At 36.5% G+C, this 71,324-nt stretch overlaps 2 protein-coding genes across 2 annotated transcripts; one reads left to right on the plus strand and one right to left on the minus strand.

Annotated features, from left to right (window-relative positions):
* The first annotated feature begins 382 nt into the window (after positions 1-382).
* On the plus strand, positions 383-45,715 carry LOC144439473 (uncharacterized). Its single transcript, XM_078128761.1, has 42 exons — positions 383-505; positions 2,095-2,292; positions 2,558-2,661; positions 3,372-3,540; positions 3,940-4,155; positions 4,344-4,532; positions 5,228-5,425; positions 5,731-5,866; positions 7,251-7,369; positions 7,759-7,944; positions 8,686-8,877; positions 9,733-9,933; positions 10,420-10,662; positions 11,125-11,319; positions 11,689-11,892; positions 13,584-13,832; positions 14,131-14,379; positions 14,813-15,010; positions 15,698-16,303; positions 19,656-19,817; positions 20,280-20,441; positions 20,650-20,811; positions 21,281-21,490; positions 23,427-24,113; positions 25,227-25,457; positions 26,118-26,271; positions 30,395-31,112; positions 31,626-31,770; positions 32,340-32,460; positions 35,722-35,855; positions 36,163-36,385; positions 36,680-36,867; positions 38,210-38,401; positions 38,820-39,053; positions 39,469-39,639; positions 40,437-40,640; positions 40,958-41,133; positions 41,584-41,710; positions 42,464-42,721; positions 42,958-43,131; positions 43,793-43,931; positions 44,759-45,715. Exons 1-42 carry the CDS (start codon positions 400-402, stop codon positions 44,943-44,945), a joined length of 9,117 nt encoding a protein of 3,038 aa, XP_077984887.1. The 5' UTR covers positions 383-399; the 3' UTR covers positions 44,946-45,715.
* Positions 45,716-47,824: 2,109 nt separating this feature from the next.
* Positions 47,825-51,618, minus strand: LOC144438717 (tyrosine-protein kinase-like). Its single transcript, XM_078127863.1, has 6 exons — positions 51,441-51,618; positions 50,400-50,524; positions 49,907-50,115; positions 48,584-48,624; positions 47,953-48,049; positions 47,825-47,837 (listed from the first exon to the last, which is right to left on the minus strand). The coding sequence occupies exons 1-6, from the start codon at positions 51,616-51,618 to the stop codon at positions 47,825-47,827; spliced, it is 663 nt and encodes a 220-aa protein (XP_077983989.1).
* Between the last annotated feature and the right edge of the window lie 19,706 nt (positions 51,619-71,324).

Consider the following 71,324-nt stretch of genomic DNA (forward strand, 5'->3'; position numbering starts at 1 on the left):
TTCTTGAGTATCTTTGTCGAAGGGTGATTGCACAGGGTGTAGAGGTCTATGTACAGGGTAAGGGTTGTAGGATGTGATTGTACAGGGTATAGAGGTCTATGTACATGGTAAATAAGGGTTGTAGGACGTGTGACCTCACCACAATAATCTGTGGGATATCTGTCCTAGATGAGCTGTATTTACCTACTATCACAACCTTTGTTGATGGCCATGAACGTAAATGTGTTACAGTAAAAAAAAACTACGGCGTTTTAAAGTATGTCTAAGTTTGTATTAACTTGTAAATTGTGCATCTTTTTGGCTATTCTAGCTGTTACGTGTGATGCAAATGATCTACCAACACCTGCCAATGGTTATAAAAGCTGTGCGGGCATAGTCACGTATGGATTTGTTTGTTCAATGTCCTGTAACTATGGTTACCTGCCATCAACACCAGTACAGAGAGTGTGTATAGACAATGGTAATGGTATTGGAGTGTGGGATGAAGGAACTATAACCTGTGAAAGTAAGCTGTCTGTATAAATCTTATAGCATATTGTAAAGTTGCATATGAGGAGAGCTCTTCTCATACCTGGAAACCGACAATAATGTCTAAAAAGTGGACCCATTCTCATACCTATAATTGTTGGTGTGATCAGAGTGAGGGGGTGGTGGTGTCAGAGCCATGAGCCTCATGGCTCAGATTGGATTCGCCTATGTATTATTAGAACGCCCTTTCTCACACCGATCCATCATGAATAGTAGAACCAAAGAACCTTTTTTTATATCTTCAGACATTAAAAATCCCCCTTTCACGAGGACCTTCTCTCCCCATAACCATCTATCGAATGGACTGAGGAGAAAATATTCTGGTCAAACTTTTTTCACAGCCCCACCATCCCTTCGCGCTCTCAAAAAACTGAATGGCCCCTAAAATGAACCCAAGAATTATCATAGCCTCCTCTAAGGCTACACAGATTGTTATATGTGTAATATACGGTACCCATCCCTGGAATGGTACAATTCTATGGTATACTATATATTAAAATAACAGTGACTATCGACTTTATCATCCATACATAACAATAAGAGATTTTCTTTACAAATCTATATGACCTTTGCACTGAGAGGTGTCACATTTGGCTGTAACTTATACTTGAAGATACTTAGCCAACAGCATTTGCCCCTTCATTCTGGACTTTGGGCAGAAACAGCATTGCCTATGATCGCTAGTGGGGGGGGGGGGGGGTTGTGGGAGGGGGTGTTCCCCTCCCACGGTGAGCACTTTTTCTGAGAATGATGAGGTTATGTAGGAGGCCATTAAGTGGGATAAACTTTCAAAACACACACATTATTGAAAACCATAGAGTATTTTAAGATTGTCGTCAATACCTAATGTTACTCCCAATACATTATTATACAACTGTATGACTATATTATCTACATATATTTTTAACCCATAAAGAGATAGATATTACAGCAGTCACACATATTGGCTTGGCTATTGACTGCATCATAATAAGTATATGGTACAAACATACAAGGTAACCGATAGTCTAGCCGCTAGACATTGGGCTTTCTTCTGATAGATATGAGGGTGGAACGGCTGTCACCCTCACTAGCGACAGAGAGGAAGAGAGAGAGACAGAGAGGGGGGAGAGACAGAGACAGACAGACAGACAGACACAGACAGACAGACAGACAGAGGGAGAGAAAGACAGAGAGAGTGAGACAGAGGGGGAGACAGAGGGGGAAAGAGATTAATAAGGCATACACAAACACATTATTCTCATGGCAGTCATCCACCTCATCACTGAATATAGGGTTAAGAACTTATTGCGGTGAAGTCGCAAGAAATTTTGCAAATGTACTTCAAGGTAAACGACCGCTCCTTTGGTTTAATTTGGTTCAAATTATGAGCAAAATATTTCGTGGCCTCCCCCTCCCTTCAGACCATCAGAATTTTCATGCCCCCCCCCCCCCCACCCCCACTAGCACCCCTTTTCATGGCACCCATTTTCTTGGTAGATTCTGCTTGTTCCCTAACAAAGAATTCGCTCTTGATAAATCACAGAGACAATTACCGTTAGATATGTTTGTATATTGCTTTGATAGTTGTGACATGTGATCCGCTCCAGGATCCACTGAATGGCCAGGTAACTGACTGTAATGACGGATCAGATGTCGAAGACTTTCAAAACTACGGTAATACATGTACAACTGAGTGTAACCATGGATACACCGGTACGGGGTCATATAGTCGTACTTGTCTTGCTACCGGGCAATGGGATGGAAGTCCATTGCAATGTGAAGGTAAAGACACAATATTGAGTCTATTTCAAATGTTTTCATGTTTACTAAGTTACCACAACGGAATGTACTATAGTCGAGATACTTTTTTCAAGACAAATATGTCATACAGTGTATATTGTTGCGGTATTTTGTTTGTTGTTATCTACGGTTCGAATCTCACACTGATGGTTTATAGTACCGCAATGCTCGCAAAAATATCAATACAATACAAGATGAAGTGTTAGAATTAAATAATTGATAACATTTAATATCATCTGATTGTCAGACATCACTGACCCCGAGGTCGACTGTCCATTTGACAAGACATATTACACTGGAGAGGGAATGATATCCATGGCTGTGCCTTTCAGTGATTGGGAACCCGTTTCGGTAAGACGATTAATTTCATTTAGCTATTTCGATGTGGAAACGTCAACACATGTACATTTATTGACTATTTCCCAAAGAATTTGGCTTTACTGAGTTCAAATTCTATTCCAGACGATACAAGAAAATTCTTGGGTTCATTTCGGGTGGGGGGGGGGGCATGACATTTTTTGAGAGCGCGTAGGTGGAATTTTTTGTACCCCAGCACCCCTCCCCGCCGTAAATTCTAACCCCAGCCTAACAGTGTCCTGGCCAGCGCTGTTACAGAGATATTTTACATAGCTGGTACGACCTCTGTGGCAGAGTTGGTATAGCTATGTGCACAACCTTAAAAGCTTGTCCTAGGTATGTGACTTTGACAGGGATGTGCAAAGTTAAATGACATTTTTTAAAGGTTTGTTTGAAATTGGATAATGCATGTTTGACATGGTGGACATGTACGGATTCGGGGAGGGATACATTCACAGCTGGAAGGATGGACGCAAGGACAGAGAGACAAACGATACCAATTGCAACGTGGGCTGACTAGTCAAAAAAAACCCCACTGAATAAACAATTATTAATTATCGCTTAAAGTTCATCAATTACTTATACTGATTAGCGATTCTTGCTTTAATGCAACTAGTATGTAATTATGGAAACATGGATAGTTGAAAGATGAAGGTGGTGTTCATATTGTGATCAATAGATTTGTCAAAATATCAATTTTACAGGCCACAGATGCAGGAACAGATTTTCCGGCTACACTTTGGGAGTATGACTATAACTTTGCAAATGGTTCCAAGCCGTCTGTATTTGATGAAGGTACACATAATCTCAAGTACCGGGCTGTAGATACTGCAGGAAACATCGAGGAATGTTCGTTTGAGGTTGAAATCAAAGGTAACTTGACAGCGTTTCGAATAACATGTACATTTATATAATGAATTTACCTAATTGTACTCAGCAATGCGTGAAGCGAAAAATAAAAGTAATATATAATTTCCACAGATAAGAGGGAGAATTAAAACACTAATAAATTGTAAATAGACTGAATACAAAACAGAACTTCCTTAATGTAAATCACATTTAACTTCGAAATGTAAACATTTTTATCTCCTAGGATTGGTGTATATATTCTCTTTAGAGTATGAACTCTGGTTTTGTTGTTCATAGGCGCATGAAAGTTATATTTCTACTAGGTTTTATTTGAATAAAAATAATCTAAGGAAACTTAGTTGTCGACGTATGACGTCGACGATTACATATATGTATTAAACAGTTGTTTGTACTTTGTTTTAGTCACACGATGCCGTGGATTCTATGCACCTCAAAACGGATTGGTTTACCTTAAAAGGGGACAAGGTTCTTGTCAGGACAGTGCAGTGTTTGGTTCTGAATGCGAGATTGAGTGTGAGGATGGTTACAGTCTATCAACTGGAGACCTTGTAGTAGTAAGGAAATGTGAAAGAATTGGTGTAGATGGGGTATGGTCAGGTGGACTTCCACAGTGCCTTCGTAAGTAATTTGTACAATACAACATCTTGATACAATCCACCCCATTTTTAAAGTCAATATATCTATACATACTAATAAATGTAAAAAGCACAACATGTATTACAATGGTATTGCGTTTGGTGGATATTGTTTCACCTTATCAATACATTTACACGTCTATGATAATACTGAATGTGTCATCATTACAGCTAAAACATGTGATGTTCCCATGATGAATAATGGTTATGTATCAGGATGTTCAGGCAACGAAGTAGAGTACACAACTGTCTGTCAGTTCTTCTGTGATAATGGTTTCACGACAAACACAGGTCAAACATATACTGAGAGACAATGCCAAGCTGACCAATCATGGAGCGGAGAGGAATTTATATGTGACGGTTAGTGATATGGACTACTGACCCATAGTAACCTCAATTGGCATACTGTGGGCAACATTCATTTTCAGTTTTCCCCAAGATATCATTACAGTTGTACGGCAGTTCTACTGGTTATTTGCTTTGACTCTGGAAAAGAAAGAAATTTGCCAGAGAAATGTGATGTTATAAAATACTGATTACCTGGCCTTATTAGGGCATTAGTAGACGTCATATTACACCCTATGTTGTTCTGTAGCACCTTTTTTCCCGACGTTCATCCTTGGAAAATAGTTACTGAATAACAGGAGTCCACTGCTGTCGTCATAGCCAGCCAATAAGTGCATCATGTACAAAGCTTAATGGTCACACGTTGGGATTGGTTTAAAATCACTCATTAATCAAAACTCAAAGACACATGGACACAAGTGTGGATAAGTTTTCAATTGGAAAGAAATTCTAATAATGTATTTAAAGTAGACTTTAGTGATATATATTGACTTTGTACTTGCTGTTTACGAGTCAAGAGTTGTGTTTTATTACATCTTTGTAAAATATTCGTTTTAATGGACATAATTCCAACGAAAATATCGCTGAAAGTGAATTACACTGCCATAGTCCATTTGCATACAAGAAATGTGACATGGCAAATGTTATATCCAAATATATTACAGAATTTGATATTCATCTTATGTTTTTTTCTCTTTGTTGTTAATTAGTCCAAGTGACTTGTCCTGGCTTTCAGCCGATCGTTGATGGCGCCATTGAACCGGTAGAGTGTATGCTAGAATCCCCATTACCTTACGGTACTGAGTGTTATCTCAGTTGTAACTCGGGATACAGACAGACTGGACCATACAGTAAACAATGCACAGCTGATGGCGACTGGAGTGACAGTAGGGATACAACATGTAAAGGTTTGTATTTGCAATTCTCCATCACTCGTTTTAATTTGTGAAAAGAGTACCAAATTACCATCATTGAACAACCAACCAATAAGGAATACATCAACCCTTTTCAACCTCCATGGTTCCTTACACGTATGCGTTTCTTTTACGGTGATCAGGAAAGAACCAAAACAGATGACTCAAAACTATAAACAGTTTGTCTATGCTCAAAAGTTATCAGTATATGTAACATCTTTCTCATAATGATATTGTTTTGACATATCCATTCCCAATACCAAATTAACCTACCTTTGTCATCTTTCTATTATGTGAAGATGTTGAAGCACCAAGATTTGATCCCCTATGTCCACACTACATTACACAAGTTTCTGATCGTGGTACAACGACTACTCAAGTTGTTTTCGACGAACCAAATGCTACTGACAATTCTGGAAGTGCCTCCATTGTAAGGTAAAAATGAATTTCATGAAAGTTTATGTTTTGAGGTCATCAAAATCACTGAAACAGAGAAGAGTTTACTGGTTTACTGGCTATAAGACATAAATCAAATGCATACAAGATGGGACTTTCATGGAACACATGCTCAGACTTGTTATATCGCTTGTAAATAAACAAAAAATCGACATCTTCACCTCGCTCGAAAACCAAAAACATGGACCTAACTGTTTTGAACAATCAATAGAACTTCAAATACTCACTCATGAAAACCTATTTGCGAACTATTGGTAGATCGTAGTATGTTAAGGCAACGATACAGGTTTCAAGTTTACTATGCATTGCATGTATGATAAGCTTATATATTGTTATTGTCAAATGTCAGCATTATCAAGACATCACGGCAATGTCTTGGATATCAGAATCAGTGTATCACAAGATGGTCCAAAAACGGCACAACTTTGACTTAATATCGGAACGGGTCGTAAAGGTGAAGGGTGGAGTATGGTGATGGCGAATGGTGCACACAAACACAGTGAATTATACTGACTTGGTCAAAGACCTATTGTTTTACTGAAAACTAAAACTACCAAAAGGTTCACACTACAGAGATAAACCTATGCTAAAACTAAAATTACACAACTCAGAAATTCTACAGTAGCGTGGTTGAGCACAGTCCCTTGTCTTGACGTTTAATTCTTTGTCGGCGAGTACCTTCGCAGCGACGCTTGGACTTGCTTGTAGACTTCACAGAAGTGGGAGATGCGTTGAGGAGAAAGAAACAGTGGATCTTTGTGTTGAAGCACTTGCTGAATAAATGGCTTAGTAGATAGCTTGGAGTCCTGGCGATAGCTGTAATGTAGCAGTATATAAAGTAGCATATGACTGACTACAGGGTAAAGCACTGAAAGTTCACGAGGTCTAGCTTTTATGGCCTGTTTTAAACAAGTCCACGTGGTAGAAACTGCCAAAACATGTTGATAGTCCACTTGGTGACATTACCGCGACCTCTAATAAGCTGATTGGTCTGACCGGTGACAACAACAGATGCTTGCTTGGCTGGTTGTCTGCAGATTTCCCTAGTGGCCAAAAAAGTTCACTTAACCCCTAGGTCAGTCAACTTACACCAAGTTGTTAACACCAGGGGCCCAGGCACCAATATGTAAATGACAAGAGCTGAACATAATCACCTGTTATATTGCAAAGTAAAACAAGTTATACACAGTAATTGATCTGGCTGAATCAGGCAGCATTCTAAATTGAGTTATCTACAAGAATTATTGAAAAGAAAAAACATCTCCTGACACAGTGCATGCAAAGAAAGTTCGCCTTTTAAACTAATCTTCATGGACTCTACATGCATAAAAGTTCTGTAACCTGCTCTCGGGGTTAATTTCAGGCAAACTGGCCACAAAGGTCCTGGCGAAGTCTTTCAAAGTGGCACAACAACCACCATCTATACAGCCCAGGACTCTGATGGCAACTTTGCTCAATGCAGTATCTTTGTAACTGTTGAAGGTAATGTTAGCCTGTTTATCAAATGTAATCATTTGATTGTGAAAAATTATTTGAAGTAGTGTTTTGTTAATGTTATTCCATTATTAACATACATACATGTATGCATGCATGCATGCATCCATCCATCATCCATCCATCCATCCATCCATACACACGCACGCACGCATGCATGCATGCATGCATGCAAACATACATACATACATACATACATACATACATACATACATACATATAATTAAGATAGACTGAAACTGTGTTGTTGTCATAATCTTATCAAAACTCTTGTGTGTCACATTGAACACATTTCATTTGTATATAAAGATACCACGATGAAGATAATAGAGAACCCAATGAATCATAATCGTTTCTATATATATCATCATTTATAGTGTACCAATGTTCAACTTTACAAACACCTACTAGTGGACAGATTCAGTGTGATGGTCACGTGGTCGGTAACAGCTGTGTATTCGGATGCAATGATGGTTATACCCTGGAAGGATCTGAAACGCGAACCTGTGAAAAAGATAATGATAACATACCTTATTGGGATGGAGTGGTGGCCAAGTGTAACAGTAGGTGTTAGAACATATGAAACGATAATCGATACTAACCACATTACTATATGAAAGACAGACGAAAGAAAGAATACAAGTAACCGTTATGCATCCAAATATCAATAGCATTTTGTGATATTAACTTACAATATGTGCTGTTGTAGGGGAACCTTTCGTGGTCTTTTTTTGCATTGTCAAATTACACTAAACACGAGACTAATTAGCATATTCATTATCATCGTTATGTTATTGTTTGATGCGCAAGCACCATCGTCATGAAAATTCCCAATGAGTCAACTTTTGTTGTGTACTGTGCAAGAATAATAGGGGATAAAATGTTTGCTGAACACACATGAATAATGTGTGAAATGGTCTTTCCAAAATACTAAACAACACAATAATCGAGTGACAGGTAGTCTGGCTAATATTTTGAAATCAATACCAGGAGTTTGTCAAAGGAAAAATCGTATCACACCAAAATCATATTCACACTTTCATTTCATGCACTGACAAGACAAATACGTTGGCAGAGTTAAACTGGGCAAGATCTTTAACAAAATGCATGGGTTGCTTCGGTAAAACGATAATTTAAAGATATGTTGACCATGAACCTGTCATTGACCTTCGTGCATCACCCTCATAAGTGAACATGCATCTTTGTGTCATGTGAGCATTATTAGTTTTCTGTCAATAATAAAGAAATTGATGATAATTGTTAGACAGATATATCCATAAAGTGTTTCTTTATTTGTAAAACAGTTGTTACCTGTCCAGCAGTCGCCACACCTCCAAATGGTGTAAAGTCTGGGTGTTTCAATAGTCCTCCTGACACTGAAAACTACGGCACATTGTGTACATTCTATTGTTTGTATGGATACGAAGGTCAAGGTGACTCGGGAACACAATGTCAAGCTGATGGTACATGGACAACCAACAACTTCAATTGCGTTGGTAAGTGTATGTCACTGGTGTATGTCACTGGTGTATGTCACTGGTGTATGACAATGGTGTATGACACTGGTGTATGACAATGGTGTATGTCACTGGTGTATGTCACTGGTATATGACAATGGTGTATGTCACTGGTGTATGTCACTGATGTATGACAATGGTGTATGTCACTGGTGTATGACACTGGTGTATGACAATGGTGTATGACAATGGTGTATGACAATGGTGTATAGCACTGGTGTATGTCACTGGTGTATGACAATGGTGTATGACAATGGTGTATGACAATGGTGTATGTCACCGGTATATGACACTCACTGGTGTATGACACTGGTGTATGTCACTGGTGTATGGCACTGGTGTATGACACTGGTGTATGACAATGGTGTATGACAATGGTGTATGTCACTCACTGGTGTATGTCACTGGTGTATGTGCAACGTTTTTTTAAAGATATAAGTGACACTTGTAGCATAGTAAACTGTATGAAGGATAAACGTAAAGAGAATAACGGTCGCCATAAATGGATATCATATTCCTCCATTGAACGTCTTTGCATTGATCAATATTCGCAAAATATAGGGTTTTTTGCTAACTAATAAATGAGATATTCTTACCTCTATGTATTGTGTTTTATATTTCGAACAATATTAACTTACATTAGAAAATATCATGTATTTTGTAGTAGATGTCCAATAGATATGCTTAGTAACATTCTGAAATTGTTGTTGTTATTATTAATATTATTATTATTATCATTGTTGTTCCCTCTGTATTATTAAGTCTCTGGCACAGTTTCAGAGTATTATGGTGGCACTTTTAAACATATTTTGTTTGTTTTAAATTTTTGCACAGAGACAATATGTGCAGCACTGGTTCCACAAACCACGGTGGATATTACACCAACAGCTTGCACCACAGACCCAAGTTATGGAGATATTTGCACATACAATTGTATTCAGTCTGGTTTCGTTGTAACACCAATTGGTAGTAGACAAATGACATGTCTGGCTAATGGACAGTGGTCATCAGATACGAGCAATATACAGTGTCAAGGTACTGCCTACTTTTTTTAGTGTAAGAGCGTATTTAATGTATGGTAATAATAGAATAGCACTTGTACAGTATTGATTTCAGGCATTTCCCCGTGTCAATACTTAACTATAGTGTAAAGTCAGACGTTAGTTTTCCATTACAAATATGTATTTAGGGTGGAGGTATTGAATAATAAAAATCCAAAGGATCGTCTTAGAAAACGTGTACATATGGGACCCACTTGAATCAATCACACACACACACACACACACACACACACACACACACACATACACACACACACACACACACACACACACATTGAGTACTAGAAGTACTTCAATGTTGTGTAACTGTATCATATTTCAATACATATGACGTCTGGTTGATAGTTTTGAGATACTCTAGAAATATTGCTAAAATTGGAATCTTTTGGGTTGATGATATGTACAGAAAATCACACAACTTCCATTTGCCATGTTAATTGTAATGTTATTTGTTATAAAGATGTGGAGGCACCATCGTTCACTGCATGTCCCTATGACGTAATTAGATATGCTGACAGAGGAATGACGTCAACAGCTGTTGAATTTGAAGTAATGGCCGAAGATAATGACGGGACTACACCAACATTGTCCTGTAATTACTACTCTGGAACTGTCCTGACAGCGGGTGAACATGTTGTTACGTGCATCGCTAACGACCAGTCAGGGAATGAGAATACATGCCAATTTAGAGTCTTAGTCATAGGTGAGGACAATTCCTTCCCATATCTCACCAAATACACTTAACAATTTAGGTAATACGTAGTGGTACATTTCAAATTTCAAACCTTATACATGTATTTATTTTTTTTAGCCTATGTGTAATTTAAAACGATAAATGTGTCTCTGCTGTTGTTATACCTTTACTAGAGTTTAAATATGTCTAGCTCTGTGTCAAAAACGTTATGTCCCATGAGAGAAACACCAAGCCTACACCATTTTAGCTGTACAATGAAGGGAGTAAACAACTTGGAAATTGTTCATTTTTTCAGCATAGATGGGCAAAATTGTTACCAGTACTCTATGGACAACAACATTTATCATTCAAACTACTTATACAATGTTAACGTACTAGTTACTGAAGCTTGATTTGAATTCTTGAGCTTTAGTGTATTCCCGTTCTCTTCATTTTCTACACATCTCCTTTACTGCTACACTTACGTTAAAGTTCGACGTTGTTCTTCGGTGCCTGTCGTGGCCTATGGTAGCAGTGTTGGCGTATGTGACGATTCATATGGTAACGTATGCACAGTACAATGTCAGGATGGTTATACTCTATCGGGATCAAATACCTTCACGTGCGAGTATGATGACAGTGCAAATAGGATGTATTGGATGACTGCAGAACCACCAGTGTGTGAAGGTAAACAAAACTAGTGATTTTTCCCTTTAGTTAACCTGGTGAACTTAAGACTGACTCCTATGTTACAATTCAACTAAACAATATTCTGCTACCTTGTTCTTCATCAAAGATCATCACATGAAGCACTGTAGCCTGATTTCTGTAGAACAGAATATATGTCTATTCATTTATCAATCAATCTCTCCAGCTATATATCTTCCTATTCACCCACCCACACACCCAAACCCACCCACCCACTCACTCACTCATCCTTCCCCATCTATCCATTCGTCTGTCCATCCATCCATTCCGTCACAAGTGCAAAGATAATACGGGGGGGGGGCGGTCAAAGACGATAGAAAATGTATCCTACCTATCAATTGTTTTCAGTGAATACTTGCAACCCAGTGGCATTAACCGATCCGGTACAGGTATATCCAGTTCACTGTGCTGGGCCATCCAATCCACAGAGGGGAACAGTATGTATGCTCTACTGTCCTTATAGTTTCCAGTTATCTGGTGACGCCTCACAGATTTCCTGTCAAGATAGTGGAGATTGGGACAGTGACGTGTGGGTTGATGCCACTTGTGTAGGTAAGGTATATTAGTTAATATCATTATCATACCACTAGGTAACCCACTAACACTGACTGAATGGAAGACAAGTGGCAACTCTAAACTTTTATATCAAGGTAAGTTTTGTCTATTTCACATTTATTGATTTATTTCCAATTCAGAAATAAACGTTTTACATCACACTTCTCTATGACGTCACACAGAAATGGTGGCACTGGAAATTTCAAATCAGAATAATGTTCACTGAAAGGTACAGGAACACAGCAACAACAACAGCAGCAGCAGCAACAACAATAACAACAACAACAACAACAACAACAACAATGATGATAACAATCACCACTTCCACTACTACTACCGGAGTTTTCCGAAAACAAGCCCATCCGAAAAGTTGCCCATGGGCGATCATTTGGCGGGTGGGCGTCTAATGGGTTTTTCAGATTCACTACGGCAAGAATTTTGCCTTGTTATATTGGTAACGTTAGTTTTTATTTAGTTCGAATGTTCCATTGAAAAAAACATAAACTTAGAGTGCCAATAAAAATGGATGTTTTTTTTACACGAGGAGAATGTGATCGTGAAGGTAGGTACATACACCTTTGTGCTGAGATCGATCAACAAGTCGGCAGATGACTCATGGAGACCCGCAGACGTCACTGTCAATGCGACACACTGGGTCTAAAAATAGGTCAGGGTAATTTGCATGGTGAGTGTGCACACAAAGTGAATTACATCGAGTGAGAGTTGAAGTAATGTGTAATGTTATGTATAAATGAGTTCATGGAGATTTAACGATCGGTACAAGGCTAATGTCAAGTTTATCCAGGGTGAACAAATCATTTTGTGAACTGGTGGTCCCCGGACCAGTGATGAAAAAAATGCAGTGGTCCTGCTAAAAAAATTAGTGGTCCCAAGTCCCGCTAATGTGAAACATTGAATCTTGCCTATGAATCTGTATATTCAGACGTACACTATTTTTAGTTGAACAATATCTACTTTATAATAATAAATATAAAGTTGACATGCTTGGTTTCAGTCAATTGACAATTCTATTCTATTTATAATGGTTATTTTTGAGGCATCGACGCAACAATACAATCAATGCTGATAGAATGATAGCAAATAAAATGTTTCATTTGATATATTTGAGTTATTATAACATGAAATTATTATTCTTGTCTTCCTAATTGTTGTGTCCCTAAACTGGTATGTCCCCATTAGTAATGACATAGCCACATGGCTGTTGAGTGTTGACTGCCAAATAATCGCCCTGAGCTTCTATTTAGTTCCTCTGTTGTGGTTCTGAATTTGCTGATTTTCCGAATAGTGGCCCAGGGCTTATAGTTTTCGGAAAACTCCGGTACTACTACTACTACTACTACTACTACTACTACTACTACTACAATAACAATAACAAAAACAAAAACAACAACAGCAAACCATGTCCATCAACATGAAAAAGGACTGTCGTCTTCGAATCAGTCGAAGTGAATTTAGTTTTGGAGTATATATGTATTGATAAAGAGTAATTTCCATGGGCAAGTAGCAATACATGTACATAATAAATTATGCTGTGTGACAGTGCATATAATGGTCATCAGTCGTGATGCTCGTTTCTTTCTTAGAATGTACACATGGGACGTACAAGCCATTGGTCACTATCCCCATATCACTGTATCTAATACATCAGTTCAAATTTAAACTTTCAGATCAACAGCCACCATCTGTTCTATCGTGTCCAAATACAATCTTTGCCACACTGACGAATGCAAGTGGAGTTGAAGTTACATTTACCGAACCTACAGCCGATGATAATTCAGGAACCATATTGTCTGTGACGAAATCACCAAGCGATGTGACGTCACCGTATGTTGTAACCACCACAACAAATGTAGAGTACAGTTTCTGTGACGAAAGCGGCAACTGTGCAGTGTGTACATTTGAAATATATGTGACAGGTAGAGGAAATTCTTTGGATCAGTAACCTTACAAAAGGCCGTGTCATTTGGAATCCGAATTTTAATATGTTACACTTCAAGTCAACTAATATACAAATATTGGTACTGTTGTACAGGAATGATGAATAAATCTTTCGAGTGATAACATAATCAAGGTTTACCTTTATTTCTCAACTTTTCAAGTTTCATTCTGACTGAGTGTTCTATCTGAAGTCAAGAAGTATCATGACAATTACTTCAGACCTCATAATTCTTTCCATATACTTATGACGAATGTGTCTCTTCACTTTTTGCACAGACGACGTACAGCCCGTTGTTACATACTGTCCTCCAGACAAGACGGAACAAATTTCAGGACAGTCAGCAAATATTTCATTTGGGGAACCGATTTTTGAAGAACCAACAGGAGATACTCTCGACATAACCAACAACTTTGACGGAGCATCGACGACAGAGCTAGCTCTCGGGGTTCATACTATAATTTACCAAGCTACAAATCCTGAAAATGGAAATACTGTCTTTTGTCAGTTTAATATTGAAGTTACTGGTAACTACTGAAGTCTATTATATTATGGTTTGTTTGGCTTTGCCACACGGCAACGTCAAGACATTATTGTACGCCTTCGAATATGAACATAGCCTAAATTGTATCAATTGACATAAAAAACTAACTAAAATGGAAAAATGAATAATTGTTGACAATTCAGATTGTGTGAATATACTGTGTTGGTAATAGCAACAGTGTCAAGTCTGTCATGACATGCGAACATTTGAAAGCCAACTGGTGTTATCACTATAGAAAACAGTTGTCCGAGATTGAACTTAGAAACAATTTTGCCTATTATGTTTGAAGTTTCAAGGATTAACAAGCTAGATTATTTTTTTTTCATGATAAATTGACACACTTTCTGACATACAAAATGGACATTCATAGTCCAATAACAAACCCTAACGCTAAATTGATGGTTGTATCTTTGTAGGAACATCATGTGAAGTGCTTCATTTACCGGAAAACGGAGGCACAGCATGCTATGAGTTTGGATTTAGCGAGGCATGCACCATGTTTTGTAATGAAAATTTTAATATCCCGAGAACAGACAACGGTAAAATACCAGAACGGTTCGTATGCCAATCTGACGGCACATGGAGTCCAAATGATTATGTTCCAGATTGTTCAGGTACGTAAACTCTGTATTTTGTTCAGAAATATTTAACGATTGTAACCTGCTTAGGATTATATTGGGTTACTGCCATCAAAACATTGTCATTCTTAAGCTTTCATCATACTATTGTCATTCTTTTTTTGAAGAGAGAAATATTGATATTGGACTTGATACTGTTTGATGGGTGGTTTTCAACTTGCTATACGTACTGCGATATTTAACCAGACTGTGATGATGAAAGTTAAGATCAGTTATCCAAGGCAAGACAGTGAAGAAAGTTACAAAGGCTTATATACACCCTGTAATGTTTGATTGATGTTACTAATGTAGCTCTATGTGGCTGTCTACCCGCACCCTCTATTAGACTATCGCACCAAATTATGATCAAGAATTGATGACTATAGAAAAGACGCAGAGTTGTTTGACCCAAATATTTTGCATGTGCAAATATAAATATACATGCAGACCACTTAGCGAATGTGTCTTGTAATTGTCTTGCAACATAAATCTGTTGGATTCCACCATAATTATGATTTGAGGAATTTATTAAAAGGAAAGTGCTTATTTTTTTATTATGTTTAGATTGCTTTGACCAGTTGGGTGCCCCGGAAACTATTGCGAAGAATTTGAGTCATTATTTTTATCAGTATTTATAATATCTCTATATTAATATAATTCTATATTCTATATTGTCAATTTCAGAAACAAGAAGTAGTAACAGAGTTTACCTTTCAAGTGATGTTCAATATTACACAAATAATTGCCCAACCGACGAAGCAATCTCATATATATCCCAGACGTTTATCGATCTTCTTATGGCATCTCCACTACAGGAATCAGCATGTACGTTGTCGGATAATTGTTTGGTTAGTGACGTGGTTGTCACTTGTGGGCCTGTCACCGCTCGAAAGAAGCGCTCTGAGAGTAGGAAACTGGATGAGATGAACCAGAAACGATTGGGTTTAGAAAAACGATCAATTAATAAGGATGTTGACAAGATTGCAGCTAATTCAAAGCATCGGAATATAAGAAGTGACTTCGAGTTTCTTCTCACGATAACCTTTAACCAAGAGACAAATATAAATCATAACCCAGACCAGGATGATTTCTCCAACGTTCTGGATGCTGAAGAAAAACTATTGCATATTTTAGATGCCATCCAGGGGGAAATTGATGAAGGACGCTTTCAGATTCAACCTTATCAAGGTTTCGAATATGAAGTAAAACATGATAGTTTGAATTACGACAATTTTGCCGAACTTTTTTGTGACGCGCCATACGGAACAAATAATATCGACTATGTCTGTGGTATGTATAAATGATATCGACTATGTCTGTGGTATGTATAAATGATATCGACTATGTCTGTGGTATGTATAAATGATATCGACTATGTCTGTGGTATGTATAAATGATATCGACTATGTCTGTGGTATGTATAAATGGTATCGACTATGTCTGTGGTATGTATAAATGGTATCGACTATGTCTGTGGTATGTATAAATGATATCGACTATGTCTGTGGTATGTATAAATGATATCGACTATGTCTGTGGTATGTATAAATGATATCGACTATGTCTGTGGTATGTATAAATGGTATCGACTATGTCTGTGGTATGTATAAATGATATCGACTATGTCTGTGGTATGTATAAATGATATCGACTATGTCTGTGGTATGTATAAATGATATCGACTATATCTGTGGTATGTATAAATGATATCGACTATGTCTGTGGTATGTATAAATGATATCGACTATGTCTGTGGTATGTATAAATGGTATCGACTATGTCTGTGGTATGTATAAATGATATCGACTATGTCTGTGGTATGTATAAATGATATCGACTATGTCTGTGGTATGTATAAATGGTATCGACTATGTCTGTGGTATGTATAAATGATATCGACTATGTCTGTGGTATGTATAAATGATATTGACTATGTCTGTGGTATGTATAAATGATATCGACTATGTCTGTGGTATGTATAAATGGTATCGACTATGTCTGTGGTATGTATAAATGATATCGACTATGTCTGTGGTATGTATAAATGGTATCGACTATGTCTGTGGTATGTATAAATGGTATCGACTATGTCTGTGGTATGTATAAATGATATCAACTATGTCTGTGGTATGTATAAATGGTATCGACTATGTCTGTGGTATGTATAAATGATATCGACTATGTCTGTGGTATGTATAAATGATATCAACTATGTCTGTGGTATGTATAAATGGTATCGACTATGTCTGTGGTATGTATAAATGGTATCGACTATGTCTGTGGTATGTATAAATGATATCGACTATGTCTGTGGTATGTATAAATGATATCAACTATGTCTGTGGTATGTATAAATGGTATCGACTATGTCTGTGGTATGTATAAATGATATCGACTATGTCTGTGGTATGTATAAATGATATCGACTATGTCTGTGGTATGTATAAATGATATCGACTATGTCTGTGGTATGTATAAATGGTATCGACTATGTCTGTGGTATGTATAAATGGTATCGACTATGTCTGTGGTATGTATAAATGATATCGACTATGTCTGTGGTATGTATAAATGATATCGACTATGTCTGTGGTATGTATAAATGATATCGACTATGTCTGTGGTATGTATAAATGGTATCGACTATGTCTGTGGTATGTATAAATGATATCGACTATGTCTGTGGTATGTATAAATGATATCGACTATGTCTGTGGTATGTATAAATGATATCGACTATGTCTGTGGTATGTATAAATGATATCGACTATGTCTGTGGTATGTATAAATGATATCGACTATGTCTGTGGTATGTATAAATGGTATCGACTATGTCTGTGGTATGTATAAATGATATCGACTATGTCTGTGGTATGTATAAATGATATCGACTATGTCTGTGGTATGTATAAATGGTATCGACTATGTCTGTGGTATGTATAAATGATATCGACTATGTCTGTGGTATGTATAAATGATATCGACTATGTCTGTGGTATGTATAAATGATATCGACTATGTCTGTGGTATGTATAAATGGTATCGACTATGTCTGTGGTATGTATAAATGATATCGACTATGTCTGTGGTATGTATAAATGATATCGACTATGTCTGTGGTATGTATAAATGATATCGACTATGTCTGTGGTATGTATAAATGGTATCGACTATGTCTGTGGTATGTATAAATGGTATCGACTATGTCTGTGGTATGTATAAATGATATCGACTATGTCTGTGGTATGTATAAATGATATCGACTATGTCTGTGGTATGTATAAATGATATCGACTATGTCTGTGGTATGTATAAATTGTATCGACTATGTCTGTGGTATGTATAAATGATATCGACTATGTCTGTGGTATGTATAAATGATATCGACTATGTCTGTGGTATGTATAAATGATATCGACTATGTCTGTGGTATGTATAAATGATATCGACTATGTCTGTGGTATGTATAAATGATATCGACTATGTCTGTGGTATGTATAAATGATATCGACTATGTCTGTGGTATGTATAAATGATATCAACTATGTCTGTGGTATGTATAATTGGTTTTACATTCAATCATCCTTATCTGTAGACTAGGAATGATATTGTTTACAATATCAAAGCTTTACAAATTGTTTAGACCAAGACAAGTATTACGTCATATATATACATTATATATTTATTTCAATTTGGTATCGTTGTTCTATTTTTATTATACACACAACTACATGAATTGGAAATTAATCCTGGTTCATTTCCATGCGATCATACCACAGGGTTAAGTGAGCATGTAATTGATCGATCGATCGATCGATTGACCGATCGGTTTATTGATTGGTTTACTATTTGGTTGAATGATTGACTGATTGAATGCTCATTTTTTGTGGTGCAATATAACTTATTTTGTGTGTGATATAGATCAATTGACCCAGGCTACTTTTCTCTCTTTCAGCTGTGTGTCATTCTCTGTTATTGACTAAATAAAGACGCCTTGTCCATTCTTCTCTGATCTAAATTAAAACACACTTAATCTTATAATTGGCAAGAGATCACTTACATTAACTGTTTGCTTTATCTCTTATCTTCTGGGAGATTATCACACTTATTTATGCATTAACTAGTATAGCAGAGAGTAGTGTGTGTATGATTGACTGTTTGTCCAGTCTGATAATCTCCCAGAAGATTTGACATAATTTCATAAAGCCAATTTTCGCATGATGAGCTAGTATTTTTCTGTGTATTTTTCGGTACACTTGCCTTCAGTTTCTGATCTATGTCCTCAGCTGTCATAACAGCAAACCGTCGCTTTCTCCCTGCCATTATACTGTCTACCTTGCAAGTACAAGATGTAGTATGTGTATTTTATTCACCTTCTAAATACACTCTGAGGTAATGTTTATTATTACGAAAATAGTGTTCAACTTGTGAACGGAAGTCTTATCTGTAATGTGTATGTATGTATGTAAGTATGTATATATGTATGTATGTATGTATGTATGTGTGTCTGTCTGTCTGTCTGTCTGTCTGTCTGTCTGTATGTATGTATGTATGTATGTATGTATGTATGTATGTATGTATGTATGTGTTCGTGTATAATACAACACGTATATCTTACATATTTTCTTCGGATTTTCCACAGTCAAGTGTATTAAAGGCACATACTACAACAACCAAACACAGGAATGTAGCTTATGTCCAAAAGGTTCGTACCAGGATTCCACAGGTCAAATTTCATGCAATAGCTGTCCCGATGGCTTTACAACGTCTAAAGAAGGAAGTAGAAGTGACCTGGATTGCGTTGGTATGTTGATATAATATATGTACTGCATATCAGAAGCGTCAAATCTTATGCTTTCAAAGAGACTGTAAGGTCAAATCAATGACAGTAGAGAAAGTATTTATCTTCACTAACATTTAATCCTTTAATTTAGTTTAATCAGTATATAGAATTAGTGGTATACACAGAGGTGTTCATGGTGTCTTTGTTAAAAATCCGTGCATGTTCAATCACGCCACACTTTGTTAGATAGAAAAAAAACATCGTAAATTGGGGTTTCATAATGTGCTACTTATACCCTAAGAGCCAGGCACTTGGACGTCAAACTTTTCTCATAATGCCAATCAAACACACTGTCACCAACATCGTCAGTACTCATGCCAAAATCAATAACAATAACGCTGGTAACGCATCTTGTAACGTTTGCAATTTGTGAATGTGTTTGTGTTAATAATCTAACCAATTGCACGATTTCAATCATTTTAGAGGCATGTATCCCGGGTTCATATTCGGAGACTGGTGCTGTGACTTGTTCCCTATGTCCAATTGGAAATTATCAATCAGACTACGCACAGACCTCTTGTATTCAGTGTCCTACTGGCACAACTACCAATACAATAGGATCATCATCTATAGAGATGTGTAGAGGTAAGGTATACAACAGCTATGATGGTAATATCAATATGCAAATTATTAACTTTCTTTTCTGTTGTAAAATAACCATTTTAAATCTGAATAACTCCAATCAAAATGGATTAAGCCTTATACGTTATACCCAATTGGATACATGGGTATTTCTACTGAACTGAATGTTTGATACTATGTACTTACTGATGTCAATTTTCAACTTTTCTAGCGCCATGTCCTGCTGGTGCCTACTCGCCTGACGGCTTTGAACCGTGTTCACCATGTCCAAGACGTTATTATCAACCGAACACTGGTAAACATCAATGTCTTATATGCCCACGTATAGATACCACTCTTGGAGAAGGTACCATCTCCGTAGACGACTGCCAAGGTACTTTGTAAAATAATATTTTACATGGGCGTTATGGTCATGGAAAAATGTTGCAAATTATGAAGCACTTCTTTACGACAGTGTTACCCTTTTTTCGAATTCAATTTAAATATATAATGCAAATAACACAAAATGTTCTTATTTGTTAAAGTCGTAAATCACATAAACTGACATGTCATATAGAAAAAAAGTTATTTCATCAACACTATGAACTGACTCTCTAGTGTGTTAACATTCACCATCAAATTTGAAGTCACTAGTGTACGCATCAGTCTTGATAATTCTTAGAAATGAAAAATTGTAGACACCAAGGTCTCGCTGCAGAATTTTGTATGTCGAAAATAAAAACTTAATACATATCAGTATAGTCTGGATAACTGTATATATCGTAATGCTGTTCTTTTATATAATTATAATGCGAAATGCATGACAAAGTTATCGACTTACATCTACTGATATTCCCAAACAGATGTAAATGAATGTCTAAGTAACCCTTGTCAAAATGGAGCAACGTGTAACGACAACATTGATAGTTATACGTGTACCTGCATCAAGGGCTACACAGATGTCAATTGTCAAACGAACATAGATGACTGTCGATCTGCTCCTTGTTTTAATGGTGCTACATGCATGGATGACGTCAATGCCTATATATGTGAATGTACCTTAGGATTTGTAGGTAAGTAACTCATCTTGATGAAAAAAAGCGTTTGTCAAGATTACCGCCTTTAAATATACCGGTATCATTCCTGCGCGTCATTGTGAATTTTACCTCATGCTCCCATTCTTCATCTATCGATTTAAAGCTACATTAGGTGCAACTGGAACGTTTTAAACAAAACTGTTTTGTTAGGTAAAATAACTTACTCGTAATATCATACACTGATTGCATCACCTGTGTTAGGTAAAATAACGTAGCTGTATACACAATAAATCAAATCGAATTGTTTTTGGGGTCTGCACCAAAAATCAGAGCTTTCTATGGTGATAACGATTTTAAGCTGTTTGTGTACTAAGTCTGGATTAACGTGTACAATGTCTAATTATTGGTATTTTAACAATTTTCAGTCAAAATATTGTGGTTGTCTTATCGAAAAATGATACTCCAGTTACAATTAGTACAGGCCTAGGTTTAATATATGTTACAGATTCGAAACCGAGATTTTCCTCAATATTTAAACTTGTAACTACACTGCCTACATATTATACTGACCACTAATTGACTGATATAATGTTGTTTTAGTGAAATATATTAATATTTGATGAATGTAATACCCCAGTTGCACAGTGCAGGTAGTGCAGGTCTAAAGTAATCATTGTCATGATGTCCACAATGACCCAATGACTACATAAAGAATACTATAAACAAGTCTTCATAGAACATATATTTCTCACTACTCCAATGTGACTGGATGAAGATATGATTTAAAAGAAATTGTTGATAACAAATAAACACTACAGTGTCTGATAATACAAGGAATCACTGAATTTCAGTAACTGAACATGACGATCCGGGGCTAGGTCAAAGGTCATTATCTAAAAAAGAAAATTTAAATCTGGCAATATAGGTTAAACTTTAATGTAGTCTCCATATATTAAGGTTTTTGAGTTAATTGGTGAATCACGATTGTTCACTACAAATACGGCTGCCATAAATAAAATTGTGACGTGAGCACCAAAAGTATTTGCATGTGTATGTTTATCTGGTTCTACATTATCTATAGACATGATCTAAAACACAGTATTCTTACATAATTGCTAAAAATGTCTGCAATATGTAAGTAATAACTTAATTTTGATGGTCCTGAATAGAATCTATGATTGAAGTTGTATAGTTATGCAGTATTAAATAAAGTGATTGTTTACTACAAATATGGCTGCCATTCAGTACAAATTACATGAGCACCAAAATAATGCTTGTGTATAGTTCTTTTCTTCAATAGTACTTGTAGACATGATTTAAAAGAAATTTGCAATATGTAAACAATACAATGTGTCTGTGGTAGGCAGGAATTGGCTTGATTTTGATAATTAGCCATGAAGGTTAAGGTCAAAGGTCAAGGTCTCCAAAGATAGCTCGCATCTGACAACATTGGGTAGACACTTGATGGATTGTCTACGCATTAAAGGTTTTGAGTTATATAAATAATGTTTTAACTACAAATATGGCCGCCATTCGATCAAATTTGCATATATCAAAAAACAAATTGACGTGCATATGTCCCATATGACATGTCACCTTTGTGTCAGGTTTGAATGAAATCGGATATTATATGTCTGAGAAATGATGTATTACTGACGGACGCACTGATCGAACACTTGTGTCGTTTTCTCTGTATGTCTTACCAAACTGAATTTCAATGAACTCTTCGTATGTAAAGGTTACGAAAACTATAAATCCTACAATACTAACTTGAGTAGAGAAATAGCTAGCATCGAATGCTCGAGACATCACCATACGTTAAATCGCCAAAACCAACAAAGAGGTCTTTCCCAAGGGTCATGTATCTATAGAATCTGACAATAAAAAGAGATGAAGAGGGGAGTATTGCATGAATTCTTGTCTAAGATAACGTGGTGTGTTGTAAATACATGAGGAATATTTTTATTTGTAGGTGCAGACTGCAGCACAGATTTGAATGAGTGTTCAAGTAGTCCATGTGCCCATGGTGGGACATGTGAAGATCGTGTCAATGAATACATCTGTCATTGCCCTTCCGAGTATAATGGTGACAATTGTCAATATGAAACAGATTTCTGTCAGCCAAACGTCTGTGAAAATAGTGCCACGTGTACGTCTGGCACAAGTGGATACCAATGCGCGTGTGCAGTGGGATATACTGGGTTGAATTGTGAAACTAATATTGATGACTGTAAAACCCAACCATGTCGACACCGTGGGGCATGTACTGACGGAATAGGATCATACACATGTGATTGCACAATGGGCTACACAGGAACCAACTGTGAAATTGATGTTGATCTTTGTGCTAATACTCCCTGTCAAAACGGTGGTACATGTCTAGACCAGGGTGACGTCTTTACCTGTAAGTGCGTAGTTGGAAAGTTTGGAACATACTGCGAAAGAAATTTTGATTCTTCTGCCGACGAAAGTCCTTGTCGGAACGGAGGACAGTTTTCAGTTGACGGCAATGAAGTTCATTGTTCATGCGCACCTGGTTACGTTGGACGGTTTTGCGATGTGCAAATAGATGACTGTTCATCTAGTCCATGCTCAAATAACGGAATCTGTATTGATGGTTTGGCATCTTATGAATGCGATTGTAGCCCAGGATTTGAAGGTTTGTTAAAGTTCTTCTATCATACTAGCTATATATGTATGTATGTATGTATGTATGTATGTATGTATGTATGTATGTATGTATGTATGTGTGTGTGTGTGTGTGTGTGTGTGTGTGTGTGTGTGCGTGCGTGCGTGCGTGTGTGTGTGTGTGTGTGTGTGTGTGTGTGTGTACAAACTATTCTGTAAAGTTGCACTTTTAGGAGAGAATAGAATAATTGTCAATAACATGGCCTCAGAAAATAGGGTAGGTAGGTCGGGGATTTATTTTATTTTATTTTTATCTTTACCTTTTTTATTCTTTTCATTTTGAAAAAAAAACTAAGAAGGACAAAAGAAATGATATGTCGGTCAGAATACCCCCTCTGTGATAGTTTGATGAAATATGAACATACATCACTAGGGAAAGAAAACATACATACTTGAAGGTCAAGAATACATAAAGTTTAATCTTTTCTTTTTGTTTTAAATGTTTCGGGTCAGCAGCTTAAACTAGGGTCGGTTATCGTAATCACACACAATTTTATTTTATTTTGACGTTAGCACAAGATTTCTTTCCCAGGTCATACGTGAATGACAGTCACTATTCTACACACACTTGACTATTACAGGAACCCGTGTGTGAAATTAACTAGTTATATGTTGACGACAATACTACTACTGTAAACACAAAATACCGAGCAATTGAAATGAAAACTTCCGAATTCTCAGATAAATTCCCTAGATGATATCGTCTAGAAGAAGTGATTACAATGTAAACTTGTATAAAATTCGAATAGTTGCTGTCAACAAATCACATGACTATGTCTTGATCTGTGTAAATATTGCACCTTCTGTCTCCTGATCGAATGTTGTTGCACTATTATCGACCCACCGACCGACCCACCCACCCACCCACCCACCCACCCACCCATCGATCAACCCATTTACTGAACTGATGATGTTCTTTTAACAGGCTAGGGCGAAAGCTAGTCAGAACTTTTGGAAACCCTTTGAATTTACCTTTATTGAGACTATCCAGTTCAGATTTTTTTGTGTTTTTATGTTATCCATTTTCATAAACAGGTTAAATGGTATTTTAAACAAATTGTCTTCTTTTACCATTGACATGTAGGACATGACTGTGAGGAAGACATTAATGAATGTGAATCCAATCCCTGTGCTGGAGACTCAACCTGTAATGACAACCAGAATGGTTACACATGTCACTGTCCTGAAGGTTTCCAAGGACAACACTGTGACCAAACTATCAGTAAATGTGACGAAGTCACGTGTGCGAATGATGGAACGTGTATTCCAAAAGGAAACGGAACATTTGAGTGTGAATGCAAACCAGGCTATGCAGGTAAAAATATGAGTCAATACATTTCCAGAGCTGGTGGTCGCATTTTCTATATTTGCATTGCTGACAAAATGCAACAGACTCGTTTAATTCTGACATATTAAGTTATAGCTGACCCAACAACGTCGTTAGCCCAATCTTTGTATTTGCACGCCAACTATAAACCCACTCTACGGACGATTTTGTTGGGTCGACAAGTAAAGGCAGTACTTTCAGCAAATAGTAATTTAGATGTTGCATGAGCTTTTAATTTGTATAATGATGTTCAGAAAATCCTTAATTAGTGCTTGTCTAACGAAAAAGTCTGCAAACGAACAATTGACAAAGTCTGTCTACCTGAAAAGTAAGTAATTAGAATCTTGATCGTCATTCACGTACAAATCATAACGCTGTTCAAAAAGATAACCATATCGGAAACTAGGTAGGTTAGGCCTATACAAATGCTATGTTTCACTTATTGTTATGATATACGGTAGCATTCTTCAGTATTATTATTAAAATAGCCTTTCGTTTAAAATCTCATTCCTGTATTTTGAAAGTTACTATCAATATAACTAGAAACTGTGATGAATTTATAGACATTAAGTCATGACGTGATAACTTAGAGTATTCATTTATGTAAAACATTATACATGCTAATATACATATCCAACTTTCTTTTAGGGTTTGATTGTGCGGTTGACATCAATGAATGTCTGTCTGGACCGTGTGAGCATGGAGGAACCTGCAACGATATTGTAAACGGTTTTACCTGTGATTGTGTAGAAGGTTTCGAGGGTTCTACGTGTGAAACAAACATTGATGAATGTAGTGAACAGTGAGTATTAATTTATTAAGATATTGTATACCTTGAAGTTCTAACACTGAATGGTTTAGTCTTGTTAGAATGTATTTGGTGTTTTCCGTAGTCATCACCATATTATGTGTATGTATATTACTACTGATCTTCGCACACAGCTGATAGACCAAGTAATAACGCCCGAATCACTCTCATATCTCATATCCGACTCAACTTCTGTATGTACGTACCAGGATCACACTTGAACTTTAAAAGGGAATTAGCTCAGACTACACAGTTTGTGTGTAAATCTACACTCGAGACGAAGGCAAACACCCAGCATAGTGCCTCGTTCATTGACTTCCCGCGAAGCCAAGTCCTCTTGCCAAATCTGAGCTGAAGTGCCTGTCTCAGTGTGCTTTATTGTGACGTCCTTAAAGTCTAAATATACATAACGCATGGCCAATGGCCAAATAATTATTTCTGGGCGTGACCATGCCCTAAAAGTAATTTTAAAACATTGATGAATGATCACTATGAATCCTAGATATTTATGAAATGCAGACTGTCGTCTCATGTATTCGAGTATGCTTGGAATCCTGTGTGGTCTAAATCCAATATCCTTGAGACAGTCTATTGACCTTTCAGTCAAACTAGGCCATGCGATGTTGTTAAAATATTCAGTTTACTGAAAATATAAATATGTCATCTGTGACACTTTCCCCTCTTTCCAAAATTTGTAACGCCCTCGTTACAGACTAAAATATCTAAAAAATAATTTACCCTTCATAAATGAAAATTGAAAATATTGAAAAGTCTTAGAAGTAATTAATGCTGTTTCGTATGAAGTGTTAGAAATGTAAAATTTATACGACCCTTGAAAACTAAGATTGCTAAAATCTCAAATTCCGAACCAGATATACTTGTTTCGTCAACATGTACTTTAATGAATAAATGACATCAAAGAGAGACATCACAGATAATTAGAAAATTGAATCGTAGAATAATTATATCCTGAGTTGGCTATTGAATTGTGTACTTCTCAATCACATCACAAACATACGTTCGACTGGCCAGTCTTTTTCAATCATTCACACAATCATACTGATAGATATGACCATCCATAACGTACTGTTCGGGCCCCCTCTATTTTCATTAACACTACCAGACAAGTACAGTCATCAATAGAATTCTCAGGTCTAAAGAACTTTGCTAGGAATATTATATCTGCAGCATTTAAAAGTTGAACATAAAGAAATATAAATAGGAGAATGTTTTAATGTTGACCAAGTTATACCCGATTCATCGTGTACATAACTAAATTATAACATAAGTATTCCTATCTGAAAGGAATGTAGGTATCTGTCTCGTAAAATCAAATGATGACATTAAATATCTATGCTATGTATAAATATTAACTCTTAAATATTTCATCACGCCAATATTGAAAATTGTCACTGACAAATGGTCAGCATGCCATATTCGTGATCATATTCCAAATTGAATCTTTAACTGCAGACGAAATCAATATTATGAAAAATGGTGTAGCATAAAAGTGTGTGTCAGTGACGTCGTCTTTGTTTAGTGAAGTCAAAATTAACCAGTCAATGTTATTCAAGTAATCTAAGTCTAGTAACTTGTGATTTCACCCTGGTATCAGCTATCAAGAACACTGACCTAAATGTATTGTCTTACAGCTATCCTTAAGTTACACTAACTAATCAGCTGTTACAGTCATCAAGAGAAGTCAGTTGCGCCAACACCATCATTGTCGTGTAAGAAACCCTACGTCATTATTTAAACATTACAGGCATCTTAGCTGTTCATCCATGTTTAAAATTTGACATCTTCAGTATGTTAACGACTTATACAGAACTATTAAGACCATTAATATTAATCCAATAAGTCAATTTAGTTTTCATTACAAGTAACCTGATTGACCATAAGTAGGTTGGCAATTTTCTCATTTCAATTCAATATACCCTTTGAATCAATACCACTAGAAATTATACACACAGCTCAAGTGATAATGGTCCTTTCTGAGGAATTTCATAAATTCTTGCGGAATTTGAAAGGAAATTTGTATAGACAATAACACAGCTCATTTCGGTCGGATCTCTGTTTTACACTCAAATTTTGAAAATCAAATATTTATCTTGTACTGCAGATTCAATAAAATACTATATCAATTTGGTTCCTTCCTTTACCATAGGAACCTTACATCACAAAATCAGACTCAACGCGTGAGCAACGCATTTATCTGTAGCGTTTTCGGCTCACTACAACTCAGAGTCAACAAAACTTCGAGGAGTTTCCAATACTCCATACTTCAAGAAATATCCTTATTAAAACTAAAATGTTCTCCATAGATAAATCAATAATATTCTTTCTGCTTGTACGCGACCATTGAGATGTAAAACAGCATCACTGAAATGGTTGTGGTAAGAAAATAGATTCCCAGAATTGTTCGTCGTCAAACTAAATCGAGCATACAATTATTATTTCTTACACATGTCTCTCATGATTAGCTTTGTACACACAGTAACAAACTCGCTGATCGTGAATAAAAATGAATTGAGCAATAATAATAATGTCAATCTTTTTAAAAAATTTTTACTACCGTATGATTAATGAGTTCTTTGTCCATCAAAAGTCTTAAATATGTATTTCACATGCAAACTGCTGCGTTCTGTATAAGCGTCCGATATTGTTTTGTTGAAAATTAGAGTGTTCTTCAGACTCGTGCTTGTAGGAATCGAATGTCAGTTGGTCGCGTTGATGGCTTCACTTAAAGTTTGTCATAGTCGTTATCGTTGTCTCGTTATTCAAAATTCCACGCTTTCTGACACATTCTCTCCTTCTGCAATTTTATATTCCGTTACTGCAATATTATCAGTTCTAGTTCGTGTAGGATTCCCACCATTTGGAACATAATCGTTAAAGTTTCCTTTCGAAAAGTCCTTGAATCTTCTCCGCATCCCTTTTTTTGTACAAACTTTTTCTTCTCGTGCAAGGCCAGATTTCCATCATTGTTTCTTCGTTACAGTGTTAATTTGTTTTACTCACCCAGTGGGGTTGTGTTTTTCTTCTTATAGGTTGTCGGTAAGTCTTCGTAAGGTTCAAACTTGGTTCATTATACACACAAATGGTTGTTCAAGCCCCGGATCTCCATCAATATTACTTTCTGTTGTTCAAGCCCCGGATCTCCATCAATATTACTTTCTGTTGTTCAAGCCCCGGATCGCCACCAATATTACTACTGTTGTTCAAGCCCCGGATCTCCATCAATATTACTTTCTGTTGTTCAAGCCCCGGATCGCCACCAATATTACTACTGTTGTTCACACACAGCTGATAGACCAAGTAATAACGCCCGAATCACTCTCATATCTCATATCCGACTCAACTTCTGTATGTACGTACCAGGATCACACTTGAACTTTAAAAGGGAATTAGCTCAGACTACACAGTTTGTGTGTAAATCTACACTCGAGACGAAGGCAAACACCCAGCATAGTGCCTCGTTCATTGACTTCCCGCGAAGCCAAGTCCTCTTGCCAAATCTGAGCTGAAGTGCCTGTCTCAGTGTGCTTTATTGTGACGTCCTTAAAGTCTAAATATACATAACGCATGGCCAATGGCCAAATAATTATTTCTGGGCGTGACCATGCCCTAAAAGTAATTTTAAAACATTGATGAATGATCACTATGAATCCTAGATATTTATGAAATGCAGACTGTCGTCTCATGTATTCGAGTATGCTTGGAATCCTGTGTGGTCTAAATCCAATATCCTTGAGACAGTCTATTGACCTTTCAGTCAAACTAGGCCATGCGATGTTGTTAAAATATTCAGTTTACTGAAAATATAAATATGTCATCTGTGACATGTATAACATTTCATTGTGGTTGATTACTGCATTTATACATTGCTTCTAACTAAGTTATTATACATAAATGAATGTGTGAAAGTTGCACCCAGTCTGTTATGTAACTCGTACGTCAACTCATACGAAGATAAAACCATCTGTCACTCAGGTATTCGGAGCCTAGAGACTTGCTGTCTGTTTCAACATACTATTCTGGCAAACGACATTGTCAAACCAGAGAGCAAAGTCTCTGGGCTAGATATTCATGATCGATACAAATTATCTACTCACAGGCCATGCAGTAACAAAGGAACGTGTCAAGATGGAATAAATGATTTTACTTGCCTATGTACTGTTGACTACACTGGTAATCGTTGTGAAATTGAAGTAGACCATTGTATCGGTTCTCCATGTGGAAGTGGAACATGCTTTAGTGTAGTTGGAGGCGGCCATACTTGCTCATGTCCACCAGGTTTAACAGGAAGTCGATGTATGACTGACATAGACGATTGTGCAAGCTTTCCATGTATAAACCACTTGTCGTGTACCGACCAACTCAATGACTATATCTGTGAGTGTAAAGTAGGCTGGACTGGTACAAAGTGTGGGAGGAATATTGACGAGTGTATGTCATCACCCTGTCACAATGGCGGCCAGTGTGATGACAAAGAAAATGGCTATATTTGTAACTGTGTGGATGGGTTTAATGGAGTTAACTGTGAGGTCGACATCAATGAATGCGAGTCAAACAACTGTCAGAATGGTGCAACATGTATTGATGGTGTAAATAAGTACACTTGTTATTGTGCTGACGGGTTTATTGGAAAGCATTGCCGCATTCGAGTTGGTAACTGTCATCCAAACCCATGTGTTAATGGTGGTCAGTGCAATCCTACAATTGATAGCTACACCTGCACCTGTCTAGAGGGATTCACGGGTGATACATGTAACATAGACATAGATGATTGTGTTGTCAATGGTTGTACCAACGGTGCTACGTGTATAGATCAGGTATGTATATGTTACACTTTAAATATTTCTACGTCAAGTGGACTGGTCGTAAATTATACCAATAGTTTATAATTATAACTTTTTCACGTATAATACCAATGTGTGGAGCTCTACATATTTCGATTTTTAACATCTTTTTTTTTTCTTTTGAAATTAAAAAAATGAAAGTTAGAGACAATTTGCATACAGACAGTCTGTAATAAGTCAGTTGATTATTTTATGTGATCATGGTTTATCCTTGGACAAGAAAAAATATTTACGGGTTTTAAGGGAAGCAATGATGGGATGGGGGTGAGAGTGGATGGGGGTGTTATATTTATTGGTCAACATTATCAGAGAGATACATGGCAGTGTCCAAAAGTAAAGCCCCTCACTATTAAGGCATGTATCTTCAGGTGGTATATTAGACCTTATGGCCAAAAATTTACATGTGTAAAATGTACATACAAATTGATTTGGCTTATCTTTCTTTACACGCAACCCTCAGCATATCAACGCTCTGTCTCCTTCCAGGTAAACCAATACAGTTGTCGGTGCATGCCTGGGTTTACTGGGCAATTTTGTAATCTTGAAGTCGACGAATGTGCATCTGCACCGTGTCAAAATGGCGGAGTGTGTATTGATGGTATAAATGGCTATAACTGTAACTGTCTAACAGGTACATGCATAGTTTCTACTACATGTTATTGTCCCAAAGAGATCGGGTGGTCATCCGGTGGTCATCGATAATGGACAACTTCTTTTTATTCGAAAGTGATATTTATTTGTATTAGATGCCATACAAGCCTTTATATGACGAAGATTGCATATTAAGTTTCATAATTACATTTTTGTTTTAGATTTTGATACCAAAGTATACAGTATTTCGCAAAAATATCTATTTTTGCCACTGATTTTTCACGTATATTGCAATACAAATTTCACTGGCCCGGCAGGTATCCCAGATATTCCCTTATAAAGTTTTGGTAAGAGATGTACTAAACGTTTGTTGTAAACATAGCCAAAATATAATATGTAGAAGTATGTATCATCATGATTACATGCTATTCGAAGCAACAGATATAGTAACGAACTATACATAGTTCTACATACAATACTTTGCCTATTCTTGTCACAAACGTTTACAATTGGAAACAATAAAAACATGAGATAAAACTATGATGTTACACCGTCTATATAAAACCAATGTTGTATATTAACATTACATTATCATATTGTTAATATTAGGGTATACTGATATTCACTGTGAAGGAGACATTGATGACTGTGTACCTAATCTTTGTGCCAATGGAGCTGAGTGTGTCGATGCAGTCAATAGCTTTGAATGTGTTTGTCCTGGCGGGTACAGGTAGGACAGTCAGTATATGTACATTTTTCACCACTGTGGGTTTGTCCTGACGGGTACAGGTAGGACAGTCTGTATATGTATATTTTTCACCACTATGGGTTTGTCCTGACGGGTACAGGTAGGACAGTCTGTATATGTATATTTTTCACCACTGTGGGGGTTGTCCTGACGGGTACAGGTAGGACAGTCTGTATATGTATATTTTTCACCACTATGGGTTTGTCCTGACGGGTACAGGTAGGACAGTCTGTATATGTATATTTTTCACCACTGTGGGGGTTGTCCTGACGGGTACAGGTAGGACAGTCTGTATATGTATATTTTTCACCACTGTGGGTTTGTCCTGACGGGTACAGGTAGGACAGTCTGTATATGTATATTTTTCACCACTATGGGTTTGTCCTGACGGGTACAGGTAGGACAGTCTGTATATGTATATTTTTCACCACTGTGGGTTTGTCCTGACGGGTACAGGTAGGACAGTCTGTATATGTATATTTTTCACCACTGTGGGTTTGTCCTGACGGGTACAGGTAGGACAGTCTGTATATGTATATTTTTCACCACTGTGGGTTTGTCCTGACGGGTACAGGTAGGACAGTCTGTATATGTACATTTTTCACCACTGTGGGTTTGTCCTGACGGGTACAGGTAGGACAGTCTGTATATGTATATTTTTCACCACTGTGGGTTTGTCCTGGCGGGTACAGGTAGGACAGTCTGTATATGTATATTTTTCACCACTGTGGGTTTGTCCTGACGGGTACAGGTAGGACAGTCTGTATATGTATATTTTTCACCACTGTGGGTTTGTCCTGGCGGGTACAGGTAGGACAGTCTGTATATGTACATTTTTCACCACTGTGGGTTGTCCTGACGGGTACAGGTAGGACAGTCTGTATATGTATATTTTTCACCACTGTGGGTTTGTCCTGGCGGGTACAGGTAGGACAGTCTGTATATGTATATTTTTCACCACTGTGGGGGTTGTCCTGACGGGTACAGGTAGGACAGTCTGTATATGTACATTTTTCACCACTGTGGGTTTGTCCTGGCGGGTACAGGTAGGACAGTCTGTATATGTATATTTTTCACCACTGTGGGGGTTGTCCTGACGGGTACAGGTAGGACAGTCTGTATATGTATATTTTTCACCACTGTGGGTTTGTCCTGGCGGGTACAGGTAGGACAGTCTGTATATGTATATTTTTCACCACTGTGGGTTTGTCCTGGCGGGTACAGGTAGGACAGTCTGTATATGTATATTTTTCACCACTGTGGGGGTTGTCCTGACGGGTACAGGTAGGGCAGTCTGTATATGTATATTTTTCACCACTGTGGGTTTGTCCTGGCGGGTACAGGTAGGACAGTCTGTATATGTACATTTTTCACCATTGTGGGTTTGTCCTGACGGGTACAGGTAGGACAGTCTGTATATGTACATTTTTCACCACTGTGGGTTTGTCCTGACGGGTACAGGTAGGACAGTCTGTATATGTATATTTTTCACCACTGTGGGTTTGTCCTGACGGGTACAGGTAGGACAGTCTGTATATGTACATTTTTCACCACTGTGGGTTTGTCCTGACGGGTACAGGTAGGACAGTCTGTATATGTATATTTTTCACCACTGTGGGTTTGTCCTGACGGGTACAGGTAGGACAGTCTGTATATGTACATTTTTCACCACTGTGGGTTTGTCCTGACGGGTACAGGTAGGACAGTCTGTATATGTACATTTTTCACCACTGTGGGTTTGTCCTGACGGGTACAGGTAGGACAGTCTGTATATGTATATTTTTCACCACTGTGGGTTTGTCCTGACGGGTACAGGTAGGACAGTCTGTATATGTATATTTTTCACCACTGTGGGTTTGTCCTGACGGGTACAGGTAGGACAGTCTGTATATGTACATTTTTCACCACTGTGGGTTTGTCCTGACGGGTACAGGTAGGACAGTCTGTATATGTATATTTTTCACCACTGTGGGTTTGTCCTGACGGGTACAGGTAGGACAGTCTGTATATGTACATTTTTCACCACTGTGGGTTTGTCCTGACGGGTACAGGTAGGACAGTCTGTATAGGTATATTTTTCACCACTGTGGGTTTGTCCTGACGGGTACAGGTAGGACAGTCTGTATATGTACATTTTTCACCACTGTGGGTTTGTCCTGACGGGTACAGGTAGGACAGTCTGTATATGTATATTTTTCACCACTGTGGGTTTGTCCTGACGGGTACAGGTAGGACAGTCTGTATATGTACATTTTTCACCACTGTGGGTTTGTCCTGACGGGTACAGGTAGGACAGTCTGTATATGTACATTTTTCACCACTGTGGGTTTGTCCTGACGGGTACAGGTAGGACAGTCTGTATAGGTATATTTTTCACCACTGTGGGTTTGTCCTGACGGGTACAGGTAGGACAGTCTGTATATGTATATTTTTCACCACTGTGGGTTTGTCCTGACGGGTACAGGTAGGACAGTCTGTATATGTACATTTTTCACCACTGTGGGTTTGTCCTGACGGGTACAGGTAGGACAGTCTGTATATGTATATTTTTCACCACTGTGGGTTTGTCCTGACGGGTACAGGTAGGACAGTCTGTATATGTACATTTTTCACCACTGTGGGTTTGTCCTGACGGGTACAGGTAGGACAGTCTGTATATGTACATTTTTCATCACTGGGTTTGTAAATGTCTTCCCTACTATTCAGCTATATCCCTACCTAATCTATGAAAACTTCATTTACCAAATCCTTGATACAAAGCATCCTATCCAGGAACATGTATTGTGACTTGCTGAAAGTGACAGGGCGTTTACGTTTGTGAAAAATTTATAATGGACTTTGTATTATAGCTTTATGGCAGAGCGTTATCAAGGAAGGAATTCCTTGTTCTTCGAGCTAATCCTTGTCTACACAATTCTAAATATTTTGATATTATTTGGTCTTTATAGTTAAAGGTAGATGAACAACATTATAAAGAAAAGCAAGTTGTCGATTAAAGTATACTCTAGTTATATATATATATATATATATATATATATATATATATATATATATATATATATATATATACACACACATACAGACATACACACACATACACACACACACACACACACACACATATGTGAAGTTAATGTATTTAAGTAGATATGGAACATACATGTAGATTATCATATACTATAGTATGTCATATTGCATAGGCTAATCATGATTGACATAGTGACATTTTGATGTTATCCACAGTGGTACATTATGTGGTGAGGATACCAATGAATGTTTGGCTGTTACATGTCAGAATGGAGGGAGCTGCATTGATGAGCACAATGGATACACTTGTGCCTGTGTTCAAGGATTCATTGGTAGTCTATGCGATCAAGGTAAAATATAGTAGAATGTCTATAAAGTATTCTGACATAGACTGTCAACAGGCATCTTGACTTTTTTTTGCAGTTTATCTTTAATACTATTTTTGCTGCTGACATTAATAGAATTAAAACATGGTGTGCGTTGGACAATCAATGAAGTCAAGATTATTTATGTGTTCTAATCCTCATTGAGTATATATATATATACACACACCTACTGCTCCATATAGGAAACAGAAGAAAAATACATTTAACGTTGATTTTATAGTAAATGAAATGGCATATTTTTTAAATGTCTTGTCCTTTTCTCTTTTGACAGTACTACCATCTGATTATGATATGAGGTTTACATCCGATTCGTCAGATAACATGGAATTTGACATCAATCGTTCAACGTCTATTTCGGCGTTTACCGTCGCATTTTGGACAAGAGTAACGTCAACATCAGAGTTATTTACTTTATATGTTGAGTACTTCAATAATGGTATCAGCATATTTTCTATCGACGTAACACAAAGCGGGATCCATGTTGAAATTAATGGGTAAGACAGAGTATTTCAGATATTTAAGATAACTCGCAATATTAACATATTCTATCTCAGTCTTGTCTCTCGCTGTCATGAAATCTCAATTAACACCGACATTGACAAATGTCTCCACTCGATAGCCTGTACACTACCAAATAGTGTACATAATACTGAAGACAACTTCCATAAATGGTGTTTTGTGACTTAATGCACTAAAGTTCTGAATAGATAACGTAGAAAAAGAAAGACAGAATCGCTAAATGAATATCAAATCAATTATACCAATGCATATTTTACAATCACTCCTAGGGATATTGTGGAAATAACTGCGACGGTCCATGACGGAAAATGGCATCACGTGTGTGTCACGTGGGACAGCTCTAGTGGTGGTTTACAAGTGTACAAAGATGGCAAATCAGAACACAGTGAAGACAACTTCAGATTAAATGATTTATTGCCAGAGGAAGGCGCCATTATAATGCTACTGGATAGTGATGGTAAGTTTTCTGATTAACATTCCTATCTGTACCTAATGTGAATGGCTATGACATTGAACTAGAAATAAAAGGTAAGATGACTATATAGTGTTCTGTTTTCAAGACAGGCCCCCGCCAGATAATAGTGTGATTCTGATCTCATCAATCTAGATGACAGATCATGTAGCTATATTAGAATGGTCCACTGTTATATCTCCCCATTGTACAAAGGATAGCTTGAACTTTACAGAATCAGTTCAGTAGACTCCGATCCACATAGGTTTATTTTCTAAGCTGGGGAAAAAGAGAAGAAATGGAAAACGTGGTTAGCATGGCATACGTTGCATTACTTTTGTCTCGCGTAAAACCAAGACTGTCTCCTCATTGTGCTTAGCCGAACCTTTTATTCACTTCCTCCTCTCCATTATTCCAAAAGCTCCAAAATTACTCGATAAATGTGATTTTCTAAATATTTTAATGTAAACCAAAGCGTCAAGAGAGGGAGTTGATATGGCTTTGGAACATCCCAGGCACAAAAACTAAAAGTATTGTAAAATGTATAGTCCACTAGTGAGATGTATTGAAGCACCTTGTAGACCGAATATTGAGTATAGCAATGTGACTTTGTTTCTGTACATAGGTAGCGCTGAGATCGGGCATGGCAGAGTCTTTTGTTGTAATTACATTAAACAATATACATATTTACATTGTAATTAGCGTCACTACTGCGATATGTGGGCAGTCGACTACATCACAACAATACATAGCGTGTCTAGCCATGATAACAGTAGACGTTACTCACTACACTCGAAATATATAAACATTGTCGGAAATACTTTTACCCGCTAAAGAGGAAATTATAGATTTATGACACAACATTGATAAATGATCAATATGAATTCTAGTTATTTGAGAAATGTTTACCTTTTCTTAACTAGCCTAGCTAGGTTATAAGTAATAAGGACACATAGTGACCTTATCATGACCATGGCTAAAGTTAGATAATTTTAAATACAAAATATAGAATTTACTAAAATTACCAATATGCTATTGGTAACAATAGTATGTTTATAGTACTCGTTATAGTATTAATTGATTTGAACTCTTTAGAAAGTAATCGTAACTAGAAATGGCATGAATTAATAGTATTTTAACATGACACTTAGTAAATTAAATTGATATTTCTCGCCTTCTTCATTTGTACTGTTCATTTTTTCCTTGCGTGTTTGGGTTATGATCTTATTGATTTCTACTTACTGTTTTTTACGTAAGGTTTATGATTGCCTTGAGAAATAAACATTGTTATCGTCATTTTTTCTACAGTGTCTATTTCTTGGTGTCATTATTCTTGTTCTTTCTATAGGACCAATGATGACAGCTGAGGCAGACGTCAGTGGTTTGGACATTTGGGATGAAGCTTTGGACGAGGACAAAGTTAAAGAGATTGCCAATTCGTGTCATAGCAACATACGAGGGACTCTTGTACCATGGTCAGCTCTTTTGAATGGAATTCAAGACAATGGAATTGACATTCATGTTCCATCTCAATGTGATGGTATGTTTCTCTAGAGCGTTGATTGTGTGAAATATAATGTCAATTTCTAAGCATTTAGTGAATGGGTTCTTGATCCAATCAAGTCTTATACATTTCCTCGATTTTTGAAATTGATTCAGCATTGTTTGGGCAATGGTTTATGAGGTGTGACGATTATAGCTGTGTTTACTTCCAATCATACCAGTTTCCGAGGCAGATGTGCTAATTTTCAGCGCGCACTTTTCGAGAAGTGCAGGTTTGGTAGAATTTTTCTATGTTTACTACTAATGCATAAGAAATGAAGCGAAAGTAAAACCAGACTTTAATACATTTAAATTCGTTGTTATTTAACCTCAAACATCAGCGAATATCCTGGCTTGTTCTAAGTTCAGTTATACCTAAATTATTTTGGCATGTATTGTATTGTGCTTACTTTCAGATCATGATGAATGTTCCAGTACTCCATGTTTTAATGGTGGGACTTGTACTGATGGTCTATATACCTTTGACTGTCAATGCCCTATTGAGTACACAGGTCTAACCTGTCAATCCGACGTTGATTTCTGCGACGGTAATCTTTGTCAGAATGGAGCAACATGTGACATCAAAGGGACCAACTATACGTGTATTTGTAAAAATGGGTTTACAGGTTATCTCTGTGATGTGCAAATTGGCAAGTATTTGATATATCTTTAATGATGTCTTAAAATAATTGATGATCCACGTCTTTGGTGAAAAATGGCGAGGGTAATTTGAGATGAAATGAACTAAATAAAATACAACCCAGAAGAGCATACATATTAACAAATTCATCACCAAGTTATTTCCTAATTTTCGTTAACTGTTTCTCTACACGGTGTACATGCATTTAGAGGGTCACCGAGGTCAGTGATACCAGAAGTGACAAGACTAGACGATATTTTCACATATGTTCCCCTATGTACACATCTTTCGAGGAGTACCCAAGTAAACCTGGCCTAGATACTTTGCTATTTAACTCGACATAACGAATAGCATTGGAACCATTAAAGCCAGTCTCTGGCCTTAGGTAAATATTGGCTCCCAATAACAACGTTTTCTACCTACAGTCGACGGTCAGTGGTCCAAATATAATCTTTGGTCTGAGTGTACAGCAACGTGTGGTGGTGGAACACAGTACCATACTAGAACATGTGATGAACCAGCACCGTTGAATGGTGGTTTAGATTGTTATGGAGTGGCGAGTGAAACACGGTCATGTAACGATAAGGAGTGCCCTTGTAAGTGATCAATGAGAACATCTTCATCACAAATGTGCATATTTTTTCCCAAAAAAATAAATAAAAACAAACAAATTGTAGATGCTTTAGAACCAAAACTACACGTTTTAAGAAAAGTTTTTATCCGAGAGCAATTACTTCACACAGCTCCTCCTGAGTCATTTTACTATCCTATCGGAATGGTTCAATTCCTTTTATCATAAGAGTTGTGATTATTGTATTTTACCGTATTGTATTATAGGTTTTATGAACTGTATGTATGTGTATCATGCTGTATTTCTCATGTGCTGTAGATCGTTTTAGCAAGCAACACCAAGTCATATTTCTTTTCGATTTTTATAGTCGCATTGGTCAATAAAGTAATCTAATCTAGTCTAGTCTAGTCTACTCTAATCTAATCTAATCTAATCTAATCCAATCCAAGCTAATCTAATCAAACAGAGTTCAAAGTTTAAGTTTCAATAAAGTTAACATGTTATTAAGTTAGGTGGGTCAGTCCAGAGGGGCTATAGAAATAACCCGTCTTTTCACTCATTTCATTGTGAGTTCATCCGTTGGGTTGCCATAACAACCCTATCTCCGACACCAAAACTCAATTTCAACCAAACCGGGCATATATTTGAGGTACATAAATATTGTATACATCACATAGATGTCTTCTAATAATTAACGACATAATTATCAGTTATGAACGAATGTGTTTACATTATCACAGTCGACGATCAAAATGGAAATATTAGATTGACTAAAATCGTATTATTGTAATCATAGTACCTTGTACCTTCTATTTTCTACAGCATGTCGTGAATTAGAAGCACCTGAAAATGGTGATCTCGATTGTAATGTAGATGGCAATGAAATAGAGTGTAATGTTTCATGCATCGCTGGCTATGCATTTGGACACGCACCAAGACCAGTATATTTATGTGGTCCCAGCACTAGTTGGGTATGGAATCATGAACGTGTCTATAATCCTTCGGCCCGTATACCAGCATGTACAAGTAAGCTAATTTCATATCATGCATTGTTATTTTCATATTTTTCCAAAGAAAAGTGTTTTCAGTCGTCACATTTCCCATTGTTAATAATATGACTGATCATGGGTCAGGTTTTGTTTGTACAGTAGTTTTTATTATATATATTTTCACTTTGCCATTGTTTTTATTTATGAGGGGTGGAAATGGTGGTGGGTTAAGACTGATATCATTGGAACAGACCAGCAGTTTTGGTACCATAATTATAGTTGGTACATTTTGCAACGCATACTTTCATAGTTAAACGCTAAAACACATTTATATATCCATGTATACTTCAACAGAAAAAGAAATCGCACCCGCCATTCACGCAGAAGTCATCGTTTCAATTCCAAACATGCCATGTACTTCGGATGACAAGTTAAAGTCTCTTGTAGACGAGATCAGGAACATTCTTGAAAAGTACACCACAGAAGAATTGTGCTCGCTTTCTGATGCTTGTTCCATTGTTGATGTAAAGGTATGAAACTTTTGAAACATGTATTTCTAGAAGTCCGTACCTATATGTATGTATGTATGTATGTATGTATGTATGTATGTATGTATGTATGTATGTGTGTGTGTGTCTGGCTGGCTGGCTGTGTTTCTGTCCGTCTGTCTGTCTGTCTGTCTGTCTGTCTGTCTGTCTGTCTGTCTGTCAGTCTGTCTGTCTGTCTGTCTTGTTCTATAAATCTCTGTGAGTAGATGTTGGTCGATGAGAGCATGGTAAATGTTGTGCTTTTATACAACTTGATAGTTTGGGAGAGATGAATAATAACATATCACCTTGACTTTGACATGTACTATTGAAACAATTAAATTGACATTCGACTATATGATATCTATGTACTCCATTCTGTCAATCAAATGTTTTTTTTATATAACGTTTAAGGTGTTAGTTAATGTCATCATCACTTCCTTTACTTGACAGGTGATCTCATGTGATGACGATGTCGATGCTAAGAAGAAATCATTCCGAATGGAAGATGTTGATGATATAGTTCATCCGAGTGTTAGTTTCAGTCTTGAACAACAACAGCAACAACAACAACAATCAGGTAAAGATAACGATCCCAGTAGTCCTGTAAACGAGGGCGGTATATGTCAATGTTATAGAGGCTGGTTCTTTCAGTTTTAACCACTGTTTTCCAAAGAAGTCCAGTGAGGACCGACCCCTGGCGAATTTAAGTGTTAATGCAGGAGGAAACCATGGTACCATGGGAAAACTCCATTGTTCTACAGAATCAAAATAACAAAAGACTCCTTTCTTTACAGCATGGTAAACATAATATAGAATTATACCAAGTTCTCAAAATTTGAAGAAAAAAAGTGTTGAGCTGTATTTAGTGACACAAATAGAATAAGAGGGCGCCATCACATGACGACACTTCACGTCGTGCTCTCCTCTTTTTCGCCATTCTTTAATATCCTTGTACTCGTATCTGACGTTCCTACCCTCTTCGTAAATGATCGTAAAAACAACTTTTATCTTTTTAACCATCATGTGTGTTTTGAATCGTTTCATGTGTTACATCAATTTTTTCTGTTGCTTTTACTTTTCACTTGCATTTTCTTTGCGACGTTATATCTAATTGTTGTTTTCTTTGCAATCTTTAGTTTTCAATTTTATTCACCTCTTTTTATGAGTGCACGTGGAAAGCCAATTTTTAATGCATTTTTATGAAAATGGCAATAAAGTTATATTATATTATGTTTGGCAAGTGGCACTCCCACCCTTCCAGGAAACGAAAGTACAATATTATTTGAAACGCAACATAGTCGTGAAATATTTATCAAAATCATATTTTCAGGAAAACCGACATCACGGAAAAGGAAAAGGAGCATACACTTATTAAAAAGGGACATACAGACTCCGTTCGATAATACTTTCAACGACCTACAACAAAATGTTAATGATTTAATCGAATTACTGGAAAGATTGACAGAAGAGGGTCACATGACATTTGACGTGGATGGTGTCTCTGTAACTCTAAACATGGAAGCTGTCAACATAACAGGATGGGACGTTTGTGCACCTGGAGCGGTGGAAGTGGAAAATGGATATTGTGGTATGTATGATGCTGCTAGTTATAAACACATGGTCCAACAGGTATACATCATTGTGTCAGATATGGAAAGCGATATTTGCCATCTATACAATTCTGCATGTTAGTGTTTAAATTAAAAAACGTAGTTTATTTTGACGGTTATTTAACCTGTGATGTGAACCAGTGCTATATATCATATTCTTTTTAGATTCGGCTTTTTAAAAATAATAATACTATTGATATCTTCTGTTTGACAGTCCCCTGTGGTATTGGTACTTTTTTCACTTGGTTAGCAGAATGGTCAGACCCACGTTGTTACGCCTGTCTAGAAGGCTACTACCAAGACGAGCAAGGCCAGGAACAATGTAAACCATGTCCGGATGGTATGACATCACATGGTCGTGGTGCAACTAGTATTTCTGACTGTGTTGGTAAGTTGACTAACATTACCCATAATATTGTACAGATCCACCAATTGGAAGATTTGAAATACACATGCAACCCTATGGAAATTATTTTTCAGTGCTATTGTGAATGCATTTCCCGATTTATTAGACATTATTCGTCGAATTTAGCTGCTTAACCATTTGGACAAAATTTTACTAACAGTTTTAACACTGTGATTCTCAAAACAATGACGAAAAAAGGAATACACAATTATATTTGTGATGTGCTTGACGACCGAAGGTTAGTGATCTAAAGAACAAATTCCATCCGATAATTTTGTTATACTTTATTTTGCAAGGAATATCCATTCCGTCTTTTGTTTTTATGACAAAATTATAACACTATTTGAAAATTGTGTATAAAGTTATTTTTTCTACTTAAGTATATATATATAACTATATATTACCAGTGTCAATCTCTAGTGCATATTATACATTTACTCATTTTATGTTTCAATATTTCTTTACGGATATTTACTGCAAAAACTTTACACGCTAAACATACTTTCATCTATGATCTGCACTATTCAACCACGATATTATTCAGCAAAGTGATATTGAACATATAAGGTAAAGTTTATAATATGTACATTAACTCAATCAAACATGTGTAATAGTTTTTGACGAGTTTGACATTTAATTTCAGAACTTCCTTCCACGGAGGCAGGCACTACGATTTTCGTAGATGGAGAAAGTGGTGACAGCATAGCACTTCCACTTGCAATTACTGCAACAATTGTGTCTGTTGTAGCAGTCATACTACTTATTGTGTTCATCGCAAAGAAGTAAGTTTGTACGGTGTGTGTATGTATGTATGTATGTATGTATGTATGTATGTATGTATGTATGTATGTATGTATGTATGTATGTATGTGTGTGTGTGTGTGTGTGTGTATTTAAATAGTTAAATTTAAATAGTTAACCAGTGACACGTGTCAGCTAGGGTAATATCACAACTTATAGCACTCTTTACCAAACGAAGGCGACGACATCAACAAACTTTGGTAAGAAGTGCTAGCCCAGGGATAGGCAATAAATTGTGATTTTTACCTAATCAAATATGTTATTATTGCTACTACAACGACTCTTTTTCACACCCGTAATGTCAGAAATATTTTCTTCTCTACTGTATAAAATGTTCTGTGCGATGGGCTGAGGCCTTAGCATTTGAAATAAATAACAATAAATATACGCCAAGCGTCATGGGTGTAAACAGTTTTTATTTCATGGTGAATTTCTAAAATTTGCATGCAGATAATATTATTTTATTTATTGCAAGTTTGGTGTTACTATTATTAGTGTCTTCTCTCACTGTAGTGCAATATGGCTTTGGCTTCAAACATGTGTACGTTGACTGAAATGATTCCAGCGGGCAACAGTCTTGGCCAATAGTCTCTACACGGGTTGGCGAATATCACCTTGCAGATAATAGGCAATTTTAAGAATTAGAAGGTCATGTGATTCTATTCTGATCAATTAGAACTTGTATAAGAACGTTGAGGTTTTATATGCATCAAACTTACAGTTTTGGCATGTGCATTAAATATTTTCCGCTTTGTGTATTATACTTAATTGTTAATAAGTTACGTCCATTGTTACGATTTAACTATAGGGTCTCCAGTGGAAAAAGATACAAGCAAGTCACAACGATGCGAGAAGACCTGAAGGAAAGACCCCAGTCTGTATTAAGTACATCAGCATTTGGTGTAGACTTGCCTCTTGATGGCAAAGTCCAAGACGAACGCTTGATTCCTACGCCCAGTTCACCTCCCCCGCCTTACAGTGAAACAGAGGCTTAAGTTTGGATAGTTAACATTTGACAAGCGTCAAGTTGTGTGTACAATTTCTTGCGCTTTGTAAATTTGTACAGTCCTACTAGTCAGAATTGGAGTGATACTGTAATTTATAGTAAAGTTTTGTACCTTATAATGTATCCACAACTACTTTTTAATATATCTTCATCATTAAATGTAGACTTGCAAATAACAGAACCGACACATTTTGTTGAAGTTTTGAAAGAGATGTTGCATAAGTACATCTGATTTCAGCATTTATTGTACACTTGCCTCTACTGACGGTAAAGTCAAAGACATACGCTTGATTCCTACACCCAGTTCACCTCCCCCGCCTTACAGTGAAACAGAGGCTTAAGTTTGGATAGTTAACATTTGACATGGTGTGTGTACGCCTTCATTAGGTTTTCTAAATTTGTACAATGATACTAGTCGGAATTGAAGTCATAATGTAATGTATAGTTTTAGTGTATATTTGGTTCTCATTTTATCCGAGATTTTTGTCGAGTCAGGCGAGGTTTTGTTTCAGGGTTTATGATTTTCGTTGTAATGTACGATATCTCCTTTGTGGTTATGTTTAATTGTCACTGATCGATTTCTGTATGTTTTGTGATAAAGCTATTCAAGAATCAGGACCAACAGAGCACTTGAATGATTTCCGTCAATTCCAATCTTCATGATGCGGTAATAACTGATATTACATAGAAAACATTTTCTGTAGTTATCTCTTCACAGATGCACTGGAAATAAATATTTTATTGTGGAATTAAACATCGTTGTATATCCAAGACTATGATTAATCTTTACCTGTATGGATTGATGGATTGATGGATGGATAACACCAACCACCTGCTAAACGTATGCAATAGCTCATAGAATAATTCATGACCGCTGAAATGAATGGAGGATAACGTTAACGAGTGAAATGAAATGCTAGCATCATGTAATCTGTTAGGAAACACTTTACCCTGACTTCTGTCTCTTTCATATTACCACCACCACCACCACCACCACCACCACCACCACCACCATCTTCTATTGGTAATTCAATCGATCAATCATTAAACCAAATAATAAATCAATCAATCAATTAATCGATCGATCGATCAATCAGTTACATGCTTGCTGCCCCCTGTGCATTAATCATCAATTTAATACTTACTATCTGAAGGTGAATGAAATGCTGCACATATATTTAAACGCTTAAACACATAATCAACATAAAGGTGAATATAGTAGAACGTTGAACTGTTATGTAATGTTTGAAAGGTTGTCAATTACGTAGCAATGCTCGCAAGTTCATTATTGCGTCGGCAGTTGCTGTACTTTTTGAACCACAGAGAACTGTACCTGCTTCATCGACGATTCGTACATAGTGTGGTTGTTTCACAGAAGTTTGGCCCTTTAACAACTGTGACAAGAAAGATGTATTTCAAACTGCTTCAAGTAATTTCATTTTAGTAAAACTCACACTTGTTTCAACGGTCACTACATATACAGTGTACATAAACCTCGACTATAAGTGATCACTGTGGTGAGTAATATGTAATCAATAAGGTGTTTGCTAACGTCCGTACAGAGAGGTTGTCATAATAATCATTCTGCCAGTCTTCTATGACGTCACGTGGACTACACGGTTTATGATTGATCTCAGAGTTCCACAGCAAGCTAGGTTTAATTTTGTATGTTCTGCAATTCATCACTCAGTGACTACTCCCTATTAGGGAACTTGCAAACCTGCCATCTTGAATGTTGCATCATGGGAAATATGATAATAAACATCAGCCGATCATTATTGTAAACTATATGGTTACATAGTTTGTAACCACAGCTAATCAATTCATGGTTAACCTGACCTTTATGGAAGGTTTATTTTATTGATAGCTCCAGATTAGGTACTACGATAACCACAGATAATCCCATTGTTCTTTGCCTCTGGCCGTGCTCTGTCCGGATTGCAAGTTCAGTATTGACGATCATCTGTAGATACATCGTGTTCGTAGACAGGATTCACCATCGGCGAGGTCGAATCATTTGCATATAGACAACTATCCACATCGACCTTTGTTTCACTACATCCGGTACCATAAATTATAGGGTCACAGAAAAATCCCTGAGAGAGAGAGAGAGAGAGAGAGAGAGAGAGAGAGAGAGAGAGAGAGAGAGAGAGAGAGAGAGAGAGAGAGAGAGAGAGAGAGAGAGAGAGAGAGAGAGAGAGAGAGAGAGAGAGAGAGAGAGAGAGAGAGAGAGAGAGAGAGAGAGAGAGAGAGAGAGAGAGAGAGAGAGAGAGAGAGAGAGAGAGAGAGAGAGAGAGAGAGAGAGAGCAAACACATCGTCAGACTCCATATTAAATATGGCCATTAATGGTAGGAACAAAAGGAAGTACCATGCCTGTTATCAAATCAAACACAAATTCTCACCTTTTTCTGGTGTTTCAGATTTGTTAGTTTTCTGATAATACATGTAGGATTTGGTCTTTTGTCTTTATTGATATCCCAACATTCGTGCATCACTTTGTACCTGAAATGAGATGTTTTAAGCGATACTTTCAATTTGTACCAACTTTACCTTAAAATAGTAACCCTCTTTTCAAAGACAACTTCAAACACCACATTACTCAACTTATTTAAAATGAAAAAAAACACCGTTAATTGTGTACGCGCAGTTACGTTTTTCACGATCAAAAGAGATCCATTTTACAATTTACCATTTCGTCCGCATTAATTTCAGTTCATATAAACAACTTTCACAGCAGGAAAGTTGTAGCTACATTTGTGCTTTTGTTTCTCTTTTGGAGTCATTACATCTATATATCATTATTTTTTGCAAGAAGTCTCCATTTCTCGAGAGTTTCTCAGTGTTTTCTAAAAGCACATGCAATTATGTTAGGTTTCGTACCTGGATGGAAAAACATTAAATTTAAATTCAATAGTCAAATCGGTACCTTGCCATAGTTTAATTGGCCTAGAACATGGCAGAAGGTTAGAGATTGATGGAATATCATGAAACTTACAGATCTTGAGGACATCCGGGCATTCGTGGAAGACGTTTACCAAGTTTTAACATTTGCAAAATGTGTTCGTCCCTGATATCTTCATAGGGTCGACGACCTGAAGATGAGATGTCATTGATACAGTAACAGTAATGGATGCACTAAACTAAAGATCTTAGCATGGCAAAGATGATTATACCATAATTTACAAAGATACAGCGACACTCCCTAAAAGATGTCATTTGTATGTGTACTCTAAGATTTGTCAGTAAACTGTTTCGCAAATTGCAAATTCTAAATGCTGCATACTGATATGAAAAATCTTTGAAATCTATTTAAAATAATTTAATTTGAGTTTTGTAATGACCATTACATCCTATAAGTCAAAGTGGGTGGGTCTCTCTTAGTAGAACACACTATGAGTACTGATATATATATAAATATGCCTGTCCAGTTTTCCTTTGTGCACACTATGCATGAACTAAATAGATTTAACAATTTTGGATGATCCAATTATTATTCCATTTAAACTATCAAGCAATCATTCTGATTAGATTTACTATGCCACAGACTATAATAAAACACAAGCGTGCATGCCTCTTACCTAAAGGGATGGCGCCACGTGTAGATAGTACAAATATAGGTTACTTACCAAGGGATGATATCTCCCACATCAACACTCCTAAACACCATCTGTTGGATGAGAAATACAGTTATACGGAAGGAGCTTCCCTCATTGTGAACGTCGGTAAAGGTTTAACGTATATGTACTTTGAAATGTACCGACGACACCTGGATTTAACTGAATCACTGTAGGTGACATGGACACTGTACTAATATTATAACTGTCTATAATAATTGGACACTGTACTAATATTATAACTGTCTATAATAATTGGACACTGTACTAATATTATAACTGTCTATAATAATTGGACACTGTACTAATATTATAACTGTCTATAATAATTGGACACTGTACTAATATTATAACTGTCTATAATAATTGGACACTGTACTAATATTATAACTGTCTATAATAATTGGACACTGTACTAATATTATAACTGTCTATAATAATTGGACACTGTACTAATATTATAACTGTCTATAATAATTGGACACTGTACTAATATTATAACTGTCTATAATAATTGGACACTGTACTAATATTATAACTGTCTATAATAATTGGACACTGTACTAATATTATAACTGTCTATAATAATTGGACACTGTACTAATATTATAACTGTCTATAATAATTGGACACTGTACTAATATTATAACTGTCTATAATAATAAGTGAGTTCCAACATTTAAAGAACTTTCTTCATTTAATTAGCCAACTTTACACAAATATCCTGAACAAAACGTGACAGAGAGAAATTATCAGGTGACAATAGTGGCCGGAGGACAAACACCAGATAACAAACATTGCCAGATAACAAACATTGCCAGATGACAAAACATGCCGGATGACAAACATTGCCGGATGATAAACATTGGCGAATGACAAACGATTTGCCAGATGACAATGGTTTGACGGGTGGTAAAAAATGGAACGTGACAAATATTGCCAGGTGATAAACTTGCCGGGTTATAAAACTTGCCGGATGACAAAAATGACGCCAGGATGACAACAAGAAGTTGACGAACTGAAAATTTAAAATACACGACGTTAATTTATTAAAAAGTTGAAAGAAGAAACAAAGATATGGACATTTCAGGTTTAAAGATATGATAAGGAAGTACCACTCCCTGTCACCAATTCAACCCGTTATTCGAAACAATGCAGTAAACGTAAAACTTCAAGTCTCAACTTTTATTTGCAATCTATAAATAGGACAAACTTGAAATTAAAGCAATTTCATCACTCTCCGTTTTACTAGATAGAAACCTTTATATTGTGAATATCATCTTGAAATTTGTCAATTTTAGACCTTGCTGATCAATTGTTTAACACAATACTTACATATCACTTTTGTCCGAATACAAAAAGTCACCATCAAGTGTCTCCGGCGCCATCCATCGCAATGGGAGTTTCACATAACTGTCCTTCTTCAGTTTCTTTTTGTAAACGTACGTATACACATCCCTTGATAAACCGAAGTCACATAGTTTACCAATTCTGTGCTCACCGTATATCAAGACATTACGGGCTGCAATATCCCTGTGTATTACCTAGTGGGATGGAGATTTAAGAGAGAATACGGACGGAGATTAGAGGTGAAAAGATAGAGGCAATGACAAATACAGTATGAGGCTCACAGACAAAGACGTGTAAAATCGAAACGACGAGATAATGAGAAAGATAAAATGACCATTTACCGTAAATACAATCAGTATCTTGTGAAATATTGTACATGTAATTTGACTTTCAACTCTGACAGACAGTTCGATAATGTTTTTAATTTGATCCAGGGCGTTCACTGAGATCAGAGCGTTGTGCCTTATAAAAAACTCACATGTTTGTCATGGAGATACTGCATTCCCTTGCAGACGTCGACTGCTACATCAGTGAGAAATACACTATGTGTCGAGAGGGCGGAATTAACTCGTAATCTCTTCGATTTCTGTCGATTCTGTAATACTAAAAGGTAACTGTTAGAAGTAGATCCCCTCCTTCAGCATATTCTATCACCATCTTCAATGGACCTATTTGTATCGAAAATGAAGAAAATTTCGTAAAATAATTCAATTATGTTTTTACGAGTCAACAAGTATTCATGGGTGGGTAGTTGGATGGATGGTGGGTGGGTGGGTGGGTGAGAGAGTGGGCGAAAAACACTCACTGACTAAGAGATTCGTTTCATACATTATTTTTGGACTTTTTGTGCAAGGCAACAACAGAGAATCGGTTTCTCAAATGTAATGTTGACTGTAAATGACTGGATACAAACTGCAGGATATAGAGTTGGTGTCTTTCAGAATGTCATTGAATAGAAGATCGACCAACCCATTAAACCTGGCACAAAAATTACTGTCATTGTAATATGAATTATATGTGATAAAAACTCGAAACACCTGCATGGTCAATGGCGACCATCTTTCTTCCCCTGTGGTCAGTCCCAAAATATGTCTAAAATTTGTGCCATGAATGCCTTACGAGAGTATTTGTTCAGTAGACTGTGTGGATAATGTTGAAATGCCTTTCCAATCAAAAATAACTTGTTATAGTTGATAAAGAAACGAACCATCGTCCACGACAACACCATGTATATTGACAATGTTTTCATGAATTCCAAGTCGTATGTGGTGGTAGGCTTCAGACAAGAGCGCCCTCTCATCGATAGGTGAGGAAGAACCTGCATAGGAAATAATGCCGAGGTAACATACATGTACGCGATCTGACATTTCTTGAATACCGATTTCTGAACATCTTGGTAGATAAAGAATCCAGTGTTTGTCTTACTCTTTCCCTTGCGATTTCTCATTGTTCTCTCTCTTTCCTATTTCCTCCGACCGCACACATCCCAAATTAAAGACGACCGAAAGAATAAACTTACCTGATAATTTCTTAACAGCTACTATAATTTCAGGAGCTTCTGGTTTTAAGTATTTAGCCTTATAGACTGAACCAAAACCCCCAATTCCAACAAGATCTCCAATTTTTAATTCACATCCTTTTATGATCCATTTCTGAACATCGTTGACCACTACACCAGCCTCGTCATCATTAGTCATTCCTGTTGAACTCACATTTGCTATACTCTAAATAACAATGAGAGACAGAGAGTGCGATAATTTGAATTATAATAAATATTCCAGGGTTATTTTGATAACATTTTTGTCTTTAGCGAACGTACTGTACGTTATAGTCACAGCACATTGCGGATTACTGTTCAATGTACATGTGACTCTATCGCACAAAACAATAATAAACTGCACATGGAACACTTTAAGATAACAAGATTAACTGAATACAGTTTCTTGCTACATTTTGTATAAATTATATAAAGCAATATGCACACATCAAAACACTGCCCCCCCCCCCCCCGCATGTCTGCATTTGGTTGCAATAGATTTAAATGGTCTATTTCATGTAGATAAATTAGTGATCTGTAAGCTACAACGTACGTACTGTACTATTCATTTGGTCATGGTTTCATGGAATAGCATTTGTAGTAGGTATTATCTGCCGCAATCATTAGCTGATTATTTTTTGTTTTCGAATTCAAGTATGTTACTGACTGTTATGATCGCTGCAAGAACTGGTTTCAATACCATTTTTTGTATACCGACAGATACACTGACAGTTAGTAACACCAACTGAGATATTAGCTAACTGACCTACAAACTAGTCTTAACAAACAAACAAAACAGACAGACAGACAGACAGACAGACAGACAGACAGATTGATTGACAAACATTCGATGATAGATATACTAATTCATTAGATAGCACTAAGCTATAAACTCATAGAGATATAAAAAGTTTAAAAGTTAGACTAGTTCACTCTCCTTGAGATAGCTACCCTACGATTGTACAGGCTTTGTCATACCTCAAGTTGTCTAACTCGATCAGAGGCAGATGTGAAAGTCAGGATGTTTTTATCTGTTCTGGTAACTCGGTAACATATTATTACCAATGACACCACAACAAATAGGACGAGTGCAGCTGCACCAAGTATCACCCATTCAACCTGCAAATCGTCTGATATTCGTTCTGAAGGATAGAAACCGATATAATTTTGACTTGTTTCTCGTTGTATATACGTCACACGAATGTAGTCATACAGATGTTAAACATACTCGACTATTTGAAGATAAGAGAAACAAAATAATTTCTTATTACTTCACTCTATTCTTATTTACGTCATCATTGCATGACTGTTCATATTTTGTGTTAACCGAATAGTACCACCAAAAGCTTGACGTTGATCTATTCCACGTCGCCGTGTGTCTTCTCACAACGCATTCCTGTAGGGAATATGTGGAGGGGTTGGATTTAAATAGTCCTTTGCTGAATTGAAATGATGGCAAGGACATTATAAATTTGTAAAGTGCGCCTCCTACGTTACGATTTAGTATGGAAATTACTGATAAATTGTTGAAATGTTGAACCGATAGGATACCTTTACACGAGTCTCCCGTCCATCCTTCTGCGCATGTACAGTAACCATTAATCACGTTACAATTTCCATTCTGTTGATCACATTTGCATTGTCGTTTACAGTTACGTCCAAAATATCCAGGAGAACAAACTGTTGAGAAATTCCACCCAAACAAGATAGTAAGTGGTAGGCATAGTAAGGTTGGCATAAATTCCTAATGTTTTCTTTCCAATTCAAGTTATTGCAGTGTTCTATCAATTATTAACAGAATAATGTACGATATACACTTTGCTGACCACGTTACTTTATTAGGGTGACCCTATTTTTTCCTGTTTCTCATTACCCAACCCAAAATGTTCAGCTCCGACGTCAGAATAAACAAAACAAAAAATATTTTCGCCCTCTCTTACTATTTTGAGGAACAGCGCCCTCTCTGACAAGAATAAGGAAGTGTCTGGACTGGCGACGTCATCTACAGTACTAGTCATGGCGGCGACGACGAAACTTGTTCACGGACAGAGCATTTCTCTCATGAATTAGGGGCGGGGAACACAATGTGTAGAGAAGAGGGGAATCCAACGGGCTTGTTTACTGGGAATTCAATAGAAGATAGAGAGGAGAGGAAAATAAGGAGAGGCAGAGAAACATGAAGAAGACGACTTTCATTTATTTATTTTTACTTTAAATCGACCGACCGAGCGACCGACCGACCCATAGTTGTAATGAGAAAGTAATGAGAAACATAAATAGGGCCATCCTTATCAAAGTCCCTATTAGTACATGAAATAAAACAACTGCTGTATCCCAAAACAATATAATTTCAAACAGACTATAAAAAATATAATGTGGACAATCTGTGAAAGTTTTTAAACCAAATATAAAAAGTAAAACATAAATTAACGTGTTTTTTTTTTCAATTTATACTAGTATATGTGATCTTTCAATAACTTGGTTATTATAAGTATAATTGCAAATATCAATTAAATGAAATCCGTTCACAACAAACCTTCTGTGCAGTTTCCACCAGTTAAACCAGCATCACATAGACATCCTTCAATCCGCTCACACGTCGAGTTTTCTGGACAGCTACAGGATAGATCACATAATTCACCGTGTTTGTCAGGAGGACAATCTGGGAAGGAAAGAATCGCAGTTGATGTCAACTTACTATTATTGAAATGCTGTACATTAGTCGAATAATGACGTGAATCTTCGACTAGTTTCTAACCTCAGGTGGCTTTTTACTTTCCACAAGGGAAGGTTATGTTATGTTATGTTATGTTATAATTGTGTGTGTGTGTATGTATGTATGTATGTATGTATGTATGTATGTATGTATGTATGTATGTATGTATGTATGTCTGTCTGTCTGTCTGTCTGTGTCTGTCTGTCTGTCTGTCTGTCCGTCCGTCCGTCCGTCCGTCCGTCCGTCCGTCCGTCCGTCTGTCTGTCTGTCTGTCTGTCTGTCTGTCTGTCTGTCTGTCTGTCCGCCTTCCTACCTCTTTGTCTATGGACACGATACCTCAGAACTACTGCATCAATATTAATTCTAATGAAACTGGCTACACATCTTCTACACGTCCTATGAATGGTATTGAGTTACCTGTATAAAGCATTAGACAGAAAGATAGATGTCGTATGCTAGATAGATGATAGAAAGATAGAAAGATAGATGTCGTAATCACAATGCCTTTATTATTACAGATGATGTGGACTGTGCCTTTTAACACTATCCATGTGCAAGAGTTGACCCACTAGTACTGTAATGCGATGTCTAGTACTATGTCTAGTACTGCAATGCGATGTCTAGTACTATGTCTAGTACTGCAATGCGATGTCTAGTACTATGCCTGGTACTGCAATGCGATGTCTAGTACTATGCCTAGTACTGCAATGCGATGTCTAGTACTATGCCTGGTACTGCAATGCGATGTCTAGTACTATGCCTAGTACTGCAATGCGATGTCTAGTACTATGCCTAGTACTGCAATGCGATGTCTAGTACTATGCCTAGTACGTATACTGTAATGCGATGTCTAGTACTATGTCTAGTACTGCAATGCGATGTCTACTACTAATTGATGAAGTTGATGAAACCTGTTTTGTTGTGTCATCTTAGAAAAAAATCTTAACTGGTCCAATTGCAAACATGCACACAAAGTGACCTATATTGTCAGGAAAAAAGTTGGCATTATCTTTCGACTGAGTCAGTTTATACCACAAAGTATTCTCTTATTAATTTACAAAACTTTCATACAACCACATATAACTTATGGCCTTGAGGTCTGGGGCTCTACATACCGATCACATCTGACCTGTATCCTCCAATCACAAAAATGGCAGCCAGAGCTATAACTTCCAGTGATCGTACAGTAGGCTCCAATCAACTATTCAATCAGTTACACATTCTAAATATATTTAACCAACATAAACTTCAAATTTGCACTTTTATGTACGACCTGCTCAACGGTAACTTGACACATCATTTCACACAATATTGTTCATTTCCCACTCACTATCATAATACACGTCACAAAATTATGGGCAATATTTCAATCCCAAGGATAAACACTGAAATAGGTAAATTTGCAATGTCATACACAGGAGCTATACACTGGAACAACTTACCTCTTGATGTTAGGTCCAAATCATCAAGGAATGTTTTTCGTAACTCACTAAAAGATTTTCTTCACCTGATATGAATGTACTGCAACCCATGTTGATGTATAATGTACATATTTTCATAGATATTTAGTTTTGTTTTCACTGCCCTCTTTATATTTTGTCATGTATTTATTATAAATGTTATTTACAGTGTCTAAGGAGACAGACTTGATTAGCAAGTAGCTATTTTCTGGTCTCCTTTTACCTACCTCAAAAATGTATTATTTATTTTATCTACAAATGTAAATTTAATAAGTAGGTAATAAAGAAGATATATATGTCTAGTACTGCAATGCGATGTCTAGTACTATGTCTAGTACTGCAATGCGATGTCTACTACTATGTCTAGTACTGCAATGCAGTGTCTAGTACTATGTCTAGTACTGCAATGCGATGTCTAGTACTATGTCTAGTATTGCAATGCGATGTATAGTACTATGTCTAGTACTGCAATGCGATGTCTAGTACTATGTCTAGTATTGCAATGCAATGTCTAGTACTATGCCTAGTACTGCAATGCGATGTATAGTACTATGTCTAGTACTGCAATGCGATGTATAGTACTATGTCTAGTACTGCAATGCGATGTATAGTACTATGCCTAGTATTGCAATGCGATGTATAGTACTATGTCTAGTACTGCAATGCGATGTCTAGTACTATGTCTAGTACTGCAATGCGATGTCTAGTACTATGTCTAGTACTGCAATGCGATGTATAGTACTATGTCTAGTACTGCAATGCGATGTCTAGTACTATGTCTAGTACTGCAATGCGATGTCTAGTACTATGTCTAGTACTGCAATGCGATGTATAGTACTATGTCTAGTACTGCAATGCAATGTCTAGTACTATGTCTAGTACTGCAATGCGATGTATAGTACTATGTCTAGTACTGCAATGCGATGTCTAGTACTATGTCTAGTACTGCAATGCGATGTCTAGTACTATGTCTAGTACTGCAATGCAATGTCTACTACTATGTCTAGTACTGCAATGCAATGTCTAGTACTATGTCTAGTACTGCAATGCGATGTATAGTACTATGTCTAGTATTGCAATGCGATGTATAGTACTATGTCTAGTACTGCAATGCAATGTCTACTACTATGTCTAGTACTGCAATGCAATGTCTAGTACTATGTCTAGTACTGCAATGCGATGTATAGTACTATGTCTAGTACTGCAATGCGATGTATAGTACTATGTCTAGTACTGCAATGCGAGTACTGCAATGCGATGTCTAGTACTATGTCTAGTACTGCAATGCGAGTACTGCAATGCGATGTCTAGTACTATGTCTAGTACTGCAATGCGATGTCTAGTACTATGTCTAGTACTGCAATGCGATGTCTAGTACTATGTCTAGTACTGCAATGCGATGTCTAGTACTATGTCTAGTACTGCAATGCGATGTCTAGTACTATGTCTAGTACTACAATGCGATGTCTAGTACTATGTCTAGTACTGCAATGCGATGTCTAGTACTATGTCTAGTACTGCAATGCGATGTCTAGTACTATGCCTAGTACTGCAATACGATGTCTAGTACTATGTCTAGTACTGCAATGCTAAGTTTCACCCTGTCTGACTCTTCATCAAATTCCGTTTATTGAGTTATAACAAGGGTATATTTCAAAAATGGAAAGTTAATTGTCACAGAAAGATCGGTTTTATCAGAAACTAAATCTGCTACGAATATAGAAGTGGACATTTTTCCCCGTTCGCAAGTAAATCAAAGACCGAGAACTCGCCTTCAGCGCCGTAACAATCCAGGTCTTATTAACGACTTGTCTGATTCTGAATAGGAAACAGGCCATGGCCCAGTGTCATTTCTAACGTGGAATGTTCAGGGTTTGAAACATAAATTATGCTGTTTTGATTTTGTGAATTTTATTTTAAAATATGATATTATTTCATTGGTCGAAACGTGGGCAGACGATGTAAACTCCTTTAAGTATAATTTTCCAGGCTTTACAGTTTTCAGTTCAGTCAGATCAAGAAAAGCAAGTAAAGGTAGATATCCAGGTGGAGTTTGTGTAATAGTAAGAAATAAATTTATAGAAAAAACTCGTCATATTAAATGTAATTTACTGGATACTATTTGCCTTCTTTTTAATGGAAGTATTTTTGGGTTGGATAAAGATGTACTCTTGTGTTCAACATATATTTCACCACAATATTCGTCAACGTACAACACTTTACCTTCTCGAAATGGAATAGAATTACTTGAGAATTCGATTTCTAATATTTTATCTGACCTACCCAATGTTTATGTAATTCTTTCTGGAGATTTAAATGCTCGCACAGGCGAAGAATTTGATTATATTATCGACGATAGTACAACACATGTTATTGGAGATTCTGTATTGTATGATAGGGATTCCTTTAAGTTACGACGGGTGTCAAAAGACAAAGAGATAAATAATTTTGGGCGTTCGCTGTTATCGCTTTGTTGTACACTTAATTTACATATTTTGAATGGAAGGTCAGGTGTTGATGCCGAGCATGGCGAATTCACTTGTACAGCCAATGCCGGTACCAGTGTTGTTGACTATACGGTGGTATCGACTACCCTCTTTCCAAAAATAACGTCCTTTTCGATTGTTTTAAGACCAGAATCAGATCACTTTCCTATGTCCTTTAGTATTTCTACTGGGGTGTTTAAGAGAGTTGTTAACAAGAACGAGCGCCATGACCTTGTTAAATTTATTTGGTCAAGGGAAAATGCTGTTTTATTTTCTAGATCTTTAGAGTCTGAAATTGACAAAAATGATTTAAATAATATAACTGATGACCCAAATGCAGATCCGGAAAATTTTGTAGCGAGTTTAAAAAATTCTTTTATTTATGCTGCCAAGCAGTCCAGCATGGCAAAGCGAATCCCACGAAATATGGATCAATTTAAGCAACCTCCCTGGTATGATATGGAATGTCAGAAGTTGAAGGAGAAGAAATATAGATTGCTAAGAACTTTTCGCAAAACAAACAACTTAGAGATGCTTCGTGAATTTAAGTCTGTAAAACAGAACTTCAAAAACACTTATCGTAATAAGAAACGTTTATATTACAGCAAAATGAGAGATACTCTTGTTTCTGACATTTCTGATACAAAGCATTTTTGGTCTACTCTGAAACGACTGATGCGTACTAGTTCTGTAGCGAATACTATTACTTCGGAAGATTGGTTTTCTTACTTTAGTAATCTTTTTTCTCCGAATTCTTCAAATGATTGTGACTTTGCCTTGTCAGATGAATTGCACGATCTTTTAGATTCAGTTGACCATTGTTCCAATGATATTTCGTGGGACATATTAAATAGTCCCATTACAAGTGAAGAAATTTCAAAAACTATTCAGAGACTTAAGGCAGGAAAGTCTGCCGGTCCTGATGGCATATTGGGTGAATTTTTCAAATCATCAGAGCAGCTACTAGTCCCTTACCTTACAGTATTATTTAATAAATTATTTGACTCGGGTATATTTCCAAAGGATTGGGCAAAGGCTATAATAGTACCCCTCCATAAAAAGGGCGAGATAAATTCACCGGAAAATTATCGTGGCATTTCACTTCTAAGTATATTTAGCAAACTTTTCACTTCCATTTTAAATAATCGTCTCACTTTTTGGTCAGACGCACTTGGTAAGATTGATGAGGGTCAAGCCGGTTTCCGGCGTGGTTACTCCACCGTTGACAACATTTTCGTGTTGCAGTCCCTAGTTCAAAAATACATTACTAGGAAGCGTGGAAAATTCTATTGTGCATTTGTAGACTTTTCCAAGGCGTTTGACTCAATTGAAAGGAAAAGGTTGTGGTACATTCTTTTAAGAGGAGGTGTAAAAGGTAAAATGTTTAAGTTGTTACATGCCATGTATCAAGACGTTAAATCATGTGTTCGCACTCATAAAAATTTAACTGATTATTTTGACTGTCCTTTAGGTGTGAGGCAAGGGTGTATGCTGAGTCCTTTTTTATTTTCATTTTTCATTAATGAATTGTCAAGGAAACTTAGTACATGTGGGAAACGTGGTATTCAACTTTTCCCTGATCTTGTTGAATTGTTTTGTCTTTTGTTTGCAGATGACGTGGCAATTTTCTCAGACACAGTGATTGGTTTACAAAATCTTCTAAATACTCTTAGTGACTATTGTAAGACTTGGAAACTGTCAATTAATTTGAGTAAAACGAAAGTAGTTGTGTTTAAAGCAGGTGGTCGACTCTCTAGGTCTGAGAAGTGGATCTTTAATGGGGAACCTCTAGAGGCTGTTTCTTATTATAAATATCTTGGTGTTATGTTTTCTTGTAGATTGAGTTGGTCAACTGCAACAAAAACCTTGGCCCAACAGGCCAGAAAAGTATTTTTTTCCATACTTAGAGCTACTCGTATAACTGGAATGCTATCGTTTGAAGCATTCTTTAAAATCTTCGATGCTATGATTTTACCTATACTTACTTATGGGTCAGAAATTTGGGGGTTTGAAACGTATAAAAGTCTTGAAAGGATTCAATACTTGGCATGTAGATCATTTTTAGGCGTCTCCGAAAACGCACCAAACGTGTCAGTTCTTGGAGAGTGTGGCCGCTACCCAATATTTCTTTATACTGCAAAACGGTGTGTAAAGTACTGGGCAAAAATTATTAATATGCCAACATATAGATACCCCAGGAAATGTTATAATATGTTATATCAAATAGAAGAATCTGGAGTTAGATCTAGGAAAACATGGGTTCGTGATGTAAAAAATCTTTTATTTGTGTGTAATTTACAGGATATTTGGAATTACCAAGCAGTAAATAATGTAAATGATTTTGTCGACACCTTTACCGAAAGATTCAAGAGATTTTTATTTTCTGAATGGTATAGTGATGTTTGTACTCTTGAAAAGTTAAATTGGTATCGCAGATTTAAGTTTACTCTGGATCCTGCAAGATATGTATTTTCAGTTAGAACCACCGTTCATATGCAAATGCTTGCAAGACTTCGTTGCTCTTCGCACTATTTGCGAGTAGAAACAGCTAGAAAACATGGTATTGAAAGATATATGAGGTTATGCCAGCTATGTGATTCAAATGAGGTAGAGGATGAATATCATTTTCTGTTAGTTTGTTCCTTTTTTAATGTTGTGAGAACTAAGTATTTACCAAGTTTTTACTTTGAACCTCCAACTACTGATAAATTCATCAATTTACTTTCATCAGATAATGTACATATTCTTCAACACCTTGCTGTATTTACATTTCATGCTATGAAATTACGTAGAGAGATTTATGTAAATTTATCATAATTTCATTAATTTTGTAACATTTCCACTAAATTTTTTTGTAGTTAATACTGTCTTCAAAAATCAAGCAACTACATTTGTATTTTGGGCCGATGGCCTTGGATGTACAGAATAAAAGACCATACCACATAAAAAAACAAAAAAAAAACAAGGGTATATGATGACTCTTCCAATGACAAAAGTACACTCACCTTCTGGCTGAACCAAAAGCATTGTTTGATATTCTTCATCATTATCATCTGTAACTTTACATGTATAGTTTCCAGCTGTGACATTTTGTGATTCTGAAGATATGTCAGAAAGGAAAGGAATATGGTGCTCTTTTTCCCTGCATAGAGAAAATGTGGGAATTGTGAGTATTAGTACTATAGTATTCCTTCATTTGTATGAAAGTTTTAAGAGATATACGAATGTCCATCATGATAACACAGACAACATTGCCTAGTTTATTTTTAATTATAAAGAATTAGGATAACTCGTATATATGATCCACTTCACTCATACATATACTTTACAGGTCACAATTCACATAGTGAATTAGAAATGAAGGTTACCACAATATACAGCAGTACCTCTTATTACGAGAATGACGATGTACTGTTTACAACCATTGAAATGAGACATTCCTACATACAACGAATTTGAAAATATCAAACAGCTTCTCGGCTCGATACAATCATGCAGAAGCTAATTAGAAACTACAAATACCACAGCAATATTGGACGAAGTTTCTAGCAACATTTTGTCTAAATGAAATGAAATGAACTGACGCATGTCACCATGGCCACGCAGACATCAAATGCAGACGTCAAAACATTGGCGCCTGCGTGTCTGCATCTTGTTACATTATTATTCAAATGGTTTATTTCATTAAGGGACAAACTGTAGCAATAATTGACATATTGCTATCAAAGTGTAGCATTTGTGCTGTTTTTTATTGAGATCTGTGTGGTTGTATCACACAGATCCGTTATTTTGAAATCCACTGTATTAACTCCAGGTGTTTGTTTGGCTAATCAGGTTCCTTGTTACGTCATTTCAGAAAGTAAAGAACAAAGGTTATGTGTAAATGTACCGTGGACATACCCATGTAAATATTGACCATTGAAATACCAGGCTATACTTGACACATTGATATGGTATCCATCACATGTCAGATTCAGTTCATCACCCACGTACAATGTATCTAGATCTGGATACGGAAGGATGGCCGCTTCTTTGAACTTGGTTACTTGGCGACTTGGTTATCACAAATGATGTATGTAGAAAATATTTTTTTATAGAACATTACAGTATTGAGCGCTTTTCCTTCAGTTTATGACTTACCTCTTACACTGAATTAGTATATATATATATATATATATATATATATATATATATATATATATATATATATATATATATATATATATATATATATATATATATATATATATAGTTAGTTAGTTTTGGTAGTACTGGAACTCTTTCTTTGTTGTAACTCGGAGCTTCACGCATTGTGCGATCATCAGACAGTTGTCTGATGATCGCACAATGCGTGAAACTCCGAGTTACAACCAAGAAGGAGTTCCAGTACTACCAAAACTATTGCGCTCTGCCACTGCAGTATAGAGCACTGTCTTAGCAGATTGATACTCACCGTTATATATAAATATATATATATATATATATATATATATATATATATATATATATATATATATATATATATATATATATATATATATATATATATATATATATATATATATATATATATATATATATATATATATATACCCTCAAGGATAAAAACATCGACCACTCCATTTCCTGGCGACCACTTTCATCCCACCCAACCTACAATAGCGCAAGCAAGAAGTGCAATTTATGCCTCAAAGAAAAGTTCTTTATTATCTGCCGACCCGAACTATCCACATTAAATAAACGAAATGAACTTGTATCCTCTTGTCGCCATCGAAATAAAACATTGTTGTGTAACACCTGACCCATCGCACACATAATTGACACCTTTTGTACAAACAAAAGCACCACTCATCAACACCCTAGGTAAAACCCACCTTACACCACACGATTTATACGAGGTATATTCAGTACATCAACATCTCCTGACGAGTGATTTACTCACGAAACAGGCTTGTAGAGACGAAAAACCCGACTTGATTTTGCTATTTAGTAATGTATATGCAGGGTACCTTGTTCACAAGTAGTTCCCCTCCATCCTGGAGCACAGTAACACGCCCCATTGAAACTATGACATGATGCTCCGTTGTAACAGTTACACTCTTGACGACATAGTGTTCCATAATAGCTAGCTTCACAAGCTGAAATATAAATAGATATGATAGCAAACGTCAATCTTTAAGTTGGAAAAGGAACTATAATACGTGTATATAAAACACAATAAAAACATCGTATATACAGTTTAATACTGTAGAAGAAGAGGGATCGAGATTACCAAAACTTACGTCATGTCTAGTACTAAATTTTCAAGTGAAGTCTGATTTTACTATGAATAACACGATTGCTACAGCAATATGATGAACTCTATATTGAAGGTTATCAGCACACTGCCATGGTAATATCACGAGAAAGAAACAAGGCCACTTACCCTGTAAATCGAAATTATAAGTAAGTTTTCCTTCGAGAGGCACCTTTGGATCTACTGGGATGTAATAATGACACGTGGCCCTGGAAACACCTTTTGGTATCCTCAGTATAACTTCTGCCAGCAAACTAGATAACTGTCCCCAGTCATCAGTAGGAATGACACTTATATTTGGCCAATTTACTACTGGTGTGTAGTGATTTACTACAATGTTGGCGTGATACTTCCTGTTTGTGACATCTTCACACTTAATCAGTGCATTTTTCAGTTTGTCACTATGTAACTGTTGGTCAGGGACAGGGACGTACATGGTTATCTCACCTGAAGATTACATAGTTAATGGTTTGAGTGGTACACCTCTAGATGTAATTCATAAGTAGATCTTACATACTCGTACATGCAATTGGTACAAATACGGTATGTGTTAATTTACTGTTTACAAGTTGTATCTAGTTACTATGACGTCAGGTATATGTATAGTAATACAGCTAAAGCGAATGTCTTTATATTGGCTCGATTCTCAATCTTCTAGACAACCACAATAAAGTATTTAAGTCATCGTCACAGATAAAAAGTGTCCTCCTTTAGATGTTTACACTTACCAAACGTCATGACTGTGTACACTGTAATCTATAAAACTCAAGCTGAATCACCTTGATTGACATGCTGAGTAAATTTGTGTGACGCAATTTGGATGTTGTGTTTACAAGTTTCAGAACCAAAGCTTAGATCAAACACACTTGCCCTAAATAGTTTCTTATCTAGACACATTTATGAATATTAAACACACATCTGTGCCAAATTCTATAGTAAATTTATCGCGAATTATGTCAATTGAAACACTTCGGCCACATTTATTTACTAATGCGATACTTACAATTTTCTCCAGTGATGTAGGAAAATCTTAGATCCGGGCTTTCGAGTGGTTTTGTATACTTTACGTCGAAAAACATCTAGAAAAAAGAAAGATTTCAGCTGTTACTATAAGGACAGGGGTGATGGACATGGACGTGTATTGATAATTATCAAGAAAGAATTCATTGCTCAGGAACTCCATGCAGATCTAAGTACAGATACAGAATACAGATAATACTACTCACGATTCAGAGTAACTCTAAATAGAATTGATTCGTTAAGAGGTTCTCATTACCGCCCACCTTCTTCAACAAGTGAGGATGAAGTAAAGTAACATTGTCACTCACTACAGTATTTTGGAGTGAATATGACATGAACTTTGATGACATTGGTGCAGATAATTAAACCGTGCCTCTCTGTATAACACTTCAATTTAAGTTATAGTTGAAATTGTAATATAATTTGACATTGAACATGACGGTCAATGTCAGATGAAAGTCAGTAATATCTTACATTTATGACAAGTCTGGTTAGTATTAATTGATAGAAGACAGACCTACATGGGATCCTTCCTATACTTTCTCTGGTTGACAACAGTGTGTCCATTGACAGTTAATTAAGTAGAAATAAATTTATGTTTTAGTAATCACATTTGAATTCAAATGAACAGAACAATCAACAATTACCCTTCATTTTACTGCGTCATGTAAAGATTTTCCTGATCACCTAATTCAATAACACATGCCCTGTATTTATGATATAATTTGTCATAGGATTCTATTGCACACAAAATACATACACTCTAGTCAGTTGTTATTGTCATTGAATTGGTTTGAGTTGTGTATGGTTGCACAAAACTAATCAATCAGAGCTGCATGCCTTGTCATCGTATCGGCGTGTCGTGATTTACGGGGGGGGGGGGGTGTCAAGCATGTCTGTCGTTAATCTAATTGGCGTACGGTGTCCTTTCGACTGGAGAGACTAGTAAACAGTAGGCTAACCATTCTGTTAATACATAATGGTGAGTTCAAAGTTCATAGTCATATGACATGTACGTAGACGATAACTTACCCTATAGAGACAATAGTCCTAGAGGGACTTACCGGCTGTCAGTAGGATACTTCTAAGTATCAACACCGCAATGTATCACCCAAGCTATTACTTTATTTAAATCAGTTCATACTTACTGTGGCATTGTTTGACGGGACAGGTCGGTGGTAACAAAATAGATCAAAGTTCTCAGGTTGGCGACCGTTGTCATAGTTTACTATCAAATAAAACAAACAAAACCACGCCTTTGTTGCTGAAAGTTATTTAAAATTATTTTCACTTTTGGCTGATTTACTCATAATGTAATAATTACGTCAACATAGTCATATACATGTGCGTTAAATATCGACGAAATGAAAACTGGGTTTGACAGCAATTATGTAGAGGTACAACATATGTAACCTTAGACATGGGGTCACTGTGATAAAGGGGACTCTAGCTGGTTAGACTCTATGGAATGGCATAATGTAAAATATAAAAGGCAGAGAAAAGAACACCTATACAGTCGTATAAACCTTTAAAAATGACCACCCTGAAATAGGATTAAAAAGTAGGTGTAAAAAACAGTTGTCTGACAAAGCTATCGAAAAAGTTGGCCCAGAATAAAAGAATAATCCTATGTAATCTTTATGGCTCCACTGATGAGATAACACTAATGTGAAAACCTGGCATTGAATCTGTAGCCTTTAAATACTCCTATGCGATTCGATTCAATATTATTTTCATGGTATTCATTTAATTGTCTATCGTCTTGAAATACAATGACGGCCCCTCTCAGAAGATCATCAATTCAGTTGAAGTGTTGCATGACTTACCTTCTAGTGCAGACGATACTGGTAGCCTACCAATTAATAACGGCGAAATCACCACCATCAGACTAGCAAACATATTTGACAATGTGTGACTTGTCAGCTTTCATAACATGACGGACTCAGTACTAGAGTGTATATAATAGAATACAGGTGAATTCTACGTTCCAACTAATAAAGATAGTGGTTTAGCAAACGTAAGCACACCAGAAAATTTATATGCACGTAAAACATTGTCAGAAAGGAAATACATTCTACTGTTGGTAGTAGCGGAGATGGCTGTTTCAGTATGCATGACCACGGATACTCCAGCAACCCACTGATAAATAACCGGACCGGACCAGTGACCGGACTGAAATATAGACTGTCACACCTTTTATTTCTGAACAGATTGCTACTACATCACATACATACATACATACATACATACATACATACATACATACATACATACATACCTACCTACCTACCTACCTACCTACCTACCTACCTACCTACCTACACACACACACACACACACACACACACACACACACACACACACACACACATACATACATACATACATACATACATACATACATACATACATACTGAATGCGACGTTTTGATCCGTCTACCAGTACGGATCTAGCTTGATCACACAATGCACAATTTGCGTGATCAAGGTCCGTATAGTAGACGGATCAAAACGTCGCATTCGTTTCCATTTTACATCTCCAAAGTAACTACATTTTATTGTCCAACATATAAATACTGACAAACATTAACAACAGAGTTGATATCAACAGCGTTTGTACAAAATATGCAAAAATGTTCATTATTAGGAGTGTGAGGGGTTTGCACGCGCTACTGATCGATGACCGTACCCTGGCTTCACCTGTAAAATCTCTCTTTAGATCAGTTATTGATGGCGTTTAGTCTTTGTTATATAAAACCACTCAACGCAACGCAACGGCTGATCTTTCAGTCTAGACTTAGTGTAGATGCAACTCAATAGGTTATATTCCTTATTTTATATATCACCATGAAACTATTTCCACTACTAAGATTATAAATTATTTATCCTCAACGCAGTTGACATTGCACAGCATTTTATTTCATATAAACAAATTACGATCATTCTTAAGTCAAAATTTGTTTGCTTTCTATATAGAAAATTATTTTGACAGTCCAATTCATATATATCATATCAAACCCGTTCAGCTGCCAGTGGTAACTTCCGTCCACCATCAACAAAATTAAATATCACCCAACAAAATTTTAGCAGCGACAAAGCATTGGAATTCTTTACCATACCCCCTTAAAAGTAAAATGTCAAGGCAAAAACTCAAGCATGAACTAAGAAATTATACTTTAAGTATTCTGTGACTTACAAATTCCAACCCTCGCGTTGCCATGTATCGTTTCTCTTTGGCGTTTTCATTAACATTTCTTGCTTTTATTGTATTTGTATTGCTTCCCACGTCATTTGTACTGTCCTTGTATTATAAGCACATTGCAGTTTTGAGTTATGTGTTTCTGGGGAAAGAAAACATATATACTTGAATGGTCGGAGGCTTAAACTAGGGTCGATTGGGCTATCGGAAAGAAACCTTTTTTATTTTGCCTAAATGTATTTTCAAAGAGTAAAAGTAAAACAAAACTTTAACACTATGATAATGTTAGTCTGTATAATATTGTCTCTTTAAATATAACGATTTACTAAAAAAAAACAGTCATATCTTCATTGAGCACCATATCCAAGCCAGTATTCTAGTGTTACAGTATAAGAGTAGAAGTTATTTTAAGCTGGAATTTTTTTCTTTAAACGTGTACCACTATTATTACTTTATTTGTACAACGTTAATAATGTAAAACTACAGTATTAAGTAGTTTTAGGTACAGGTAAACATGACAGTCACAAACCATTAGCGGTCCAAGTGCAACAAACCCGCGGGCTTGCCTGGCGAAAACGGGTGTCATAAAAGTTGTTTGCATCTCTAAAGCTGTTTGTAGCGTTACTTATAATAGCCTAATAAATTGATAACAACTGATATAAGACGGAGATAATGTTTGCCTCAATTGACTCACTCCTCAGAAATGATCTTACGCTGTGAACTACACTTTTACAGCTGTTTACTTGTGTTATGTAAGAGCCCATCATCACATGTGTAAATATTGGTACTCTTTGATAACAAGTCCACTTGCTTGGCTAATGGCTTGTCCCAGTAATGGACGTAAAATATGAAGCCTTCGGTACTGCATAATTGGAAAACAGCTACTACATCGCACTGAAAATAGATAAAGAAGTACAATGTATGCTAGGTTAAACTCTATAGTCACGTTATACACAGAATGCACTCACCAGATTACGTACACACTGTATTAAGGATCTGCGAGATACAATATGAATATAACTGTAGCGATTATTTGCATTGGTCAATTCAACCAACATTTACCTGTTAATATGTCATGTTAACACAGCATTTCGATACTAGAAAGGATTTTGTAAAGACAATTTTAGAAAAGAACATTCCACTACATCCCGGAAAATGCGAGAATAAAAGGGGATTGCATGCATGCAGCGATATATGTACTTACAACTAGCCAAAATACTGCTTTGGGGGATTGTTTTAGTTTCTAAAAAACAGCTACAATGAATATATGAATAAATCATTTTTTTTAAAAACATATAAATGTATGAAACTTGATCAAAGTTACTGCTATATATTTCCGGTTTTAAGTTAAGTTAAAATGCAACATTACAATTATTGTTACTCATTACAATACAAACTACCATTTTTGTATTTTCGTTTACGGTAATCTGAAAAACAAACGCATTACATTAGTTTTGCTGATTTTGAACATGTCAATATTAGATTTAATACATTTCCATATATAATATCTAACATTCCCCGTGATCTACCCTTAATTGAGAGGGATTAACGCCACAAGGGCCTAGCTACAAAAATGTCGTTTTGAGAAAAAGGCCAAAAATGTATTTGCGGCACTAGTCCATTATGACCCCAAGCCAAATTTAAATCACTGTCTGGTCGTGCATTATTTATCTTCACCCAGGACAATTTGGTATGATCAGAGTAGAAAGAGTAAACTATCGGAAAATGTCAGCAGGGCTTTAGAGAAATGTGTCATTTAAAAAAAACACACAATAATTTTCACTAACCCTTTCGACTCTAGTCAGACATTAATTCACATGTTGTACCTAGTTATCATTCAGAATAACGCTTGAGATCAGAAATCACACATTGACAAAATTAGAATTCATAAAAGTGAAAAGTCACACAAATGTAGCTAGGAACTTTTGGCACTATTACTTTTTAAATATCACTTTAACCTGAAAATTTGAATGTTATCTTTAATAAGTGTTTATGCTCTTTGTTATATCTTTCCTTGAAAATGTTGGCACGGACTAAATCACGGAAAACCTGTCTTAGCTTCACTTCCCAAATCAAAAAGGTCAGACATTTCACTATAATTGTGTACTATAGGTTATAAGTGTGATCTCAATTACAAATTCGGTATGAAGAAAAACGTAGTAATTCACGTAAGAGTTTATAGAACTCATTTTATTGTTGAGTATTCATTTCCAGATTGATAGTAATTATGTTGATGTATATGCAGGGTCTTCACTTAAGCCTGGTGGATATCGACCTGTATTTCTTCAGGATTCCTGTATTGGTCATCACTGAAGAATCCCTACAGAAAAGAAGGAGAGAGTTAGGGAGGGATGGGAAAATGACAATGAACATGCAAAATGGGAGATGACAACGATGATGACGACGATGACGATAGTGGTGGTGATGGTGGTGGTGGTAGTAGTAGTAGTTGTGGTGATGATGATGATGATGATGATGATGATGATGATGATGACGGCGACGACGACGACGACGACGACGACGACGATGATGATACTTGATAACTTTTAGCCCATACTCTTTGTACGCCAGGGAAGAATATGTAAGCAAAATCTACCAACACTTCAAGTTCATAAACAATCACATGACATCTTGATTCCGATGTCTTATGGCAAATTAGTTCAACAAGCAACCTACCGTTATTGCCGTACGGAAAAATAATCTCAATCGAGTGCAGAATGGATAAAGCAGCGATCTTATCAATAAATATTCACAGTATTGCTACTGTAACAAATAGAGGGGGGCCTCTAATTGTAAGGTAACCCTCCTCCATGTTTCTTTCTCTCTCTCTCTCTCTCTCTCTCTCTCTCTCTCTCTCTCTCTCTCTCTCTCTCTCTCTCTCTCTCTCTCTCTCTCTCTCTCTCTCTCTCTCTCTCTCGCCACTCCGTACACGGGATCGACTTGGACTCTCAGGGAATTAGCTCAAACTACACACAATGTTCATGGTTAACCTGGATCATTTAGAAGTGGCCACGGAGCAGATGGAAGCTCCTAGTCTAGGCCGTCTCTTCCAAAGAATAATGCATCCAAACTGTATTATTCCATTAAATTCTTATAAACACAAATATACAATACTCAAATGATTGATAAATTAATCAGCACCATAAATGAACAAAACGGAAGTATTGCCGTCGCCTTAATTCAATGCAAATGATATTGACAAATATGAAAACTAGCTAAACAATGTGATCACGTCATTGTTCTTCCAACTGTCTGAAATTAGTCATTATGTGACATCAACGATCTTTTAATAACTTAATGTTGTCATCTCAGAAGAATACTATTCGCGAAATGCAAACATTTGTTCTAAGTATCAATTCATGACAGCTGAGAGTTCACGGTGACCTCGCAAAACATCAAAACTTAGCGAATATTAAAAAGTTGTATTCTGTCATCCGTAACACTACTAAAGGACACTCACCTTTTGTCCGTTTTTCATAACATCCAACATTCTGACTATATATTCGATACTCGGCCGTCCGTTTTTATCCAAATTCCAACACTGTAACATTAACTTGTACCTAAAAAGTAAGGTACATTGAATTAAATTCTTTGCTTGCAGTCCACGTGCGGGTAGATTTGTGAGTATATTTTGAAACAAAAGCGTTTTGCTCAGCATTTCCACAGAATTTGATACTAAGTGTAAAAAG

This window comes from Glandiceps talaboti, chromosome 8 (genome assembly GCF_964340395.1).
Source record: "Glandiceps talaboti chromosome 8, keGlaTala1.1, whole genome shotgun sequence".
Classification (NCBI taxonomy): Eukaryota; Metazoa; Hemichordata; class Enteropneusta; family Spengelidae; genus Glandiceps; species Glandiceps talaboti.

Bases quoted from the DNA above. Each gene is read 5' to 3' on its own strand.
- LOC144439473 (XM_078128761.1), top strand. From the start codon at position 400: ATGTCCTGTAACTATGGTTACCTGCCATCAACACCAGTACAGAGAGTG. The intron at 19,818-20,279 runs GTATGTTGATAT...CAATCATTTTAG, and splicing joins AAGTGACCTGGATTGCGTTG to AGGCATGTATCCCGGGTTCA. The intron at 36,868-38,209 runs GTAAGTTTTCTG...TTCTTTCTATAG, and splicing joins AATGCTACTGGATAGTGATG to GACCAATGATGACAGCTGAG.
- LOC144438717 (XM_078127863.1), bottom strand. From the start codon at position 51,618: ATGACTAATGATGACGAGGCTGGTGTAGTGGTCAACGATGTTCAGAAA. The intron at 50,525-51,440 runs GTAAGTTTATTC...GTTACCTTTTAG, and splicing joins AGCTGTTAAGAAATTATCAG to TATTACAGAATCGACAGAAA. The intron at 48,050-48,583 runs GTAAGTAACCTA...TCTCATCTTCAG, and splicing joins GTGGGAGATATCATCCCTTG to GTCGTCGACCCTATGAAGAT.